The 71,365-nt window shown below is 48.1% G+C and overlaps 1 protein-coding gene across 3 annotated transcripts; it reads right to left on the bottom strand.

Annotated features, from left to right (window-relative positions):
* Positions 1-14,537: 14,537 nt before the first annotated feature.
* Positions 14,538-50,038, bottom strand: LOC140896879 (galactosylgalactosylxylosylprotein 3-beta-glucuronosyltransferase 1-like). Of its 3 annotated transcripts, none has more exons than XM_073308945.1 (8): positions 49,916-50,038; positions 31,655-31,737; positions 30,952-31,090; positions 24,289-24,492; positions 22,484-22,632; positions 19,053-19,588; positions 16,696-16,992; positions 14,538-14,793 (listed from the first exon to the last, which is right to left on the bottom strand). In XM_073308945.1, the coding sequence occupies exons 5-8, from the start codon at positions 22,593-22,595 to the stop codon at positions 14,707-14,709; spliced, it is 1,032 nt and encodes a 343-aa protein (XP_073165046.1). In that variant the 5' UTR covers positions 22,596-22,632; positions 24,289-24,492; positions 30,952-31,090; positions 31,655-31,737; positions 49,916-50,038; the 3' UTR covers positions 14,538-14,706. The 3 variants fall into 3 exon arrangements, with proteins under 3 accessions (XP_073165046.1, XP_073165055.1, XP_073165065.1); XM_073308954.1 differs by having other exon boundaries at positions 22,484-22,628; XM_073308964.1 differs by lacking the exons at positions 24,289-24,492; positions 30,952-31,090; positions 31,655-31,737.
* Between the last annotated feature and the right edge of the window lie 21,327 nt (positions 50,039-71,365).

The following is a 71,365-nucleotide window of genomic DNA, read 5'->3' as shown; positions in this document are numbered from 1 at the left end:
GCAGTGATAATCACCCTTGATTAGTTCCCAAGCACTACCAGCCAATGGGGAAGACAGCAGCCACCTGGCCTCCACCTCAATCCATGTGTATACACTTTGAGGAAACTAATGCATTAGTGGCCAGATTAACACCATGCCAAGCAGCCAGCTAGCATATGCTTACTCCTGTAACCTTCTGCCAGGTGGAATCAGCAGTAACAAGGGCTGGGTTCAATATCTAGGGGTTCCCCTTAACAGTACAAAACAGAACCGGCTCAAGCCCCCACCCAGTAATCTGGGGAAATTAAACACTGGTCTGTAGCACCTCTAAGAGGCAATACTTTCCCACTCACAAGTCTGTGTATAGCAAAGAAGAGCTTTAATGGAAAGGAACCCAGCATTAATTTGGGAAAACACCACAGCCATTTTTCAAAAGCATATGACCATGAGCAAACACCCACCCCAAAGGACGCTGGGCAGTGTCCTATGCCTCAGTTTCTCACCTTGTAGTGTGAAAGCCTAGGGACACATGTTCCTTTAACATGCCACTCCCCTATCCCTCCACTGCCCCCACTCACAGTTGCTGTCCTTGGTCAGCAAAGACCCAGAGTTCAGAGGTGCATTCACGTGAGTTCACCTCCGCCCCAGGGAGGAAAAGCATTGAGCAATGCCTCAGCCACTGCACTGCAACAGGCCCCTGTTCTCTCTGCCTTCGCCGCTGCTGCTGCTGCCGCCGCCACCATGGGCCACTGTGCTCTGTTACGGCTGTGTCTGTCCTGTCTCTGCTGCAACGTCAAGTCCTGAGGTTCCACCACGTAACCCAACTCTCCGTGATTTCAAAGCATAGTGTGGAACCTCACGGTTAGTGCAGATGGTGCCGTCTCTTACGTTGCAGCACTGCCCCACAGCAGATCTAAGGCTCAGCAGCTGGTTATCAGTGATTTCAGCTCCAGTGATCACTGAATGAAAGGAGGAGGCTCAATTGAGCCTGACCAGTCTACAGGGTGGAGAGAGAAGGGTCAAATTGTGTCTAGGACTCCTTAGGCAAAACCCTCTCCACCAAGTTGAAACATCTCTTTCCCCCTTTCACTGGGATTTAGCATCCCTACCCTCTGCGCAGCAAGTGAGGTTCAGATTAGGCTAAGGACCGTTCTGCTGTCCTTCGCTCATACAATCAGGATAACACTAAAGTGATTTGTAATCCAACACCATCCAAAATTGATCACTTTGGCAAAGCAGCTCCCTCTGCTGAATACTGAGGCAGAGTAGGTGTGTTTATGCAAATTCAGTCTGTTCCTGAAGTCTTCCCCCCAGCTCATCACTAGATGTCAGGAGAGAGCTCATTTAGACACTGCTTACACCCTATGCATATTATGGGTTGTGTTAGAGCAGGGGTCTCAAACACACGGCCCACAGAGTTGTTTTCCTGTGGACCACCATAGGCGCTGACTCCACAGACGGCCTCGCTCCCCCCAAGCGCACTGTGTCCCTGCTCCTCTGCCTACCTCCTAGTGATTCCTGCCACCAAACAGCTGTTTTGCAGTGCTTAGGACTTTCCGGGATGGGGGAGGAGTGGGGATGCGGCACTCTCAGGGGAGAAGGTGGAGAAGAGGCAGGAATTTGGGGCGGAGACTTTTGGGAAGGGGTTGGAATGGGGACAGGGAAGGGGTGGGGCCTCATGGACTAGATGAGCAGTCTGAGGTGTGAAGTTCAGCATGTATGATTCTTTGCTGGGAGTAGTTGGGAAGAATGTTAAGTGGCAATGTATTTTGTATGAATAGTTACTTTAAAGTTCCTACCATTACAGCTATGTTGATAGACTGTTAGTGTAGATCATCATCAGTGTTACTGACCACATAAGGAATAGTTACAGATGTTCATATTTTTTTAAAACCCCTCTTCACATTACAGTTTAAAAAAGTTAATACATTGACTTTTAATAGCACACTATTACTCTTCATTTCTTTCATTTTTGACTATACTTTTGTATCGTATGAAAAGCTTTCAGTGATGTGGCCCTCGGACCAATGTATTAGTCCTCACATGGCCCTCGTGGTGATTTGAGTTTGAGATCCCTGTGTTGGAGCTTGTTGAAGGTCTAACAGCTTCCTCCCATTCAGGTGTAACAGCTGCCTCTCATTTAGGATAAGTAACTGAACACCTTTATGGAAGCACATAGCTGAAACAATGGGAACACCACTCAAACCCTAGCCACATGGGAAGGTCTGAGTAGAAGCTGAACCATGTGGACCAAGTGGTTTTCCTGGGGACTGACAGAGCAAATGCAGGGGCTGGGGGCATTGGCTGATGGAGCTTGTAAGTCTACTGTGAGCAGCAGTGAGAAGCTGAGAAAGAAGCTGCACAAAGCTAAGAATACAAGCACAGAGGCACTGGTAAAGTGACCCTAAAAAAAAGTTGAGCACGCTTTTGGGCTAAGTACTGGCTGGAAAGGGGCTTAGAACTGTGAGCTAAGAAACTGTCTCCTGTTATTTGAGTCCCTGCGTTTTGGTGGTTTTTTTAAACAGGCTTCTGTACATTCTTTGTAAACAGGATTGAATCAAAGAAATACCTGACTCATCATCCATTTCTGCTCCTAATTGTACCCCACAGGACCCCAAAAACTGGCAATTGCTTGGGTCAAAAAGAGGTAACACTATAACCCTGTACTGTCAGGATGTTTGAGTCACTTGGAACCTTTGTCCCAAGCTCCCATTAAACCAGAAGCAAGGTCCCAGCCATTTTCACTTTAATGACTGAACCAGAATCCTTCCTCCACACATCCTGCAAATAGTGAGGAAGTTTGGAGTTGAGATCTGCATCTGGGTCAGAACTTCACAGCTCCATCCCAGACCAAACCGCTGAGCCACTCACCATTTCTCACTGTGAACGCTGCTTTAGAAACCTGCAATGTCTGGAAAGAAAAATTAACTTAATTATTTTTTTTTAAAACAGTCAACTGGCTCCACTGAAGTGTGCTAGGAAGATGGCAGGCATTTTAAAATTGCCTGAGCTCAGCTGCAGTGGCGTGCGGGGGAAGGGGGAGAGAAATAATATTAGAGTGGCTATTTAAGCACCAGGTGCAGGGCTATCTTCACAGCCAAAGGTCTGTCTTTCTCATTTTCATGCAGCTGCCTGAAAAATTTAAACACGTGTGTCTATCTATAAAATGCAGAGCTTCAGCAGAGCCTGAAATTAAGTTTGTGCAAGGGATTGTGGACGTCCCAGGGGGCCTTCACCGTCCCCCCTCCTTCCAAGTGTAATTTTGCCTCGAACTTGACACGAGAATGAGAAAAGTACCTCTCACCATTTAATGAGATTCATTCTTTCACTTTCTCTTTCTCCCCATGGGACTATACCAGGCCTTGTTCCCCGTGAAAAACAGCACAGTGGTTGTCTGCCTTAATCCCAGGGGTGCCTGCTGAATGCAGAGTCCAGGTCTGGCTCCTTAGTTAAAGGCGAGGTAGTAACCAGCTCGGTTAGAGGTGTGTTCTCAGGGGATGAGAAGTGGGTTCTGTCCATTGGATTTTGAGTGAGTTATGTACTTGAGGACTTCAAAAAAACTACCCCTAGGTGGATTGCCTGTGTCTAGTTTTGGCTTGCCAGATCTGATCCACACAGGCGGTTTTTTGCAGTGAATTCTGAGTTCTGTTGGGAAAGCGTAGGAGGGCCATTGGTGCAGCGAGATGCAAACTGCACTGACAGTGAGGGCCGCTGGGCTCAGGAGGGGTGGGCAGCTGGTGCTCCCCACATAGGGATAGTGTCAGGGAGAGTGGAGGGCAGCTTTAATCCCTTCACTGTAAAAGACCACAGCTGCCTGACTCATGCAGTGCAGTCTTCCTTTGGGGATCTTGTTTGTGTGGGCTGCATGCTCCACAGTTCAAAGGAGGTTTTGGCTGCCTTACACTGCTGCAATCTCCTTTTGAGAGGCTTTTCCACTTCACCAGGGTATTTGCTGACTTCTGGCAATAGATCCTATAGCAGGGGTGGCCAAACTGCAGTGTGCGGCTCTTTTATAGTTAGTGTGGCTCAGAGCCCCCTAAGTCCCCACTCTAGTCTCCACCTACCAGACTGGGGTGCAGGGAGCTCAGGGCTTCTGCCCTGTGGCAGGGTGGTGGCGCTATGGGCTTCTGCCCTGCAAGGGGGGCGGTCTCAGGGCTTCAGCCTCACAGAAGGCACCTGCCAGGCCCCAGCTTGGGGCTTCAGCAGGAGTGGGGCTGAAGTCCCAAGCCCTGGCAGGTGAGTCCAGCTCTCAAACTTCTTAAGATTATTGTATGCAGCTCACAGGGTCAGTAAATTTGGCCATCCTGGTGCTATAATCATAGCTGGCAAGTCCCATGTTGCTGCTTTCGTGACCTTTCTGCAGATGTGAACATGTGACATAACTAAGTGGGCCTTTGCCTGGGGGAAGCTCCAGCTCCAGGCCTCCAACTCCATGGATTCTTCACTGCCTCTCTCCCCCTTCCGGGCTTGGCATTGCAGGGATGGAGAAGGGGAAGGGGGAAGTGGAGCCCACCTGAGCTGCTGGGCTCTTTTCACTCCCTCTTCCCCAATCCTGTAAGAATGGTGCCTCTGCTCCTCAAAACTCCTCTGGGCTCCTGAGGGGAGGGGTGAGAATATTTCCTGCTTCCTGCAGCAGCCCTGATTGGTTGCCTTTCCCACTGCCCTGCCTCCTGGAGAAGGGCAGCCAATCAGAGGGGACTTCTGACCCCACCCTCCCAGGCAGGGCTGAAGTTCTCCCATGATGGTAGGCGCCTCTGGATTCATCTTGAGGCTGGCTGCAGTGGTGGACAAAATCGTGTTACTTCTAGGAGTTTATCATCAGGAGTGGGCAACACTTTTATCAGTGATTATACTACTGGTTCAGGAAGCCCTTGTCTTTCTGTCAAAATAGAGCCCACGTGCCATGTATTAATACAGAGCTTGTCTAAGTGACCATCTCCTCTCTCTTCTTCCCCTTCTCTCCCCCCCCCCCCCCACTGCCACAACCTGTGATTGTGTGGAGCATCTCCTATTCATCAGTTGGACTCATCTGCTCTCCCATTCACCATCACTCAGCCCCCACATCTCACTGATTTGTCAACATACAGACCCACCTCCAACTCCTCATTCACAACTGTACAAGCCAGACTTCCTCTCCCATTTGCAGTTGCCTTGATCCAATCCTCTGATCCACAGCTGTGGAACACTCTTATGGAAATCACAGCAATTGCTTGCATGGGAAAAATAATAAGAAAGTAGTACATGTATTTTTAACTTATTTTAATCTGATTTAGCAGGTGGAAATACTGAGAACCATGAAAGAAGCCAGCTCACCACAGACCAAGTGCTCTGTGGTCCACAGTTTGGGATTTACTGCCTTAGCATTTCTATGCCAGTCCCGTAGGGCCTGAGATGGGCCTCCCTTCTAGAATAGTCAGTGAAGTAAACCAAAACATATACAAAATGTAGTGTGAAGAAGAACTGAAGGGAGAAAGATTTCAGATGGAGAACCACCAGGTTTTCAGCTTTATGAATCTTTTCCTGGTCCCTCCTGTTCCACCTTGTGATCTGGAGCTGATTGTCCTTACACATCCATCTCTCACTCATCCACTTCCTTAATTGCATTGCCCCCTCCCTGAGTGAAGACAGACAGGCAACTCATCAGTAATGGCTTCTTAGGGGTAAACAATGCCAACCCTGGTTGCATCTCTGAGTGGCTCTTTTATGGGTCACTTTAGTTTTCAATGTTGCCAGCCTTAAGGACCATGTCACCTTAAGAGCATGCTAGGGTGAAGAAGCCATGATCTGAGGAATTTAGACAATGTAATAATCTTTCCCTCCATCTTAGCCCTGACCCCCATCACACCGGCAGCCTCCACAGCCCTGGAGGAAAGAAACTGTATACAATCTTTCCTCCCTCATGGGTCTAGCATCAGATGAAGACCTGTACTCAAGAGAAGGCCCTTGGAAACCTTCTGACTTAGAACAGAGGCTCCCTCCACAGTATATTCTCTATTATAAAGTCACTGCCTTTTCTTGGAAGGAGGCAGCTGCTTGCACTGTAAGCAAGACCACAGTTCTATACTGACTGCTTCACAGCATGTTTAATGCCCCAGTACCATTCACTATAAACAAACCACCATTGCAGATGACTTCCTGGCCATTCTTTCTCTTGTTAACATTCTTTTCTGCTAGTACAACTGGAAAGGTTAATAATATTCCTTGTTTGGTGATTCCAATGCATTGCAGAGAATATGAACATCAGACACTATATGCTGCTTAAATCCAGGGGCTGTGATGCTTTCCCCACATCGTTAGTACAGCAAGCCAAACCCACAGTTTCCCCTGTTGTTCCAGTCCTGTATCCGCCCTTCCCAACTCCAACTAGGCATCTCAAATCTGACGTACAGCACTCACTGCTGTCCCGCTCCTGGGACCTTCCTGAAAAGCTGCTATCCTAACATGTGGCACCTCTTGCTCTTCCAGTCCTTGACCTTCTCGTAGCTCTGCAAATGCACGTGAGTTCCTACTAGCACTCTCTGCTACCCTTAGTCTCTTCTATGAAAAAACAACCAGTTGTGCAGACTGATAGAAATGTCTTGTGATTACCCCAGACTGGACTGTAGCCTGATGCAATTACTGGCTCTACCACTGAGGCCTAGCCATGTTGGTTAGGTGTGTGATTTTTGCCACCATAGCTCTGCTGGCAAAAGTCCTTCTGCTGGTGTAGCTTATTGTGCTTGGGAGACTGATATAAGCTATACCAGCAAAAGGATTATTTTTTTGCCATAGAAGGCCCAGTCTACACTTAATTTAAACCAACATAGCTATGGAACTCAGGGGTCTGAAAAATCCACAACCCTGAATGTCCTAGATATGCCAGCCTAACCCTCAGTGTAGACACAGCTAGGTCAATGGAAGAATTTACTTGAAGTTTACTTGGTGCTGCATCAGTGCAGAGGGTTGGACTTGATGACCTCCTGAGGTCGCTTTCAGCTCTATATTTCCAAGAGTTTATGATTCTATGAAGAATGCTTCCATCAACCTAGCTCATCTCTCAGGGAGGTGGTGTTCCTACAGCAACAGAAAAACCCCTTCCTTTGCTGTAGGCTGCATCTACCCTACAGCGTTACACTGGCACTGTAGCTACGCCATTATAGTTCTTGTCGTATAGACATGGCCAAAGCTGTGTCTACACTACAAGGATGTGCCAGCATAGCTACACTGGTATAGCTATAGTGGCCAATCTTTCAAGTGTGAACAAGTCCTCAGGCCAGGTCTACACAAGGAACGCCTTGCTGGTATAGCTACACCTATATGCTATGCCGGCAAAGTACTTCTAGTGTGGACACAGCTTATATAGCTTACTCCAGCCTCCCCAGCGAACAAAGCTATACAAGACAAAGCACAGTTTTGCTGGTATAACTGCATCTCCCTATAGGCTTTGGCCAGCACAGCTCTGTCAGTCGGAGATCACACCTTGTTACACCCCTGACCAACACAGCTATGCCAGCAAGAAGTTTATCGTGTAGAATTGGCCTCCGTCTCTCTGTGTCTTTCCCATATGTAAAATGGGGAAAATAATATTTTGCTTTCTCGCAGGGTTTCTGTGAGAATAAAAAAATCCACCAGTGCCTGGGAGATGCTCAGTTACTATGGTGATGGCCATGTAAGAACCTCAATAGAAACATTCACTAGGTACTACGCTCAAAGCAACTCCATTGTTTTACTTAGGGCCCTAAGCAAGGCTTGAACCAGATTCTACAATTCTCCTTAGCTAATGGGTTACTGAACAATGTCTCTTCCTCTTGGCAATGACCCTGCCCTCCTAGTGGAGGAGCACCCTGGCTCCATAGGAAAACGAAAGATCTTAAATCAGCCCCTTTATTTCCTTTCTCTTGCTCATTGATTTATACCAGAAACAAAGGAGGCAAAAAGGTCACTTTCTCTTTTTTAATGCTGGTGTCAGTCTAGTGCTGGTGAAAGGAGCTAGACTATGTGATGACTGGGATTGGTGGGTTGGGCCCACCAGAATGAAAGGCCTGCCCACTCAGGTGAGGGAGGGACCACAGAGCTCAGACAACAGATAACCCTAGATACTGATCACCTCTGAATCCAGGATAGGTATAGCATGGGCAATGGCAGAGAGAGGCTTCCCTCATGACCCCCCCCCCCCGCCAATGTGCCACACCCCTACCCTGGAAGGACTCTTTCTATGAGCAAGTGGGGAGTTCAGTCTCCATGGCCTATTCACTTTTTCACCTTCAAACTGAGATGGCCAAAATGGTGGTCTGATGATGTGGACACTGACCTGAGACCCTCCAAACTTTGAGGCCTCTCTCTGTTTCTCTATTTGCCACCCATGGCGTTCTCTCGTGTCTTCTGTTCAGATGTTTCATCTCTCTTCCGCTTTCCCTTTTACACTTTCTCCCATCAAAGTAAGCAGTGGGAGTTTTGCTACTGACTTCCATGAGAGTGGGACAAGGCCTATCTCTACTCAGATTTTTTAGTGGTCCTTTTCTCAGGAGCTTCCCAGAATTCTATGGTGGGCATGTTCTGACTGAGGCAATCATTTGCACATGATCGGCCCAGGCTGCAACTGCTGGAAGAGTGGGGAAACTTGACACATTCTTAATGCCACCTGTACCTCTCACATAAAGCATCTTTCTTTCCCTTATAATTTACTCCCCTCATTTACTGTGCTTCTGATTATTTTGCTGATTAAAGACTTCAGTTTAAAAAAAAAAAAAAAACAATCCAGGGAACAAGAACTATATAACACTTCAGCAGTGAATGCAAGATCTGCCATTCCTCAGTGAGATCTAGAAGAGTGTGGGATAACAGGGGAGGAGGAAGGGGGGAAATCCTTCATAAACATGTCAGATGATCCAGGCTAAAAACCAGGAAATAGGCAGAAAAGGACGATCATTTAAATAGGCCAACAAATAGATAAATCTCGCGTCTGCCCAATTTTTTGGGGGGTGGCTCAGTTCTGCATAACATGTCCTGCTCCAATTCCCCCAGCCATGAAAAGCTTCAATGCATTTTGAAAGCCCAGGGCTTTGTTTTTTTTATGGCGTGAGGGGAAAATTATTTTCAAGGTGTGATCAAAGGGTATTTTTAGGATTATTCAAGGACTCTTCCTGTAGAAATCAGAGTAACCACCCCCCCACACACACACTGTACAAACACTTGTGCTTTAAATCCTGTTCAGCCTCAGTTCCTATTGCCTCCTCTTTCTTTGAATTCTATCCAGGCTGCCTGTGTCCTGCCCCTCCAGGGGAATGAGGCTTGCTCCGGTTTGGACACAGTCACTTCTCCGCTCACGCCACCAAACATTCTTCTTAAAGTTCAGTCCTTGTCACTTTCACTGCTGTTTAATTGCCATTTACTGTCTTCCCACTTCCAGTTCCTCAAGGTTTGTTTCTTGATGGTGGTGTTCTCTGTCCCACTGACCTTCCTCACAGAGGGTGATCAGAGACTTATGGTTGCTCACTGTCCATTCCCCTCCACTCCTTAGAGATCTGGTTCTAGACTGGAGTCTAGAAAAGAATTCCATATAAACAGTCTTGGATCGTATATCAACTCAAATGCTTCATGCTAGTGCAACAAGGATTCCAGTGCTGGGGACAGGGCTTTAAAGTCCATCTGGGCACTGTCCCTTGCTTTCCAGTATCGGAGAGAACACATAGCAAGACAGCCTACGAGGCACAGGAATTGTAAGGTCCTACCTCTCCCTGGCATGGCAGAAGGGGTTTATCCAAAGAACTCAGCACAAGATTTGACACTGTGGGGCCCCAGTTTCCAAACATGGAGCCCAGTTCTCTGTTGAGGTTCTCAAATCAGCACCCAGGCACCCAATTCCTTAGAGGAGTTATGTAAGTGCCTCCTTGAGCTCTGAAATGTAGAATTAAGTGCTCTCACTTAGACACCTGTCCAAGTGTGTGTAATGGACAAGAGGGTCTCAGACAGACAGCCCAGCCAAGCATTGCATCTTCAGAGGGACACCCCCTCACGCTGGATTTGTTTTCACACAGTTTTGAAAACAACCCTGTCTTATGCTGATGGATTTTTTTCCTTGTGCTTTTGCGAGATCTCCCTTCTCCGTCACAGCCTTGTAGAAGCTCAAATTTCATGTCCTTGCTGGGAGACCCAGGATGCACACTGAGTTCTGTCCCCTGGACAGCCCCGATGCTGTTGCTTCAGCCAAGAGACTGTTTCTAATGAAGTCATCTTCCAACAAGTGGTTGAAAACACAGGACCCAGGAGAGCTCTTGCAGGGAGCCAGGGATTGGTGGCCAGTGCATAAAGTCAAAGGTGAAATTCTGTATGGTCATGGGGGCACCATATGAGCTCTGACCCTGGTTTGTTTTTTTTTTCTGACTTTGGGGCAGGGGGGGTGTTGGTAGACATGGCCACAACCTGGGCACTCCTCCAAGGTTTCAACAAAGTACAGAGCAGAGCTGGTGAGGTGGGAGGCTGCTGTTGACCCATTTCAGGAGTAAACTCTCCCCTGTACCCCTGCAGAACCAAACAAAAAATGGAGTAAGGTGTTGGATGCAGACCAAATGCCTCAAGATTGCATCTCACACACTGTAGCAGGAGACCCAGTTCTGAGTGGGGTCTTCCCTCGGCTCAGTTCAACACTGTTCCATTTCATGGGACAGAAAAAGGGACAGTGGGTGTATTCTTTAAACATGCTATAGCCTGGGACAAGTCCAAGAGCTGGAGGGCACGGCTGAAGCATAGCTGGGTACCCTCTATGCTACAAAGTGCGATAGCTGGGTCAAGGGGCAATTTGACATCAAGCATAGATGGGCATTAGCCAGGGTTAAACCATAGTTCTCTAATGCAGCATAATCATTTTTTTCCCTGTCCGCACAGGCAAGAAGCAGCTACTGTATAACAAGTACAGTGTTACATGGGATCCTTAAGGATGGTTATTTTATATAGCATGTGAAGTCTTGACTCTAATCAAGACACGGGCCCAGAAGGGAGATGGATGATATCAAAATGTAATGGTAGATTAGACAGAACCCCCAGGCAGTTCTCACACATGCCTGCTACAAAGGAGGAGGAAAAAAAAGGGGGGGGGTTGTTCTTTTTTGCTACTTAAGATGCAAGAAGGGGGCCAAAAGGGTATCGTAAAACAGAATATTTTCTCCCTTCCTTTTTGTTTTTTTTAAAAGAATAGAAGGAAGGCATCCCTGTTTTTTCTGGAGGACTTATTGGGGGGTCTCAGAAATGTGGCTTGTGAGCTTTCTTAAGCTCTTAATTCACAGGGCAGTGGGAACTGTATTTAACAGCAAGTGCTTTTCTCTGAAGTGTGTTTGTAAATAGGTATTTATTAATAATAATAATAATAATACACCTCTCAGATGCTGATTTTCATCACTAGATCTTAAAGCATTAACTAACACAATGTTTTTAAAAGCCTTTTAAGGAGGTTGAATGATAACCACTTCTCACCCTCTGTAATTAGTTGAGGAGATTCGGTGTTTTGCCTCTTAGGCTAGAAGGGCTGGATTGGACCTCTAAGAGAAGCCATGGTGGCATTAAGCTGTCTTTGTGTGTTCCTTATCAAGAGCTGCTCTGGGGCCCCTAATCTAGATAACCCTAGGAATTGCCTGCATTTCTGACACACCCCTCCTACTCCCAACCCACCCCAGCATACCCTCTGTGCCAAGGTTTGTAGGTGGTTCTCAAAGAACAGCCTTATAGCTGTCTTCTGCAGTGCCTGCACTGAGAGAATCCTTCACTGGCCAGATATGGGTTTTTTAAGGCCCCTTTATGTCATGCCTGCCTTTTTGCCCAGCATAAAGGGGTTGGAGTGGGGGCTAAGGACCTCACTTGTGGTCCTTAATCCTACCAGTTCTTCAATCCTCCATAGAGTACACAAGGGTGAACAAAATCAGAATTTCTAGAGCAGAAACCAGGGGAAACTTTTTAAACTTCCAGGCTTTTCTTTATCCTTCATAAATAAGGAAGACAAAGACATGGGGATAATTGTTTTGCCCTTTTATGTCCCTTTCACCATGGATAATATGGTGTTCCTTCACAGATTCACACCACACTGCACTCATTTGGTGAGACATCATCAATGGTACGGGGGCATGTGATAAGGAGGAAGTAGATGGTATTCATGGTTGCACCTGCTGGAGGGAGGTCTACATGACTTGTATGTCACTTTGCACCATGCCTGTGGTATCCAAGAGAAGTGCACCCCTGCTGCAGCCTGTGCCAGGAAGCCTTGCAAGTAGTCTGCCTGGGTCCTTATTCCCAGGATCTAAGCTATCACAGTGAAGGGGAGGAAGACTTCAGGGAGACACTGGACTCTGCTGGACAGATCTAACCCCTACCAGGGACAAATCCCCAGGTGAGAGACACCACATCTTTAATAAGAGACAGAAATATGCCTACTACTCTAGCTGCAGAAGCCTGACTCAAATCAGGGGAAATATGTTACCTTTGTCTTCTCCACACCAGACTCTACAAACTTGAGTCTAGGTACGCTCTGAAACACAACAGGTCTGATATCAGGGACAGTGGCAAAGAACGCAGATGGGGGATCACAGATGTTCAGCCCAGTCACCACTGGTGGTGCTGGGTTAAAATTTTAAGTGGGGGCACTGCAACGTGGCCTGGCTCCCAATGCACTCCCCAATACAGTCTCCCTTGCCTGAGGCTGCTAGGCTTTTCAGTGAAGTGTCTTCACACCAAATATCTGCTGCTTTGGAGATCCCTACTGGAATGGGTGGTACATACAGCCTGGAATATTGAAGTAGTTGCCCTTGAATGGACCATGAAGATGTTGAGTCTATTTCACTGCTGGTGCAAGTGGGCACTGAAGTCAACAGAACTACCCCTGTTGGCACCAGCTGAGAATCTGGCCTACACAAGCTAGATAGGACAGTCACAGAAAGGGACAAAACTCTTCCCAGTAGTGAAGCCACTGGTGGTGCATGAATATCTCAACCCTGTCTGGATGGCAGATCGTTTCTTAATGATCTGCAGGAAACCATCCTTTAGATAGTATGTGTGGCACGGGCCTGGCATTTGTTACAGAGGATGACTCAGTGCCTGGACAAAGGAAAAATGAGAGAGGGAGAGAGTAGCATACAGAAGAGAGAGAGTGTCCCTTTTGGTGCACAGTAGTGGGGGAAAGGTATAACCAACACAACCTCCATCCATAATGGAGTATGCTGCACAACAGAACATGTAGCCAGAACCGTACCTCTCAGTCTGTTTATGTAGGGGGGAGGGGGTTATGTGGCTGCCTATGACCATGAGATCTGAGTGTCTTCCATGACAAGTAAGTGACAAGCACCATCTCAGCTGATACACCAGGGACTGAACTAAGGATCCTTACAACTAAACACAACAGTCTCAACAGCTTGAGCTAGAGCCAGGCTGAAGCAGCCCCAGTCCTCTGTGTCTTGGGCCCAGAGAGGGATGTGTAACACACTGACTACCGCTGGGTTACAGAAGCACAGCCCTGGTGTACGCTGTTGCTGTGCGCAGAAGCTGAGTTTTTACTCTACATTTTCCACCAGTTCAGCAATGATGGGAGTGATGGTGTGGACAGGGCTTGAGGCAGCATTATTAGCACCGGTTCAAAGCAGGTCTAGATGACACAGTGATTAAGACACTGGCAGCTACCACCTTCTTGCCTAGGCTAGAGCTTCCATTATGGTTACCACTAGTAGAGCTGAACTGGGGGCGGGGAATTTTTGACAAAGCAGCTCAGTGTAGTCAAAAACTAGGGGACAAAGCTGCTGCCACAGGGAGCTTATGCACAGGGTCTCAAGTCACTCAGCATGCTGCTCATTGCAACAGGTGTGTGCTATGGCAGAAAGAGCTGTGTCAAATAAAGCAGCTTGACGGAGGGGGCTCTGCAGTGATTGGAGGGAGAAAATCCTCTCCTGTAGGCTGCAGTGAGGTTATGTACCCCTCCTGTGACTGCTACTGTCGTCCCTGGTTTCTAGCAACCCCGCACAGTTGCTGCGTCACTCCCTGCATTGGCAGGACATTGGCCACAGGACCCTGCAATTGATGAAAATCTCACAGGATCAGCTGGATTTGAAGGTTTTTTTCCTGCTGTAAGGGTGGAAATCTTGCCAGATGAGTCCTGTCATAAGATTTAGGTCCCATCAGAACCAGAAAAACCCTTTTGGCTTTGGTTTTGACATGGAATCAAAACCTCAGGGACAGATATCGATCCATGAATTCACACCCCAGGTCACCTGAAATCCAAAGTGTGTTGGGTGTTTGTCACACTAGTCCCTTCCAATAACCACCAGCAGTCACTGGAACTATGTTCAGCACCAAGAGCAAGCCACTGAGGTCATTCAGTCACTGTCGACAGAACCATTCTCAACAGATCTAATAAGACAGGGGTTGTCAAACTGGGGGTCGGGACTCCTCAGGGGGTCACGAGTTTCTTACATAGGGGGTCGTGAGCTGTCAGCCTCCACCCCGAACCCTGCTTCGCCTCCAGCATTCATAATGGTGTTAAATATATTTAAAAGCCTTTTTAATTTATGGGGGGGGGGGCGTCGCACTCAGAGGCTTGCTGTGTGAAAGGGGTCACCAGTACAAAACTTTGAGAACCACTGTAATAAGAGAACAGTCTGGGGCAGGTGTGTTTGTGGACTAGGCTGAATGTAGATGTTTACAGAGAGATATTAACAAAAACAGTACAAAGGTCAAAGGCACAGGGATACTCACAGCCTGGGGCTGTCTCTCCATTTACACCTCCATTCTTAGGTCTGAAAATCCCTGTTTGCCTTCATTACCTAGCATCGGCCTCTCGGTCCTGGTATGCCAGACCAAAACCTACAAGGAAAAACACAGCGAGTTCACAGGTGCTTTGGATTCCATGGACAAATCAAGACCAGAAATCCCAGTGTGTTAGTTCCTGAACAAAAAGAAAAGGAGGACTTGTGGCACCTTAGAGACTAACCAATTTATTAGAGCATAAGCTTTCGTGAGCTACAGCTCACTTCCTCAGATGCATATCGTGGAAACTGCAGCAGGCTTTATATATACACAGAGAATATGAAACAATACCTATTCCCACCCCACTGTCCTGCTGGTAATAGCTTATCTAAAGTGATTTCCAGCACAAATCCAGGTTTTCTCACCCCCCACCCCCCCACACAAATTCACTCTCCTGCTGGTGATAGCCCATCCAAAGTGACAACTCTTTACACAATGTGCATGACAATCAAGCTGGGCTATTTCCTGCATAAATCCAGGTTCTCACATCCCCCCACCCCCATACACACACAAACTCACTCTCCTGCTGGTAATAGCTCATCCAAACTGACCACTCTTCAAGTTAAAATCCAAGTTAAACCAGAACATCTGGGGGGGGGGGGTAGGAAAAAACAAGAGGAAACAGGCTACCTTGCATAATGACTTAGCCACTCCAAGTCTCTATTTAAGCCTAAATTAATAGTATCCAATTTGCAAATGAATTCCAATTCAGCAGTTTCTCGCTGGAGTCTGGATTTGAAGTTTTTTTGTTTTAAGATAGCGACCTTCATGTCTGTGATCGCGTGACCAGAGAGATTGAAGTGTTCTCCGACTGGTTTCCAGACTCCAGCGAGAAACTGCTGAATTGGAATTCATTTGCAAATTGGATACTATTAATTTAGGCTTAAATAGAGACTTGGAGTGGCTAAGTCATTATGCAAGGTAGCCTGTTTCCTCTTGTTTTTTCCTACCCCCCCCCCCCCCAGATGTTCTGGTTTAACTTGGATTTTAACTTGAAGAGTGGTCAGTTTGGATGAGCTATTACCAGCAGGAGAGTGAGTTTGTGTGTGTATGGGGGTGGGGGGATGTGAGAACCTGGATTTATGCAGGAAATAGCCCAGCTTGATTGTCATGCACATTGTGTAAAGAGTTGTCACTTTGGATGGGCTATCACCAGCAGGAGAGTGAATTTGTGTGGGGGGGTGGAGGGTGAGAAAACCTGGATTTGTGCTGGAAATCACTTTAGATAAGCTATTACCAGCAGGACAGTGGGGTGGGAATAGGTATTGTTTCATATTCTCTGTGTATATATAAAGCCTGCTGCAGTTTCCACGATATGCATCTGAGGAAGTGAGCTGTAGCTCACGAAAGCTTATGCTCTAATAAATTGGTTAGTCTCTAAGGTGCCACAAGTCCTCCTTTTCTTTTTGCGAATACAGACTAACACGGCTGCTACTCTGAAACCTGAGTTCCTGAACAGTTAGGGCTCTGAAATGTGTTAGGTCTCTGGGTGAAAGCAACATGAGTCAGAGCTGGAGTCAGAGTTTATTAGAGCTCTTATGCCCAAAAAATTAATATGCACATAAATGAAACAACCAACAACAACGAAGAGAGCTCTGACACTAGATCAACCTTCCCCCGCCCCACAAGCCCTGGAATTGGGGAGGGAATCAGGATCTGAATTCTGCAGCTGGGACGCACCTCTAATATGATAATTATAATGCATAATAACCATAATGCCTCTTTGGACTCATATGGCTTTTCATCTGCAAAGCACTTCACAGACATTAACTGATTTGCCTAACTATTGTTTGATGCTGATGTGCTTTGGTGCAAGGTCAAGTGCAATGGATGATGCAAAGAACCGTGACAGGGGGAACAGGGGGTTGAAATGCTGGGGTGGAGGGAGGGAGTATATCGGAGGTTTCATGTAGACCCCAGAAGGGAGAGCTGTGCTTTGAAATCCCTTGTCATGCTGACCTTTGTGCAGTGGGCTGCTTTGGGCTCCAGTCCATCCATAGTCACCAAATCCTTCAGCAAGCTGCTTTCTTGGTAGCCTCCTTTAACTCCCTCCAGCTTGAAAGTGGCTTGAGGTCTCTCCAAGATCAGTCTGATGCTGACTGCAAATCCAGCCATGTCAATAGCAAAGGGCCGGTTAGGGTCAAAAACCACCTTCCAGCCCACCACTTTCCCCGCTGGGCTCACTATGGGAGACTCGTACCTCAGACCCCCAGCGAAGGCCACTGGCCATACGGATACCCTCCTCGTATAGCGCATCTGTGTGCCAGAGAGAAGCAGTGCAGTGAAAGGTTCAATACTGTCATTTCACCCCCGCCTCCCTATGTGTACCACGCCCCTACTGCTCTATCCCGCTTTGACGCCTTTCCCCCAGCATCACCTGCGCAAACCACCCTGCTTTTAACTCCTTGCATCCTTCTCCTTTTCATTCTTTGCCTTCTTTCTTCTCACTTCCACCCTCCAGACTGCCCTAGGCTTTCCCTCATCCTTTCCTCTCCACCTCACCCTTATGATCACCCCAACTCCTCCTGCCCACCAAAGTGCTTTGTTTACTTTGTACTTGTACCTTCTCCACACCCTACTCTGATGCTCACCTTCCCATCCCCCAGCTCTTTCTTCACAACGCTGAAATCAAAGCAACCCTGTTCTCATCACCCCACCTTCCCATTGCCCCCACTCTCCCACTCCCCTCACTCCCATTCATCCCCTTCATCACCCCATTGCTAAGAAGTAAATCTCTCCTTATTCATGACCACAGCAGCAATCTCACCTTCCTCCGTTTTACGGACACTGGGTGCTTACCACCTGTGCCTTCCTATGCAACCAAATGGCTCTTGGCAGGATACTCTGACCACCAATACTATGGGCCAGGGAGGTGACATTGCAATGACCTGGAGGTCTGAGGTCAGTTTTACCTCCCTCTCCTCCTCTTTCTTCCAATCATTCTCCTCCGCTCAACACCTGACTGTTCCACCGCCCTTTAACCTCCAATCATCTGCCATCTACTGTGCCCCAGAGAAAGAGGGGGAAAGACAGAGTCCTACCCTCCTCCCAGAATGTTCAGATTCTATCTAACCTCTTATTGGCCTTGTGTTGATTGTTCCATAGGAACATGAACATTCCCAGTGCTGTTAAACCACCTAACCCTGACCAGGCCTTCAGGTTCCTACTAATCACACCAACTGACTCCACCCTACGACTGACTCAAGCAGTCTCCACAGCCAGCCACCCTCTTCTGACACTCCCTTGTCCTCATCCCCAGCAACCTGCTCTGTGCTCTCACCCATGCCATCCATGGCCACCTCCTAGAAGTGTGTGGGGCTCCCTAAGAGTGCCCACAGGGGATGCAGGAAAGGATGAACTAATGAAGGATGATGAGGCTTCTTGCCCTACTCAAGGGGACCAAAATAACTTCTGAGGATTGGAAATGGAGTCTATAGGATAACTTGGGCACTTGTGTTTCAGGTGGTGCCCTACGCTTTGGTGAAGCTTACTGGATGATCATCCCCTTGAGTTTGCAATAGACTGGAAAACTCAGAGCAATTGGCTTTCCCATGACATTTCTGATTTGGCTTCTTGGTTCTAGCTGGGCTGGAAATACCATGAGGATAGCCCTTTCTCATTGCATGCTTGCTCTTCTTCTCCTAGCTGGGACCAAGAGTACAGCGGAATGAGGAAAGGGAAACAATGGTGGATTGGAAAGTTGACCAAACTTTTTCCAGCCTCCATAAAGTGCTCAAGGGCAGGTTTGAGTTTTGAGTGAAGTTTTTGACTGGGGCTTGTTTAAAACAAATCAGTTCACCCTGACGCTCCACTGGTCTACAGCATTCACTCTACAACCCCTCCCAGAACAGACTTTGTAAGAGGAGCCTTTCACCATGGGCACAAAGGCTTAGCACCATATCCTAGCACCAGCATGGTCATGTGACTTAGCAGGGGCTAAAGAGGCATGGAATTGTCCATGCAGATCATAGAGCAGCTGTGGAGTTGCTCTGCATCTGCATCCCGTGGCTGGAGCACTCCTTCCTCACTGGGAAAAAATGGCTGGTACATTTGCTCTCTGATCTCACTTGCCCTGCACCCAACCACCTTGCATGTGAAGGCAGAGGGAGCCCCTGTGGAGTAAAGCTCCATGGCACACACTGATGTGGAGCCCTTGAGAGGGGCTACCAAATCCTCCTCCCCCTTGGTGCAGGAGAACCATGCTAGTACCACTGGGTCAGGGTCCATTGTAACTGCAGAACACAGGGCAGGTTCTGGTCTTTATGGGCAACAGCTACATTTTGTTCTTCTCTTTCATGAAGTGCAATGGCTCCTACCTCCTCAAAGAGCTCCAGGCTGTAGGTGTTATCATCATCAGCAAAGTACACCACCCCTTCTGGTGGCCGCGTGTTGTTGAAGCTGTCTCTTAGCCAGTGCAGCCCCAGGTTCCTCTGCAGTGTCCCTCTTGGCTTGTGGGATGGGATCCAGGATCCGCCCATCTTCAGACTCTGTGGGCTCTCCACATTCAGGTGGGTGAAGTTGAGCCCCGCCTTCTCCAGCAGGTTGGACACCAGGTTGGTCCTCCGGGGTGAGTCCTCCACCACCACCCAGTGCAGGTTCTGCACATGTAGGAAGGTGTTGGCTAGCCGGGTCAGCTCAGCCTTCTGCACTGGCCGGGTGTAGGTGGGCGTGATTACAAAGATGGTCGGGAGAGTGTCCGACCAGGGGGGAGGCCGGGAATACACATAGTTCTGGATGACTTTTTGAGCCACCCCCGAGGCTTGTTGCCAGCTACATGATGGGAGCCCTTCTTCCCTCAGTGGGGATGTGCCGTTGAAGTGAGCTTTAGCTGTTGCATTTTCATCTGTCTCTTCTGAGGCGAAAAGAAGATGGAAGTCAGAGACTAAAGCACAGCCTGATCACTGCTCCATTAGGTGACATTTGATAACTACCTATGATCTATCTGGGGCAAGGGCCCTGGCTCTACAACATTTTCATTCTGCAAACCACTTCATAAGAGAACGATCCTTTCATAGGCCCATTTCTCCCCTCTCCCTACTGCTTGGCTCTCAAGAGGTTTCACCCTGCGGATTACTTGTGGTCCATGGAGAATAGACTGAGAACCACACAGGTGGGACCTTTTTGAATGTGTGAATGGTAGGACCTGCGCTCCTCCTGACCTAGCCTGTTCAGAGCTGGAAGATGTGCCAAATGTCAGCGGAAATGAAATTTTGCCTAGACTTCACTGGTGGCGCTGTCGGTACGAGGTAAGAGTAATCTCTTTACATGCAATTGACAGCCAACAAACATGAAGCGTGTTAGATATGCCAGAACTGTGCTAAACTTACATTCCTAAAGCTGAAATAATTTGTATAGGGGATGGGTCGTGAACCAAACTCTTGGGTCTGAACATCCCTGACGTTCAGGGAAATGTGCTAGAAAGCAGAGTTTCTGCAACTTTATCATATTGTGCATCACTTCTTCAGATGGAGAGATTCCCAGCCATGCCTCCCCTCCCAATCTTTGAAACTACAGTAACTATATTGCTTGGTTACTTGAAAACCCTGCATCAGCTCTAGTGAAGAGACTACATGGAAATAAACAGCTTTAATGTGTTGAATGTGTCACCCTGTTTTGTAACTGTGCTCTTTGTTTCCCCACCCTGATTTAAAATTAATTAGGTCTTGGAAAGTGGAAACTCTACATGAGTCTTAGGCAGGGTGTGTGTGTATATATATATATGGCCCTGGAAACATCTCCATTTTGCCTCTTTCCTGCTCAGACCTCTGGACTATGATGAACTTGTACTAATGGGAGCATTCTAACCAAGGGACTGAGGACCTTCCAATGATTTGGAAGCAACCAGAGACTTAACAAGCCAGCAATTTATTCCATCACTGCTACAAGCCTGATCCAGGTACACCAGTGGAGGAGGTCACTGCAGCAGATTGAAAAATGGAAAATCATTTTTGTGAACGATTAAAAAAATTCCGAAGTCATTTCCTTCTGCAGTTTTCAAAAGGGAAAGATGATAAATGTTTGTGCCAGACCCTCGGGGGACAATCTGGAATTGTGGTGGTATTTTGAGGTACAGAGGGTCACAATTTTTATTGGAAATTTTTCATTAAAATGCATTTTTTTGTTTTTCATTTTTCTCCCTTTCTCCCCTCCCTACCTCCGACATTTTACCTCTGCAAAAAGAGAGGGAGAAAGGACAAAAGGGGGAGAGGGGAAAAAAAAAACCCATTAAAGAAAAAAAAAAACCAAAAAGTTCATTTTCCAAAAAATGTATTCAAATTTCCAAATTTAGAAAAAAAGCCATTTTTTGTTAAAAAATCCGGTGGTTGAAAAATTTGGATCGGATCTACGAGTCACTATAATCTACGCCCTCTCAGCGTGGTGCTCTGTCCCCCTCTAGTGACGGCTAGCTATTAATGAGTCTGCCAGAGCACCGACTAACAGAGCAGGCTCTCTTTGCTGAAGCAGTAGAGGTTCATGCAGTAAGATCCAGAGGTCCCAAATTCAATCTCTGCTGCCGATGACCCGCCCAGAGATGCTGACGTTACACGTGGGGGTTACACAATGGTATTGGTTGGTGGCTGACCCGTCACTGCTGTGACTGAATCAGCCCTGTGGCCTAGATGAAAAAGCTCTGTGGCCCACCCACGCATTGCAGAGGGGTGTGAGAACTGGAGCTCCCCTGTTGTTGTTACCTCTTTGCTGAGTGGTAGCACACTTTGGAGCTTTGCAGTGGGCCATCTTTTGGTTGGAAGAGGAAATTGGGGACACAGGCTCCAGGTATTCCCTGGTAGTCTATCTTTATTCACAAAATGGACCTCAGTCCTGTTTACTTTGAACAGAGAAGGCAAAAACAACAGCAAGCTGCACACAAGCAATTCCATTCGCAGAAACCAGCCAAGTCAACACTATGTCCCATTCCATAACCAGAAAGCAGCTCTCTCTCTTACCCATAGCCCCTTGCCCATAGCCCTACCCTCAGCCTGCGGGCTGATCCTGAGTCCTGCCTGTTCCCTGTATTTTACCTGGCATGCCCTTTAGGCTAAAGTTACATGGCAAGACTGTATGAAGTCCATTATTCTCAATACTAAGCATGGGCTAGCTCAGGTGGGCCTGGGTGTTAACTCTCACAGATTTGTTTCCTAAATTATTCCGCCAGTCCAACACCATTGTGCTAGCAAAAAAGGGGATTAATGGCATAGTCAGGACTCCAGGTGTGTGTTTAAAGCCCCATGCCATCTAACTCTGCTCAGAGTAGGGCTACAGGATAAAATGACAAAACATCAGTAGCTTCTGTACACAAGAGCTGCACCGCGGCAATGCCACGGTGGGAGGGTTTACGGAAAAATCGCACTGTAGACTAGTTGCTCTGCTGCACAAAAGAATTCCTCAAGCAGACTGGCCCAGATCCTCAAAGGTATTTAGGAACCTAGAGCCCACTGAAATCAATGGGACTTATGTGCCTAAAATCCTTTGAGGATCTGGGCCATTCAGCCATAGTGTCTAGAGTGGGCTTCTCTCTGAGGCTTCCTCCAAACAACGGAGAGTGTTCTTAAGGACTGTCTGGCTGATTGCAGAAGCCAAGCCCTGAGGGGTCCTTTGGGAAAGTTTCTCTTTGTTTCACCCTTTCAGTGAAGTGTTTCCCATCAAGTGCTCACATCAATAATTCCTTGCATGCATTTCAGGAACACCGTGGCCGTGACACTGTTATGATAAAACTGTAACCGTGTGAAGAGTCGCTTGCACTTACTTCTCAGCAGGATGAGGTAGCGGGTGGCTGGGTACTGATGCCACAAGGTTAGAAGAAGAGCCCATGGCAAGATGATCAGGAGTGTGGTCAGAAGGTTACGTCTCCTTAGCATGCTGCAAAGAGCTTCCAACGCCCAGGCATCTCCCTATCTTTCAGAACAGAGTATGGAGTAAGCCACCTGTTGCTTGAACAGAGAGTGACAGACGCCAGCAAAGGCTAGCTTAGTGCTATCAGATACGCAGCTAACAGACTAGGTCCAGCTCACCTAGGGCTGGATCCTGAACGGTGCTGAGCACTCTGGCCTCGATCCAGCACAGCATTTAAGCCCCTGTTTAAATGTAAGCACATGACTAGTCCCATCACTCTCCAGAACTGAGCCATTAAGGTATTTATCTGCCTGCCACAACTGGTTCAGATATTACAGAGTGCAAGCTTCCATGTAATTTTTTTTAAAGAACAGGTTTCTATCCTTGATGGTTGTGAAGAATACCTCCCAAATGTGAATTTAGGGTACCCAGTTCACAGTTGTTTGCCTTCCTGAATCTGCAGGCAATCTGAAACAACAGCCAAAAGAGAGCTGTTTGTGAACCCATTCAACCCTAGGGGGTAACTTCTAAGCCTTGTAGTGACACTTCAGCTAGTTGAAAATTTGACTCTTGAGGTACCAGATTTGTAGTATTCCTGCAGTTGTATGCAAGACCTGAATAACTGCAGAGCAAATGGACAATGGATGGATGCAGCAATGGGCTGAAAGATGCCTCCTATTCTTTATTCTAATTTAATTTTAATTCAACTCCCTTATACGTATTAATTCTGATACAGTCTTTACTGTCACATCCTGTTTTTTGCACAGGTCAATGTTTCTTTTTATTCCCCTCAATCATTGTCTGCCCCCTGCATTATATATGACACATCATCCAAACCATGCACTACATATGGAATTATTAATCTCATCATGGGCTTTTCTATGGCTCTCATCACCATAGAATCTGAGTGCTTCACAGGTATTACTGATTTTACCTTTAAAACATCCCTGTGAAAGGAAGAGAACTGAGGCACAGAGTCATTAAAGCCCACATTTTCAGGAGAGGCCACTAATTTGGAGTGCTTCATTCGTTGAGTGTCCAACTTGAGACATCTTGGGCTTGAATTTTCACAGTTGCTGAGCACCTACCAAAGGTGCTGGAACTAGGGGTGTGGGGGATGCTGCTGCACCCCCTGACTGGAAGTGGTTTCCATTATATACAGGGTTTATAGTTTGGTTCGATGGCTCTCAGCACCCCCACTGTACAAATTGTTCCAGCATCTCTGGCAGCTATAGCTCCTGTTAACTTCAATATGGGTTGCGAGTGATCCACACTTGGTCCTAGGGTTCTCAGGTTGGGCAGCCACTCAACAAAGTATCCAAAATTAGTGGCCACTTCTGAAAACATTAATGGAAGTGACTTGCTTGCCATCACACAGAAAGTCCACAGCAGAAACAAGGACACAATTCAGATGCCAGTTTTGGGTCATAACCAAAGACCATCCTTTTTCTTCCAGAAGTCCCCTGCCTCATTCACCGTGCAACTTCCAGCATCTCCTTTCAGCTCTATGGATGCAGAAGCTCCCAGTCCCATTATTAAATGAGCTGCCTGTGCCACGCCACAGGCAGCAAAAGCCAAGCATAGTAATGGAGATACTAATACCTAATAACTAATACTAAACATAGTAATGGAGATTTAATCCTTCTGCAGCACAGCAATCCATGCGCACACACTGAGTTGAACAGCAGTCACACTGCCTCTTTGCAGCTGAAGACTCACCACTGTCGCTGTCAGCAGAGTGCCTCAGTGTTGACCGGTTTTGAGACCAGCGTGTGCCAGCCTTTGTTCCCTTTGCCCTCCTGGGGCTGGTTCCTCGGGGATTCTTCTTGGGTGCTGAGTGCATGTAGTGAGCCCTTCCCAGTGGACCTCTTCCCTCATGCCTATCTACCAGACAGTGGCTGCACCAGTGCTCCCCCTGGAGGCCTAAGGGAATAAAATTTTCATTAGCCACAAAGACTGAGGTTTCCCCTGTGCAACAAAAGCAGCGACTGTGACCCTGCTTCCTGAGAACCATAGAGCTGCTGCTATCAGCGTGGCCCCTGAACTCCCAATGCTCCTAGCCCCGCTTTCTGCTCTTCCAGGTAAAGAGCCTGTGGAGGGGCAGTGCCCTGATACCAGTATGGTGGAAGAGAGCGAGCTTAGCACATTAGCTGAGTGACCCGAGTGCAAGTCTCTTCTCCACCACAGATTTCTTGTGTGACCCTGGGCAAGTCACTCAGTCTCGCTGTGCCTCTGTTCCCCATGTCTGAAATGAGGATAATGGCTCTGCCTTAGCTCAACATGGGTGGTGTGAGGATAAACATATTACAGCTGCGAGGCACTGTGATACTACAGTAATGGGGTCCATGTAAGCACCAGAGATAGCTAGCCAGGGGCATGACAGTAAGTGTTGTAGGTTTGAGTCCTCCTGGGACCAAGTCTTTAACCTTTTCATTACTTTTAAATGATTGTTGTTGTTGTTATTATTATTCGCAAAAAGAAAAGGATGCATCCGATGAAGTGAGCTGTAGCTCACGAAAGCTTATGCTCAAATAAATTGGTTAGTCTCTAGGGTGCCACTAGTACTTCTTTTCTTTTTGCAAATATAGACTAACACAGCTACTCTGAAACCTGTTATTATTATTATTAATAAATAATAACAATAAATAACTCCCACACAGAGGTGAGATGGGAGTTGTTTCCCTTCCTCATGTAAGCAGAGTCAGAATAATCTCTACCCTGACATCTGATGGTGAGCTGTGGAAAAGGACTTCAGGAGCTGATCTCGTTTGCATGGGCACACCCACCATACCCAACATGATGGACTGCCTGCCCAAATGGTCACTTTGGCTGCTGTGGGATCCCCAGTCTCTTTGTTATCGGGGCAGGAGTAATAAAGGGTTGTAATCCTGGTTATGTGAATCAAGGACAGTAGAACTGTACTTGGCATTTTATAATGGAGGGCCTCACCCTCAACTAAGCAACACTCGCTAGGCAAGGGACATGGGTTCCAATTCCCAGTGAATTAAGAGACTGGGGACAGGTATGTGTATCTGATAGTGTAGGTACTGTAGGAACAGCTTCCCTGACACTAGGAACCATGAAAATAGAGGCAGTCACAAAATAAATTCAAGCCCTAAAATGGAATAAGGGCTCTGAGTTCTCGTTACACCTGTGGGCATCTAGCTCTCTGTTGGCCTGTTCTCGGGTGGTCATATCTTATCTCCCTGCTTGAGCTACCTGTCATTACAAGGGTCTCTGTACTGAGGTCTTCTCAGGCAGTCTGTGTTTTCCCCTTACATAAAAGAAAGACCTGGCCTTTATTATACAGGAACTGTTTCCACAAGGCAGCCCCACGACTGCCACAAACTCAGATTGATTCTGGAGTGAAGGAGAAAACAGGAGGAGGATGCAGCTTTGTTACCAAGAGCAAAGAGGGGAGCAGATCAAAGTTAGGAGAGCACACAAATTCTGCTTCTAATTCCACATCCTCACAGCCTGCTCCCCAAACCCTGCAAACATACTGAGCCAGGGTCTCCAGGTGTTCTTTGTTCTTTTATTTCTACATGCTCATTCTCTCTTTATCGGTTTTCTCGAGTGCCCAGTACTGCAGAACCTAAGCACTGCATGACACCAGCACAGTCAGGTCCCTAGTGAGCTTCACAGAGGATTCTATTCTTCACTCTTATTGAGTTCTAACAAGCCCGGCTTGCATTACACGTCATTTCCGCTCTCACAGCTTTCCCTCTCCTTCATTTTTCTCCATCTCTCTGTTTCATTGACTCCCTGTGGTGGGGCGGCTGCCCCACATAGGCAGGAGAAGGGTTAAGGCAGCCTTGGAGAGGCTGCGCAGAACCCAGCCAATCGGAAAGGGCTCACTAGGAGAGCCAATCAAGAGAAGGCTTGCTGGAGCAGCCCATATATAAAGGGCTGCTCAGCAGAGCAAGGGCAATCTCTTCCTGGAGGGCAAAGGGGAAGGAGCGCTGGAGATACTGCAGTGCTGGGTAGCAGAGCAATAGGGGAACTCTTATCTGACCATGGCCAGACTGAGGCCCTGAATCAAGGACAGGGAAGGTGCTAGAGCTATGGGGGAAGTGGCCTAGGGAAAGTAGACAGTGGGATTAGGAGGAGGGGCAATAAGTGGCTGCCAGTTATAGGGTCACTAGGCAGGGACCCACAGTAGCAGATGGGCCTGGGTCCCTCCCTCCCCCTTTACCCCTACTTGCCAATGAGGAGAGTGGCCTAAATCCAGACTGCAGTTTGTCCCTGAAGCCAGGGGCTAGACTAGAGACTGAAATTGGCCGCTGAGGCAAGTGGAAGGACCTAGGACTGCTGTCCCCCGAAAGGGGGGAGACAGTGGGTTGGGGGCACAGCCAGAGGGTTGTGTCCCAAAGAGGACACTGGGGTCTGGGAGCGATGCGGGTCCAGCTGATGGAGACGGTGGAGGAAGTGGAAGTAACAGCGAGTGAGACACCGCTAGTAAAAGGCGCCCTGGGGGTCCAAGAGAGCTATTTCCTAGCACGACCAGCAGAAGGCGCCGCAGCAGTGAATTGGCACCATTACACTCCCCTTTCTCCAGTCTGCATGGTTCTCAGGACTAGAATTGTCCTTTGCCAGCTCCACCCTGCCAATCACTGCAGCTTGATCACCTGATTGTCCACTTCTGCCACAAGTGCTCATGTAGTTTCTTCCGCACTGCCCCTCCCCAAGCTAGTCAATGAACTCAGCACCCTGTCCTCCTCCAGATACCTCATTGCGACCCACTTATACCACGTTGCCTATGGGAGATTGCTAATGGACAAACCAGTGGGACCTACTGAGATCTATTTGATATATTTATTTACATCTTTAATTAAAAACAATCTCTAATTGGCTTGGAGTGATCAGTCTGTGCACACAGCTAGCCTGTGTAACTGTGTGTTCCCAGCATTGTTACCTTCTTCCTCCCGTCTCCATTCCCTCCTTTTTCATTGCTACACCTATTTGCAGTGATTTTCTTAAATGAAATACATAGATCACAAGGCCAGATGGGCTCATGATGATCATCTAGTCTGATCTTCTGCATAACACACTTCACCCAGCAGTTCCTGGCTGTAAGCTCTATGGGGAGAGGACTTCCTTCAGTTATGTGTTTGCACAGCTCTTCTTGTGATGCAGAGAGGGACCTATTGATACTGCTGTAATACAGATTATATTATTATTAATGTTCTCTCTAAGTTTCTCTCTTCCTTATTCTTTTCCTTTCTGACTATCCCTCTCTCCCCCTCTTTTTCTAGTGCCTGCTGCAATCCCTAGTTGTATTATGCACCCCTAACAACATTAGCTAGATGGCTGATGGATGCTTTCAATATGCTGCTTGTAACCTTCTTGAGCTGTTTTCCAATTACACATCCCTCTGCTTAATTTCATCCATCAATCTTCTGTTTTATGTGCATGAGCAAACCCCCCTCCAGAGCTAGGTTTGACTGTTTCTTGCATTGTCGGACTGGAGCAGTAAGAAGCATCTGGCTGTAGCTCAGAGCACCTGATGTGATCGGCTCCCCTACTGTTGACCATCACCAGCCTGTTTAACTCCCAGAAAACTTTTTGCTACTGAAGTGCAATATTAACTGCGGGCAACTCGGATTTTGGGAGCAGCCTAAGGCGTCCCAGGCTGGACAGTAACCTCGGTTATATCTACACTGCACACCACTTGCAGCAGGGCGTACAGTATGCATAGCTACATGCTGCAGTGAAAAGCTACACCATGTGGAGCTACCCATGTTCATGAAAGGCTCTGGTACGGGGGAGGCAGCAGAAAAGGCTCCAGCAGCGGGAAGCTGTTGGGACATTTCCCAGCTGCCTCCTTATTGCCAGAGTCTCCCCACTACTGAACCCTTTCTCTGAGGTGGGGAAAGACCCCAGCAGCAGAGAAGGCAGCTGTGGGACACTACGCCGCTAAAAATAGCCATGTAGATGGGGGAGGCACTGCGTGGGCGAGTAGAGAGCCTGCAGCGTACATGGCCAGGTCCATACCCACAGGCATGTCTTAATGCTACTTGCCCGAGTTGGGCCTCACTGTCTACATTGCTGTTTATACCTGTGCTAGGGGGGCTTCCAGCGTCTGTACTCTCCATGCTGCCAAAACGAGCGTGCAGCCTAGACAGCCTCATTGCTTCCTGAGATGACGTACAATGGTAGGCATCTCAGCGGAGGTTGGGATAGTCCTCAGGAGAACTGGATTAGGTGGAAGCCCTGGAGGACCCCAGCGAAAGGCTGGCCATAGAGATGGCTCGAAAGCAGACTCAAATGGCTAAGGCTAGGGAGAGCCAGGTTGGGGAGTGAGATGTGGGAGGGCTGTGTTAGGGAGAGGCCTCAGCGCGCTGGGGTTTTTGAGGCAGCTGCCTATGTTCAGGAGCAGTGTTAGGAGACCTAGGTCTGGGAGAGCCTTGTTGTTAATCTTCCTAATCCTCCTCCTTTCTAACGACTCTAAACTCACAATAATCAGTGCAGGGCACAGGCTGGGTCGGCAGGCAAGGTCACAGGCTGGAAAGAGAGAGACTGTGGAGGCAGCACAACCAAGGAAAAGGGGGATCATACTAATGAAGAAAAATACAGAGCTCAGTCCTAGCACTTCAGCTCCACAGCCCTTTCCTGGCATTAATTAACCCTCCAACTCCCAGGAGTTCCATTCCCTCCATTTGACAGAGCGGGGCTGCAGTGCAGCGTTCACCAGCATTTGGAGGGTGACACTTTCCAGTTCACGTGGATCACCTGCTCCGTCTGTGAAACACTCTTAGCACTGGTGTTGGAGCAGGATCCATTCTCCGGCCCTCTCCCAGGAGGAGCAAGGGGCTGGGGAAGACATGGAGAAGAGAGAAGTCCATGGGGAATAAGAATGAAGGGAAAACAGATAATAGTGGAGACAAACTGTGACAGAGAAGGGACTGGCGCAAAGGAGAGAACCACATCAGAAAGGAAATAGTGACTTGAAAAGAGCCTGAGCAAATACATGGGCTTTGCAGTCTGCCCTGGAGATCAGTAAATTTAGGCCTGGGTGCTCAGCCCCCTCAAGTCAGTGGAAACGTTTTTGGGGAGGACGCGTCCCTCTGGCAGAAGGAGGGTAGTGTGGACATGAAAAACCGCAGCAATTAATGGGGTGGCTGTTCTTGACCTAACATAGGTTGATTTAATTGGGTCATGTAGACAAGGGCATAGACCATCACCCTGAAAGGGGAGTGGGTTTCAGGGACAGTGGCCATTTACCAGTAATATCCAGCCACCTGATGTATAAATCTAGGGTCTGTTAATGCAAATGCCCCCAATCAATCTCAGCTGATCAAGCCAAAATTTTCAAAGATTCCTGGTAATTTTGGGTGCCTTCGTTTTTGGCTGCATGTTTGTATGATGTGTGCGTCTGCATGTGAGTACTTGAGCAGAGCTGGTGGCAGGGCAGCACGGGGACTAGGCAGGTTCACGTTTTGTGTGCACAGGAACTTTCTGCAGTATTGTGTGTTAGGCTGCGGAATGCAGGCTGTCTCTCTCCACTGACCCTGGAGCGCCTTGAGGGCATCCATGCAGATTTCAGGAATTCCGCAACTGCCAGTGTTGGGGATGCAATGCTGAAGGCAGAGCAGTGAGCCTTCATTATTGATGAGGCCAACCTCCCTTCAAACAAGGGATGCATAATTCATGGCAACTCTTGTATCTGTGGTTCTCAGCAATAGCTCTGTCTCAGCTTACTGAAATCGACAGGCAGTTTGTCCCCTCTAACCCATTATTTTGCATCTCATCCCCCAGTATCGGCAGCCAAAGTGTCAACGTGTGCTGTTTAATACTGGTTATGGCTGAGGCGCTGCAGTATTTCCCTTGACTAGACCATCTCCTGTCTGTTTCAGATGCACAAGTAAAACAGGAATGGGGAAGCATGTAAGTGGATGACACAGGCTTGCTGTGCAGGAAAGCTGCAGAACCTAGTGTATAGGACCATGGTAATGAGGCCCACTTATACAGGCCTCCTTCTCCCCTGTGGGACAATCCTCTCCCTGAGGCAGTGCTGAATGAATGAGGACCATTGTAGGACTGACATGTTGGCTTAGCCCTAAAGCAAGCACTAAGGGTTCATTTCCAGGATGGGATGCCACAGCCTGTGGTGGGATGGGAAATGCGAGGCGAGATTCAGCTCTTTGGCTGAGCGGCAGCATTTTCTTCCCTGCACTCTGCTGGATCTGGCTATCTGAGAAGCCAACAGGGGGGAAGGATGCTGCATGCCAGGAGATAGGATTTCATGAGAAAAATGGGGCAGGGACTGAGTGTACCCTAACCCTTCCCAGGACGGGCAGTATTCCTCTAGTGTACTGCACCCCTAAGGAAAAGGGATGCTCTTGTGATGAAGAGACAGGTGCTTTGGGTTTTAGTCCTTACCCTGCCATTGATTTTCTGGGTGACTTTGGGCAAGTCACTCCTCTCATCTGTAGGAGGGGATAAATGATCTTGACCCAAGGGAAAGAGATATGAGGCTGACTTCACTGAAGAGCTTGGAGATCCTTGGATGGATGCAGTGCTAGAAAATGACAAAGCAATAAATAATATGGAGGAGGAGACAATAGTGGCTGGATCTAGAGCTAACAACACTTATGGGGACTGGATGCTCGCACACATCTAAGCTGCAGCTTTCAGTGTGTGCCCCTTTGAGGTGGGAGTGGGAGGAAACCTCTCCCTGGGAGGGAAACCCTACATCTTCTGCTTCCCCCCTGCAAGGCTTCATGGAAAGCATGGTCCTTTCCCTGCCTGCTTGGTTAATCTCTTTAACCCTATGGATCTGCGATGTCAGCCCAGAAAACTAGCTTTTCTTTTGGGAACTCACTTAGTGTCATGACCCTCACCCACCGCTGGCCACCAGACCCTGCCCATCAGGTTTGTAAACAGCTCTGCATGGCTCCTTTCCTGAGAGAGATGTGTCCCACACATGCTGATCATCTCTAAGCACTGGCTTCTATTCAGAAGAAAAAATTTGGAGGCAGTGCTAATGAAATCTGCAGGCTAGTTCCTGTGGGGTCCAATGCTTTTGTGCTAACACCTGCGACTACCTGCCATTTTAGGTAGAAAGGGAACAGGCAGGGCTTACCTTGGCTATGAGCAGGGATGAACAGCAACTGGTTCAGGTAAGTGCTTAACCGAACTTGTGTCCCAGACTCATGCAGAACCTTCCTGGGGGACAGAAAGTTCTGTTAAGTTTCATTTTTAAAGACAGGCTCAATCCAAAAACCTGATCTGAACATTAGAGTCAGACCCAAATCTCCCTAAATCCAAACCGCACAACTGGCCCTGTCTCTGCAACTGGCCTAATCAGTACCCCTGGAACTTTGGGAACATTTGGGTCTGGTTCAGAACATTGCAGCTTTGGACTCAGTTTTAATTTTTATGCTTAATCATAAACAGAACTGGAATGAGAAGTGCCAAGATACACTGAGCAAAAGTGACAGTTCAAAACCAAACAGACGCAGGAGGGACTAGATGGTCCATGAGAGAGCCAGGTCTCCTGAGAGCCTAACTCAGTGCTGCAAACTGTTTGGAACTGTCTCACCTCAGAGGACATGCATTTTGGGGTGCTTCTCTAAAGCAAGATTTGCCCTTTCTGCTGCCAAGACTTTCAGAGTGGAGATCCTTTTTAGGCAACGGTGGCTATTATGGAGTATTCATTCTGGATGTGTTGGCATTAAGCAGCCCCAGTAGATGCATTATTAAAAGATAGGAAATGGGTTTTGTTTGAGAGGCAGAATAAGTCTTTTAAGGAAGCAAAAAGCAAAACTGAATAGTTCCAGTGTACTGGTGCATTTCACCCAGAGCTTTCCCTACTGTGTTGACACATGATGTCTGTTCAGCAGGAGTGGTAGCTGTCATTGCACATATGGGTTGTAAAGAGGGAAAGGCAAACCCCAGGACATTTGCTTCCAGAACATTATCAAAGGCTGAGAGGAATTACTCTCAGAGAAAGAGATTAGGCATTATTTGGGAGATAATTAAATAGCACGAGTGCCCTTGATCACAAGCTCCTTGTTGAGATACAGGATCCAGAGGCTGACACGGCACCTCTAGCAACAGCCAGGATGCAGAGATGGGCTTTGATCTTAGCTGCCTCAAATGCAAGCCTCCAGAGGACATTGATTTATTCTGCTCATTTCCCCCTACTTTCAGAGGCAGTGTGCAAACTCTTACCTAGTGAGCCTTCCCATCACCCCCAGCAAGTGCCAAGGAAATGGAGAGAGAAACCCTGCTTTGGTTAAAATAATGCAATACACTCCTTCTGGATGGCAAAATCATATAGCAAACAAGAGCCATTGGTGCTGGTTCAGCAAGAACATGCATACCTTTAGCATGTCAGGTTTCAGAGTAACAGCCGTGTTAGTCTGTATTCGCAAAAAGAAAAGGAGGACTTGTGGCACCTTAGAGACTAACCAATTTATTTGAGCATAAGCTGTTGTGAGCTACAGCTCACTTCATCGGCGAGCTGTAGCTCATGAAAGCTTATGCTCAAATAAATTGGTTAGTCTAAGGTGCCACAAGTCCTCCTTTTCTTTTTAGCATGTTAGCCACCTACTGAAGTCAATAGGGGTGCTCACATGCCCACAGATATGCAAATGTTTTAGAAACCTGCTGAATCAGGGTCTGAGTCCACTAGAAAAAACTGAATTGTCCAAAGGAAATGATTGTTTGCCATGTGGCATGGGGTAGTAATACCCTGCTGCTTTCACTGGAGAATGATGGTTGAATTGTATGATCAATAAAGCATAATGAAAATGAAAAGTTCGGCTTGAAGCTTTTTTGTGGCCAGACCTGGAATATGACATAGGGAAGGAAAACTAGCTAATAATTGTGTAGTAGCCAGCAAAACATGTCAGAAATGGTCTGTTACCTATAGGAGTGACCACTAGGCCTTGCCAAAGGCTATACATTTATTCCAGAAGGCAAGGAATAATATACCAAGGAACATTTCTGCTGTGGAGAATACTGAGGCCTTGTGAAATACAGGTTACCCAAAGAGCTGGTTTTCAAATCTTCCTTGGGAAGAATTCGTTAAAGCGCATTAGATCTGCTGCTTATTGTCTAGCATCACATTTTTAGGTGTCAGCATAATGTTATCTGGCCAAAAAATGTGGTATAGGGCAAATTTTCTGTTATAGCTACATGCCAGTCCACTACTCAGAAAACTCCAGCAGAATTAAATCTTTAACGTCAGTTATAGAGTTGATCTACTTAGGTTGGGTTTAACCAAGAGACTGGGATGAAAAACAGCATAAACAATATACAGTATTTGCCCCTGAGGATGCAGGGGAAAGGAGTTGTCAGGGATGTAGTGGAGCCAGTGGTATACCCAGCAGAGGTAAAAAGAAAGGGACCCTGAAAAGGAAACTGCTGACCATGTCATTTTCAGGAAGGAAAAATACTACTTCTACAAAGCAGAACCAAACAAAAACATTACTACAGGGGTTAAATCTGTGCCTGTCTGTTGGGAGGACAGGGCCATAAGCAGATTCAAGACGGAAGATCTCAGAGTGAGACACAAACTCTGCTCTCTCATGGAGACTTTATAATTTCTTTCCCTGTTTTCCTTTAATTGCAAATACATGTAATCCAGACTGAAAGTGTTTGTTTTGCTCTTTGTACATAGAGAACATAATTTCCTTGGGAAGTCAACAGTACTGTACTATGCCCAGAGGCACATTTGTGCACCTTCATGCTTTCATGTGCTCACGAGTTGGGGTAAGGGAGGAATTTCCATCAAGCTCCATCCATACACAGCATGGAAAAAATGGACTAGGTAGATTACTATTTTTTCCTAAAACGTCCACTGTAGCCTGAGACAATGGCCAGTGCTGGACCAGATAAGAACGGCCATACTGCGCCAGAGCAAAGGCCCATCTAGCCCAGTATCTGGTCTTCTGACAGTGGCCAGTGCCAGGTGCCCCAGAGGGATGCCCCAAGATGGCAATTTCTATGTTCCTTCCACCCATTAAGCCTACAGAATTATCTTTGCACAGACCAGCCATCACAGTACTCTGTATACAATAGGCTGATGGTAGGAAACTACCAAAAGATTCTTCTCCCCCAACTTTTGCAGCTCTTCTCTCTGCTTTCTATTCATAGAACCACTGGTAACCTCACCCAGCAAGATGAAACACATTCTTTGTTACACCTTGTCACACATAGCCCTGGCCCCTTTCTTCAGATGCTACCAAACTGCTGAACTGCAGGCGGAGAACTGATCTTGGGCAGAATTACTCGGCAACAGGGACTCTTCAGCCAGAGTTGAAAAATGAACCAGGCTTTCCTGGAATCTCCAGCTATACTTGGAGTCCTTTTTCAGAGGACTTAAAAAAAAATCAGTTCTCTTATATCTGAGGCAAGATAAACAACAACCTTCTACAGAAATGAGAGATGGGCCAGAGCTGCAAAACTCAGATCTGGATTTTAACTTCCCCCATGTTCTGTCTAGTTTGTGCATCTGTCTGTATCAGAGAGTGGAATTACTTAAGTGCCAATCAGCTGTTGATTTCATAGAATCATAGAACTGGAAGGGACCTCAAGAGGTCATCTAGTCCAGTCCCCTACATTCAAGGCAGGACTAAGTATTATCGAGACCATCCCTGACAGGTGTTTGTCCAACCTGCTCTTAAAAATATGCTGGTTACAAACACCATTGGCAGCTTAGAAACACTAAATTAGAATCTGGATCTCAAATCTCCCAAAGCTAAGGGGTATTTGGATCTAGGGTTTTGGTTTGGCCCAAATCCATTCTGGACCAGAACCTCGCCAAAGATTGGGGGTATTTAGAGGCAGGGTTTTGGCTTTGGCAACCCATCTCTAAATGAAAACCAAAACTCAGGAACCCTTGTTTCCTCCTGATATCCCCTCTCCTGCAAGCACACTGCAGCACATTCTCTCTATCTCTGTCTTATTCCCACTGTTGGCCCACCTCCTGCTTCTCCTCACTCACCACCCCTTTTCATATTGCCCTCTGGGGCAGGCAGGCGGATTTCCCTGGAGCTTTCTCCTGATGTGCCAGTCCAACCTAGGCATAACACTAACTTCCGAGTGTCATTTTTCCTGGAGTGGATTTCTGGTTTCAGAAGGTCACATCCACTTTCCCCTAGAACAAGCATGCAGTCCTGGGTGGGGAATGTAGGACAGACTGGCATCTCTGGAGGTTAGACCATCTGGATACATAAGCAGACAGTGCCACAGACACAGAGAAGCAATGAAAGGCCCCTCATTCCTCTTAGGATAGGCTCTCAGAGTCTGCATGTTCTGTTGACTGGTGAACGGTTTTGTCTGCAGTAAAGCATCCCTCCTGGGTACTCTTCATCTTATTATGTCTCTCCCTGCAGTGGGACAGTTGGTGATCTAATGTGCAACATCAGAATGACTTAGAGGTTGTTTTCCCCTCACACACTCTGCAGTGGTGATTGTGGTGCTTTGCCTGCTGTGCTTCACTATGTGTGACAGATCTCTCCCTATCGCCAAGCAAAGGCAGGGCTAGGGCACAAGCAGCTGCTCATGTGGAAATGTACAAGTCAAGTCAGTCAAACGAGACCCCCTTCTGTGCAATCCCCCCAGAAATACCCCTGAATGCCAGTAGGAAGTGGATTGCGCAGCTCTTGGGGGGGAAATCTGGTGCCTGGATCCTGGTGGTCATCTGACTCATGTCAGGGAAGCCCACCAGGCACTGGAGAGGAGTAGTCAGGGCCACATTGTAGTGGGCCTAGAACTGGCCTAGAAGGGCTGGGGTGGGGAAAAGGATGCTCCTCAAAGAGCCTGGGAAGCAGCATGTTGTGAGGGGAACCCTTGAGCCAAGGCCCCGTGCGCAAAGCTCTCCCTGCAGCACATATGATACAGGAGTCCCAGGAGGGACTACTGCACCTCTGCACTCAACTACTACAGGCCTGGGCCTTCCAGGCACCCTCTAGCCCCTACCTCTGTCAGGGCCTTGGCTAGAAATAGGGGCCTACCCAACTCACAGCCATGAAAAACGCGTCGTGGACCGTGAGAGCTGGTCTCCCCCACGAGATCGGGCAATAGTAGTAGGGGTCACGATATTGCCACCTTTACTTCTGCGCTGCTGGTGGGGGCACTGCCGTCACAGCTGGGTCCCTGGCCAGCAGCCGCCGCTCTCTAGTGGCCCGGAGCTGAAGATAGCACTGCTGCCAGCACCAGTGAAGAAGTAAGGGTGGCAATACTGTGACCCCCCTGTGATAGCCTTGTGACTCCCCCCGCGACTCCCTTTTGGGTCAGGTCCCCCCCCCACTCAATCACAACACCATGACATTTAAGATTTTTAAAACCCTGAGTGTGAAATTGACCAAAAGACACTGTGAATTTGGTCGGGCCCTAGCTGCAACATTCCCCACATTCTGGCACGTAATCTGTGTTTGACTCTGGAGCTACATCTGAGATTAATCTGGCCCACTAGAAGCACGGTGAAAAATCTATGGACCAAATTCAACTGAGTCGTGTTGGCTTATGCCAGTGGTGAACATGGTCCTTTGTGTGTGTATGAACAGCTGGATCCATGTGCAGCACCTACAGAGAGTGTGCATCAGGGTGTTGCATGTATGTGTAGGAAACGTGTACCATGCATGGAGTACTGCTAGCATGGTGATGCTGAAAGGGAGCAGTGACATTATGGGGCTTGCTGCAGGGACTCTGGATATCAGAGGGAAGGGCACCTCTCTGTAGTGTGGTTATGGTGCAGAGGATTTGTGTTTAGCAGAATGAGGGTATGAGAGGGACTGGATACTCACATCAAGATCCATCCGTCCTCTCCAGTGATGGGTCTTGGGCTGTGGGGAAAGTCTAAGAGGGGAAAGCAGTATTTGGTGTTTATCAGAATCAGAATCCATGATCATAATGGTCCCTTCTGGCCATGTAGTCTGATCTCTTGTATAAGATGGGCCATAAAACTTCCCCAAAATAGTTCTTAGAGCAGATCTTTTAGAAAAAGACCCATTCTTGAATTAAAAATGGTCAGTGATGGAGAATCCACCATGACCCTCAGTAAAAGATTCCAACAGTTAATTACCCTCATTGTTTAAAAAAGTATGCCTTATTTCCAGTCTGAATTCATCTAACTTCAGCTTCCAGCTATTACATCATGCTATAGCTTTCTCTGCTAGGCTGAACAGCCCATCATTAAATATTTGTTCCCATGTAGGTGTTTATAGAGTGTAATCAAGTCATCCTGTAACCTACGCTTTGTTATCATAGAATATCAGGGTTGGAAGGGACCACAGGAGGTCATCTAGTCCAACCCCCTGCTAAAAGCAGGGCCAATCCCCAATTTTTGCCCCAGATCCTTAAATGGCCCCCTCAAGGATTGAACTCACAACCCTGGGTTTAGCAGGCCAATGCTCAAACCCCTGAGCTATCCCTTGCCCCAAAGCTAAATAGATTGAGCTCCTTGAATCTATCATTAGAAGGCAGGTTTTCTAATCCTTTAATCTTTCTCGTGTCTCTTCTCTGAGCCCTCTCCAATTTATTAACATCCTTCTTGAATTGTTGACACCAGAACTGGACACAGTATTCCAGCAGTGGTTGTACAAGTGCCAAATACAGAAGTAAAATAATCTCTTTACTCTTACTTGGGATTCCTCTGTTTAAGAATCCAAGGATAGCATTAGCTCTTTTGGCCTCAGGATCGTAAAGGGAGCTCATGTTCAGCTGATTAGCCATCACTACCCCAAATCTTTTTCAGAGTCCCTGCTTCCTAGGATACAGTCCCCCATCCTGTAAGTATGGCTACATTCTTTGTTCCTAGAAGGATACATTGACATTTAGCCCTATTCAAATGCATTTTGTTTGCACCCAGCTTACCAAGCAATCCAGATCACTCTGAATCAGTGACCTCTCCTCTTCATTATTTACCACTCCCCCAATTTGTGTCATCTGCAAACTTTATCAGTGATGAGTTTATGTTTTCTGCCAGGTCCCTGAGAAAAAATGTTAAATAGCACAGGGCCAAGAACCAATCTATGCAGGACCACGCTAGAATCAGTGGCTGAGGATTCCCTGTTTACAACTGCAGTTTGAGACCTACCATGTTAATTTGATCTTTCTAGTTTTTTTTTAAAATCAAAATGGCATGTGGTACAAAGTCACATACCTTTCAGTAGTCTAAGTATATAATATCAGTAGTATTACCTTTATCAACCAAACTTGTAATCCAAAAAGATATCAAGTCAGTTTGACAGGATCTATTTTCCATAAACCCATGTTGATTGGCCTTAATTATATTACCCTTCTTTAATCATTTATTAATTGAGTCCCATATCAGCTGCTCCATTATCTTGCCCAGGATCAATGTCCGACTGACTAGGCCTATCCTTATCCAGGTCAGCCCATTTACCCTTTTGTTTCAGCTCCTAGAGTCATGTCATTACAAGAGAATCTCAGCTCTAATTTAAAAAAAGTAAAATTTAAGCTCTCGTGGTTGCAGAGCAAAGCCTGGAAATGTGAACTTAAATGCTCAACAGCAACAAAAGTCAGACGACAAATAAAAAGAACCAGAACAGATTAGTTTACCAAAATCTCACGATTTTAAGCCAATTGCATGATTTTTAATGCTTGGGGTTGGCAATACTGTTGTAATTTATGTTCCAAGTGCACCACGGGATTGCACAATTGCACAGCATGAGAAAGAGGCCTCTCTCCTACTGTACCTGCTTAGCTAATGGGTTTCATGAGTTGAAAGAGTAGGCGCTCATATGCCTAACTACTCGGAGGCCCGAGCGTGCCACTAAACCTTCAAAAGCAATACAGTGTTGCTGACCCCAAGCATTCAAAAGCTATGAGTCAGGTCCCCTCCAGTAAAAATCACAAGATTGGTTTGAAAACCATGAGAATGTTTTAAAAGAACATGTTTTGGGTTCTTTGTATTTGCCTTGGGGGTGCTCTCACTTCATGTTTTCAAGTTTTTCTTCACAACCATGAGGGCTAGAAACTTTTTTTGGTTTAAATAGAAGCAGAAATTCTTATGTAATAACAGGACTCCAGAGCTGGAGCCTTCAGAAAAACACCAAATACCACTAGAGCTGGTAACACAATGGGGACTATCAGAGGAACTATGAGAGTCTGGTAGGCTCCTAGCTGCTGCAACAGAAGAGGGGCAGGCTCTCCACTGGTGCAAGAGGAGATGGGCCATCCAGAGATGTTACAGGATGGGCCATCATGTGGTTAATGGCAAGTGGAGGGGAAGCACTCAACCGTTTATCAGATGGAGACATTGAGGGCTTGTTGGAAGTGGAGTGACAGGAGAAAGGAGTGAACTCTGACCTTGCTGAGGTCCATCTGGCATTAGGTAGCACCAGCTGTGTGACAAACACTTCCCCCTGTCCCAGACTCCACCAGAGAATGTTTTTACTAGCTGCAGTGGGTCAGTTGTAACCCCCTCTTCCTGATGACCTAGGCTGACAGGGAGCTGTAGATCGCAGCTAACAAAGGAGGGGAACTTCTGGCTGACTCAACTGCACTTTTAGAAATCGTCAGTCACAGCTCAGACTGGACTCATGCTTGACTGTGGCAGCTGCTCCCTGTGGGCTGCATAGAAGATGCTCAAGGATAATCAGGATTTCGTTTCTATTTGCTTGAGGCTCTGGTATTGGTCACTTGAGCCCCAGTTGGGAGATCTGGTTATAGGAGGATTTTATATGTAGGCCTGGCTTGACATGAGTAAGTGGACATGGGTGAGGTCTCATTTCTTGGGAGACAGGATTAGGGAGGTAAATGGATCAGGAGTCTGGAAAAAGAATGTCTGTATTAACTAAGATTATGGGGAACACCCAGGGAACCACTGACAATGGACAAGAGAAGCCTGAAACGTAAGATGAGGTAAAGAGTAAGTCATGCATGGACAGGGCATGCTGTCCAGGGATTTGTTCCTACAAAGTGACCAAGCTAATCCCAAAGCATGTGATGCAGCATGTAAATGTACATCAAGGAAGAGATTTGCTATGTAACTTTGGGTGTATGGTACACCCTATACCTGTCCTCTATGCTTAAGTCTGATCAACTCAGCATAGCCTTGCTGTATGCCAAATAAAGGAACCTGAGTAACAAAACTGGAGTGAAACTGAGTTCTTGACGAACCAAGTAGAAGATCTCAGGGAAACCCCAGTGGTACAATAGGTTGATTTAAAAAACAAAAAACCCACTTAAATATTAGCAGAGAGATGATGTACAATCAATAACTGACCAGGAGAAGAAGCCCAGAAATAGGAAACTGCTAGGACATGTATCAAAGGAGTGCAGAAGGATACTCTTGTCCCAAAGTCCCCCAACCGGGAAGGCTTGTTGACAGATGCGGCGCTGTAGTGTGTCAGTGTAGACACTCCCTCCCATTTGCAGAGGTAATCAACCTCCTTGAGAGGCAGTAATTAGGTCAATGGAAGAATCCTTATGTTGACCTAGTGCTGTCTACACTTGGGGTTAGGTTGACTTAATGACATCTCTCAGGGGTGTGGATTTTTCACACCTCATAGCAATGTAGCCGAGTTAACCTAACTTTTTAGTGTCGGTCAGGCCTGAGTATATCCACTAATCTAAAAAACAAAGAGGTAATTATTGTTTATTCCTTCTTCTCTGGGTCCAGCAGGTAGGGCACCACTGGGCACCAGGATTTCTGGGTTCTCTTTTCAGCTGTGATTTCTTCTGCAACTTTGGGCAAATCACTTCTCTTCCCTCCGTACCTCAGTTTCCCCATCTCTACAATGAAAACAGTAGTGCTTATGCACCTTTGTGAAATGATTTTTAAGAACTAAGGCTGTAAAACACTAGTGTTATTACTAAAAAAATACATAAGGAGCAAAAAGCATCATCTTCACACCTTGACAAGAAGCTTAAACTACGTGAAGGGTACAGGTTTCACCCATGAAGATCAATGTGCAGTCAGATTGGGGAAGAATAGGCTCTTGTAATAGCCCCTTAACATCTCAGCATCCCTGCTGTTTGGAGGTAAGGACTCAGCAGTTTAATCAGAATCATTCACTTAATTTTAAGCACAGCCTGTCAAGGTTTTTTGGTCAGACTTCAAGGAGAAGGCCTTGCCAGTTCTGGGGCTGTGGGTGGTAGGATCTTATTCTGCTCACAGGCACACAGATAAATGTCATATCTGTGGCATGATAACAACACCACTCAGTGCTTTTCATCTTCAAAAGACATTCATTAACCCCCCCCAAGAGGCTCTCACTGCCCCACTTGGGATGGGAGCATGATTATCCCCATTTTAGGGAAGGGGAAACTGAGGCACACAGGGGATGGATTTGCCTAAAGTTATAGAGGGAGTCACTGCCAGAATCAAGAATAGCCCCTCAGAATTCCTGGGTCCCAGCCCTATATTCAGACCACTGGACAACACATCTCCCTGAGGTTTATGTGCTCCTTTTATGCACAGGGATGAGATGGGGGGAAAAGGACAGAAATATGAAGGGATGGGAGAGTGGGTGGGAGAGACAGGAGAATATAACAGAGAGGAGTCTGAGTGAGAGGGATGTGTTGAAGTGAATGAGGGTGAACAAGTGGGGAAAAAATGAGGAGGAATAAATAAAGGGAGAAAGAGCAAGAGATTAAATGGGAAGGAAAGCAGAGGAGAGAGAGAAAGGGGAAGACACAGGAGTTGGCATCCGAGTTATCTCTAAAGAAGAGAAGACTGAACTTGCCCTCTTTCTTTCCCGATCTTGCCTTAAAATTGAAGGAATGTGGTGGCACAACATCAGCTCTCTGATTTATTAATTCCATCCCATCCCACCAGCTCACAGAACAAAAAAGTGTCTGTTTGCTCCAGAGGAGTGCATGAAGGGCCTTATTCATGTCGGAGCTGGAGAGAGAAGCCAGCAGATACAGGAAAGTCATCAGTGCCTCGCTCCTTTTCACCTTTGTGTGGATTGGAAAAAAACCCACTGAGATGAAAGGCAACAAAGCACGATGTATCAGGAGAGAGAGAAAAAAAACAGATCACCAGCAGGGTCAATCAGCATGGGATTCTCAACAAGAGAGCAGCCACCTTGGGCCTGGCTGCACCGGTAAGGGAGCCATCTCAGTGAGGTTGGTTGCATGAGATGGCTGGTTCCCTTGCTTCTCCTTGTGACGGCTCAGCTTGGCCCCCAGAGGACAATATTTTGGCTGGAACTGCTCTGCCCCACCCATGAACAGCACTCCTTGCAACCAGAGTTGCATTTGGGTAGCCCTGAAGCACCTATCCCATACAGACCACTCTTGTGGGCTACCATTAGACAGATACAAGGAAAGTCAGATAATTCACTAAATCTATGGGCCAATAAAGGAACCATCATCTTAAGATTTGGTTGGTTACTAATCTATAGCCACTTCCATCTGAGGATCTTAGAGCACTTTGTGAATAGCAATTACACCTTGCAAAGCCCCAGAGGTAGGTTAGTGTTATTCATGTTTACAGATGGGGAAACTGAGGATCAGCGAAGTGACTTGTCCAAAGCTATCCCATAGGCAGGTGCTGGCATAGAACCCAGTACGGCCGCAACAAGGAGGTGTCATGGGATTTCTAATAAACATGAGGGTTAAGAGGATACCAAACTGTACAGCTGCTCTGAAGCATGGCACCTGCAGCAGTGCACTGCCCCCTAAAGCCAAACCAAGGGTGGGTTCTGCATCGATGCAGAGGAAAGCAACCCTGCAAAACCATTGCCACTGGCGCTCAGGTTTTCTTTGGCGGTCTCCTATACATATATTGGCCAGGATCAACCCTGCTTAGCTTGCAAAAAGGGGACACGGCACTGCCTGACATGCTAAACTCATACACAAGTATCTCCACAAACCCAATTGCTCTCCATACCCAACATAAGCTTTCAGACAGACATTAATTTTTTAATGATCTTTTAACAAGAGTTTAAATTGTTAGAATGTTAACTCCCCTCCTTCCCCACCCAATCTCATTACTTGGCTTAAGTTACAGGGGCAGGGAGTAGCCAAAATAGCTGCCATGACCTCAGTGCAGGGGGGCAACAGAAAAATACCAGGACAACACAGTTTGACTTTGTATCATTCATAAACCAGCACCACAAAATGCTTCCAGGCTGATGATAGCCGTTTCGAGCAAACACGAGTGATGCCGGTTGCAGCAGTCAACCAGTTCGGATCAAATCAGAACCAACTTGATCCTTCCCCAGAAGGATGAACTGAACCCAAAGTGAACCTGTTCTGAGGCTTGAGAAGAAGGTTGAACTGAATTATTTTCCCATTCAAGTGAACCCAGGAATTGCCAGACTGGATCAGTCCTTTTGAGGTCCATCTAGGCCAGTATCCTTCCTTCTGACCAGATGCTCCAGAGGAAGGAGCAAGAAGTCCTACAAGGGACAATTATGGAAGCTTCTTCTTAACCTTAGGCAGGTAGTGAAGTATGAGGGTTCATAGTCATTCTACATTTGCAATTCTATTTAACATAAACAGTGGATGCTTCATTAGGCATCTAAATGGCTCATGCTTTTCAGCATCCTGCTAAGCTCTTAGCTTCACAGCTATGCCTGCAGCACAGCAAAGAAAACCTGCGGCTGGCTTGTGCTGCGGGACTTGGGCTGCTTCACTGCTATGTAGGCTTCCAGGCTTGGGCAGGACTCTGAGCTCTGGGACCCTCCCACCCGGCTCCAGCCGGAGCCTGGAAGTCTGCACAGCAGTGAAGCAGCCCAAGCCCTGTGAGCCTGAGTCGGCTGGCACAGGCTAGCTGCAGGTGTCTAGTTGCTGCACAGACATATCCACTGAGATCTGATGGCAGTGAATTCTTCTGGTTCAACTGTGCAAGAGTATTTCCTTTTATCACTACAGTCGCTGCCTTTCAATTTAATCAAACTTCCCCTTGCTCTTTTGCTATGAGAAAGGGTGAACAGAAGTGTCAGTCTACCTACTCTATGCCATTGGTTTCCATATGCCATCATGTCCTCTCTTACATTCTTCTCTCTGAACTAAATACCCCCAATTTCTTATACAAGCTGGACCTCAATCAAAAAATCAGGGCTCTGAATCCAAACTCTGCATCTATACTCAGGAAATTTTTAGCACTAATTTGCACACTCAAGAAGTTTGTATCGGGCTATTGTTATTTCCTCCCAAAGGCTCCCCAAGCACTTCACAAACTAGACACAGACAGCTCCACTAAGAGGCAGTTGCTCGGGGTATGGTCGGGAGAGGAAGGCAACTAAACAGTACAGCATGTTCGGTAACAGTGGGGAGGGGAAATCTTTGCCAGGAAGAGTGGGACAAATTCCAGCTCTCAAGAAAAGGATGATGGAGCCTTAATGTCCCTGCAGAGAAGAAGGGATTTTGGTCTAAAAGACTCATGTACATTAAATTGCATGGATCTCATTTGATTGAACTTAGGGTTTGTTTACAATTACAGCGCTGCATCTGCATCAGTGCAGCGGTGCTATTGTAGCGCTGAGTGAAGCCCAGGGGTTCTCAAACTTCTGCCTTGGTGACCCCTTTCACACAGCAAGCCTCTGAGTGTGACCCCCAGGTACAAATATAAAAAAAAAGTGTATTTTACTGTAACACTATTCTAAATGCTGGGAAGCAAAGCAGAGTTTGGGGGTGGAGGCTGATAGCTCGCAACCCCCAGGTAATAACCTCGTGACCCCCTGTTTGAGAACCCCTGGCGAAGACGACACTTATGCTGACTGGAGAGCTTCTCCCATGGGTGTAAGTATTCACCTCCCTAAGAGGCGGTTTCTAGGTCAACGGGAGGAGCCCTCCAGTGGGCAGAGCTCTGTCTACACCTGCAGTTAGGTCGGTATAACAACATCGCACAGGGGTGTGGAGTTTCCATGCCCCTGAGAGACAGTTATACCGATATAAATTGGTAGTGTAGACCATGCCTTAGAAAGATAAAGGATTGAGTTCATTAAAAGCAATTCAGCCACAACTAGAGGTATTTATCAGAGGTGGGCTGAATCCCCTACATGGAGAATAGTGGGGTCTGTCCAGCTTACCTCCCAGACAAGAATGAGGTTTACACAGTTATACACCAATGGCGGAGAGCAGGGTTAATACGAATAAAAATGGAGTATGTATTCGTAGTACCATAGTGATTAGGGACCCTAGTCACAGACCAGGAGTTCTGGGGCTCACCTGTGCATTGTATTAACTATTCTTCCATTGAACCAGATGCTCCCAGCAATTTTTAAACTGATCATTTTGTTAAAGTCATGATGAGCTCAGTGGCCTTTTGCTACTTTCCAGCCTTGCACCCGGGCTGGGAGTCTGATGATCTGGGTTGTATTCCCACCTCTGCCACTGTGGGACTTGGGACAAATCTTCACTGCAGTGTGTCCGTGTATAAAGTGGGGATAGTCATACTGACCTGCAGAACTTCATGAGGAGAGAGAGGTTGCAAGGATTAACTCTAATGTGTGTAAAGCACTCTGTGATCCTGATGGGAGGCAATAGAGACAGGCCACGCATTATTAAACTTAGACGCTAGTCCCAAAGGACAGACTTTAGCAGGTTTCTTATAAGCATTAGTGGCTTTCATGATGCAGGTAAGGATTTCTCCTGCCTCCCCACAGACACAGGCTCTTGGAACAGAAAGTCCGAGCTGGGAAACAAGAGAACCTGCTGTGGAGAGGTAGGGTCATGAGCCAGAGGGTCTGGAAGTAGCCATGCTGCAGGTGCTGATGATAGGAGTGAAGCGGGGCTGGAAGCAGTGGCCCTGTGGACACTGGCTATGGGTTGTAGGGAGGTTAGAAGCAGGGGTGCTCTGGACACTGGCCCCAAGAGGCACAGCAGGATTAGAAGTAGCTCTGAGTGCTGGCTATAGGCATGCAGGGGCCTCAAAGCAGGCTCAAACTCGATCCTGGCAAGACTGTTTTGGGTGTTGCTGGAAGCAGGGTTGAAGCGGATGGTGGAATCAGCCTGCAGCAGCTGATATGAAATACAAAGTACACCAAGTGCTCATGAACACTGAAGAGGCTGCTGGATGTAGGAGCTTGGGGGTGCTGTGGTAAGTAGGGAATGGAAGCCTTGCAGGGAGTGCTGCTGAAATTAAGCCATGTTTCACTCCCACCACAGATACATCTACACTGCAATCGGGTGTGTGACTGCAGCTGGGGTAGGCATACCCACCCTAGCTTTAATCTAGCTAACACAGCTAAAAAAATAGCAATGAAGAGGGATGCAGCAGCGTGAGCATTGCATAGGCTCGACGCGCCACCTGGAACCCTGGGTACAGAGCTTGTGTTGCCAGCCTGCCCCAGGGCCTGTACTGCTGCATCTTCACTGTTATTTGCAGTCTGCTAGCTAGATTGAAGCTAGCACAGGTGTGCCTACCCCAGCTATAATCTCACCTCCGACTGTGGTGTGGATGTACCCCCAAGAGGCAACATACTGGGTATGCCTTTGCTGCCAGGAGTTCCTGACCCGTGCGGACATGCTGTTGAAATGAAGGGAGCGTCCTTTCAAAATCACCATGGGTATGAGTGCAACAGGGGCCAGCAGCAAGAAGTTTTAATGTGTGTGCAGAGTAGATGGATTTGTATATTAAAACAAATACCATCTTAATCATCATTTGCTATCTACGTCACAGTCCTTAAAACTCCCCTGGCCCTACAGGGCAACTGCTGCTAAATAACCCCGAGTCCGGAAGGAGGATGGAATGTAAGGGCCCCAGGGCTGTGTACAGCGGAAGTGTGTTTCTCTAGGTCTTTTAGGGAGAACTACTTCTTCCTGAGTCCCATACACCTCACTGGATCTTTCAAACAATACCTTAAAAACCAAAGGTCTGTGTGTACTATTTGCACCTTTTAAAAATCCCCTGTCCCTTTTCATAAGAGTAGGCATTTGCCCCAATGTCCTTGGCCCAAATTCTTTACCTCCTGCTCCATTGCCATGCAATGTGTTGAAATGCAGCCACCTCTGGAGTGAAGGACAGCAGCCAGCCTTGTAATGGTGCTCTGCATGAGTGGCTTGTGTAGTGCTCTGGGTCCTCATATACAAGTGTAAATAATTTATTAATTGTTTTTATTACTTGGCTCCTTTGCCATTTGGAATATAGCTACTGTGCTATAATTCAGTGTCAACTGATTTCTGAAAAAACACAATATTGAGTGCTCTTGCTGCTATACATACCCACCATGCAGACTAACTGTTCTGTGGAGCCTTTATTCAGTGCAGAGTTAAGTGCATTGAAAGTGGCTGCTACTGTTCCCAGGAGACCGGTTGAGCGCCATTACCCCTCGCGGGGCGCATATAGCAGCTACTCTGTGAATAGCACTTAGGTATTGTGGGTCACATATGACATTAACAACTGCTCCCCTGTAATTCACAGATAACAAAACAAAAGCTGTCCTAATACAGTATCTTGCTCCTAGGCTTGGAGGAGAGAAGAGACGCAGCGTGTGGCTAGAAACAGGTTCTGCTTTTCTAATGCCCCTTACTCCTGACCTGCAGCACCACCTGCTGTTCCAGTCCTGAGCTCCCCACACAGCTCTGCCAATGCCCCTCACTCCTGACCTGCCGTCTTTTCCCCCTGCCCAGCTATTCCACTCCTGGACTCCACAGACAGCTCCGTTCGTGTGCTTCACTCCTGCTTTGTAATCTTCTCTACGACTGCAGGCCTGCCTTCCCCTAACCCCTTGTCAGTGTACCTGTCTCCTGAATTACAATGGTCTCTCCTCTGCTGGAATGCCATGCAGCTCTCTCAATGCACCCATCTCCTGACTTGTAACGCCCACCTGTCCTAGGGCCTCTCGCAAACAGACTGCTGCTTGGCGACCGGCAGAAACGAGGCGGAGGTCTCCAAAGCCGTTCTGCACATTAGAACCAAACGGGATTTGAACCCAAGTGGATGTGGAACCAGGTTAGAGCAGAAAGCAGCTGTACTCCTTCACTCATGCACAGGCTTCTTTCCTACCACTGTCCTGCCATAGGGCAGGACGTGCCTGCAGAAGCTGCATGTGGCCAGCTGTATATTTATCCCCAGTCACTACTGCTGGGCGGCATACATGTTTGGTTCTGCACTGCTGCTGACCAGATCTGCCTCCCCCTGCACTCAGAGACTAGCCCCTTCCAGGGAGTTACTCAGGAAACAGTGCCACTTCCCACACTTGCAACACCATGGGGATTCCCTCCCCTGACTCTTATACCTTTGGTGCTAACATAGCTTTCCCATCTCTCCCTGCTCCTGGTTCGATGGACTGATTGGCAAGGCTAGGCAGGAGAGCCAAGCACTTTCCATCCTCACTTGGGAGGCTCCAGGCCAAACGAAATTGCTCCTAAGAAACCAGCAAATTTGCAAGAAAACACCCCTTTAAGAGCAGAGGTGAAAAGGGCTAAATGTTTTTCTTCCCCTTAACACCTCCCTACCCCCTTCTCCCACCTTGAAGGCCCACTCGCTGTCTCTTCATGACCTGTTCAAATAAGGATTTGGACCCACTACAAAGGAATTTGACATCTTGCATTTGTGGTGTCTTGGGTTTCTCTGGGTATACCTACACTGCAAAAAAAAAAAAAAAAAAAAAAGACCTACAGCACCGAATCTCAGACCCTGGGTTAATTGATTTGGGCTCGTGGGGCTTGGGTGACGAGGGTAAGAACAATAGTGTAGATGTTCCTGCTCTGACACCCGGCCAGAGGGAGGGTCTCAGAGGCCAGGCTCCAGCCTGAGTCCAAACAGCTACACTGATTTTTTTGTCCCCATAACTCAAGCCCAATGAATCAATTGACTTGCAGTCTGAGACCGTATTGCAGATTTTTCTTTGCAGTGTAGACATACCCTCTGTGTCATCGGACCATCTTCTTCAGGAGGCTGCAGCCTCTCTCAAACTGAGGCGGAGAGGGAGTGTTGCCTAGCAGTTTAAACAGAAGACTGGAAGCTTGGACACTTGGGTCCTGTCTCCAGTTCTGCCAACAATTCACTATGCATCGTTGGGCAAGTCATTTCACCTTGGTTTCCCCATCTGTAAAACAGGAATAATAGCTTCACAGCCCCACTGGGAAGGTGAGTTAGTGAATTTTGGTACCATGATCTGAGATCCTGTCACAGTTACTTCGATGCTACGGTGACAGATGGAAGATATGGACCCCAAGCTAGAAAATGCCAATCTGGATTTTGAACAGCCCATATGTTGGGGGCGTTCTGATCTGCAGTTTTAGTTTGGCCCATTGCAAAGATGAGGTTGCTCTCAAAATTCAGACCCAGATTTGGATTCCAAGCACCGCTAAAGTTTGGGATGCCTGGATCCAGGGTCGGCCCCACTGCTACTCCGAGGTTTATGTTATTAAACGAAGCGCTTGTGCGGCGCGGAGATGGCAAGGTCATCTCTGCTCCCCTGATCCCACGCCTCGCGCAGGAAAGGACCCGAGGTCTCGCTCTTACCTGGGGAGATGCGCGGGCGGGCGGGGTCTCACCATGAGGCTCTCTGGGAATCCAGAGCGATTCTGCACCTGAACGTGTCCGCCGGGCTGGCTCGCGAGCAGCTCCCACCGCAGGGAGGAAATAGGTCTGGCCCGGCTACAAGGCTCGCCAGCGCCCTGACCGGCAGGAGCTCGCCAGGGGTTCGCCCGGCTCCGGCGTGGATCCTGCTCAGCCGCCCACGGGCTGGATCGAGCCCTTTTATAGGCAGCGCCGGGAACGCAGCTCCGCTCGTGGCTGTGCGAAGGAGCCTCCTTAAGGCAACCCTGCCGGAGGGCGGTCTGCAGAGCGGGGAGGCACCGGCGTGCATCCCGCTGGGCCACCTTAAGAGGGGAGCCGGGGAAGGGGTGCGAGGGGGGCAGACGAGAGGAGCGGAGGGGACCGGAGCGAAATGCGGCACGCGGCCCGGCCCCGGGGGTGCGGAGCCCCCGCGCGCCCCTGCGCAGAGAGGGAGGCTGGGGGCTCAGCGGGGGGCGGGGGACAGAACCAGGGGAGCCACCCCCATCTCTCCCCTCCTCGCCCCCACCAAGGAAGGGAGTAACTCCACTGATCACTAGCCCATATGTACCACCCCCCCCCCCGCTCGGGGTGCAAAGCCGCATGGGGTCTGTCTACACCACACACTAAGCCAGGCCTCTGACTCAGTTTTGAGCCCAAACCTCCCTTCCGTCCCCATAGAGATCAGTCTGGCTGGCTCTGCTGAGTGAGCACTCAGGACCTGGGTCCTATACCCTGCTAGTGGGGTGGGTCAGATCCAGCTGTGACTTGGGTCCAAGCCCTGCCATTTTGCAGTGTGGACATGGCTCAAGCCACAAACCTGAGTCAGAAGGTCTGCAGAGCACAGCATGGACACATTAGCACGGCTGTAAGACCCAGGTCCGCCAGTTGTAAGCCCAGGTACAATGCAATGTGGATGCTCAAATGCAGGCTTGGAAACACCAAGTCCACAAGCCCAGGTCCCACAGAATCATAGAAAAATAGAATCATAGAATATCAGGGTTGGAAGAGACCTCAGGAGGTCATCTAGCCCAACCCCCTGCTCAAAGCACGACCGATCCCCAATTAAATCATCCCAGCCAGGGCTTTGTCAAGCCTGACCTTAAAAACTTCTAAGGAAGGAGATTCTACCACCTCCCTAGGTAACGCATTCCAGTGTTTCACCACCCTCCTAGTGAAGAAGTTTTTCCTAATATCCAACCTAAATCTCCCCCACTGCAACTTGAGACCATTACTCCTTGTTCTGTCATCTGCTACCACTGAGAACAGTCTAGATCCATCCTCTTTGGAACCCCATTTCAGGTAGTTGAAAGTAGCTATCAAATCCCCCCTCATTCTTCTCTTCCGTAGACTAAATATCCCCAGTTCCCTCAGCTTCTCCTCATAAGTCATGTGTTCCAGTCCCCTAATCATTTTTGTTGCCCTCTGCTGGACTCTTTCCAATTTTTCCACATCCTTCTTGTAGTGTGGGGCCCAAAACTGGACACAGTAGTCCAGATGAGGCCTCACCAATGTCAAATAGAGGGGGACGATCACGTCCCTCGATCTGCAGGCAATGCCCCTACTTATACATCCCAAAATGCCATTGGCCTTCTTGGCAACAAGGGCACACTGTTGACTCATATCCAGCTTCTCGTCCACTGTCACCCCTAGGTCCTTTTCTGCCAAACTGCTGCCGAGCCATTCGGTCCCTAGTCTGTAGCGGTGCATTGGATTCTTCCATCCTAAGTGCAGGACTCTGCACTTGTCCTTGTTGAACCTCATCAGATTTCTTTTGGCCCAATCCTCTAAATTGTCTAGGTCCCTCTGTATCCTATCACTACCCTCCAGCGTATCTACCTCGAGTTTACAATGTAATGTAGACATAGCCATAGATACAGCAAAGTGTCAGGTTCTGGGTCTCAGGGCTGCAATAGTTTTTACTATACCCCATCCAAATCTGCTCCTCTATTCATTCTGCTCCTCACACCAAGGGCAGGAGTAACTCTTGTATACCACCCTCTATCAACTCCACCTGCTGGGGGCAGCTGGAGTTGCCAGTTCCACCGGTTCAAAAATCAGAAGTGCCCCCCACCCCCAAATTACGAGATAATATATTTCTATCTATGGTACTTATGTGGCCCTGTTTCCATAGTATCTGAGCACCTCACAGCCTTTATGCGTGCTGGCTGACTTGGGGCAAGTCGCATCCCCTTTCTGTGCTTCAGTTTCTCCAAATGTAAAATGAGGCTAATGATTCCAACCTCCTTTGTAAAGTGCTTTAAAATCAACTGCTGAAAAGCACTTGATAAGAGCTATGTATTATGCTCACAACAGTCCAGCGATATAGGGCGGTGCTATTATCCCAGTTTGATACCAGTCAGCTCTGTGTTCTTGGGGAACCAGGGTGCAATATCTAGCCTGTCTGACTCATGAAAGACACCACTCCACCAGCCTCTTCTTAAACCAAAACCCATCAGAGAAAAAAACTTACAGAGAGCAATGAAGGGCAGATGGGAGATACACCTAAACCCCTCCTGACAAGGGTGAAAAGATTAAGACATCTCCATTAGCCTACAGACTGGAAAACAGAGACAACTCCCCTAGCCTCATCTGCATGAAAGATGGGACAGGGAGACATCTCGATTTGCATACAGAATGGAGAACACAGAACCGCACTGAACTCTGGGACCAGAAAAGCAGGGAAGCACTGCATCATGGGAATCTCTGCTCCATATGTTAATGAACCTATGCCTGTACACACCCTGCTCAGCAATTATCAGACCAATTCTAGTAATAAATCCTTGATTGATATCCAAAATACTGAAGCAGCCTAGTTGCATTGTGAGCTCCCTGGAAGAAAACATCACCCATAGCCAAGAGTGATCAGCTCCTATTGTCTAGCCTAAAGAAAACCCTTAAGTCATCAGTTTACCCATAAACAAATCTAGTGTTCTCCCTTGAACCATTGTATTTTCCCTGCAAAAATCCCTACTCACCCTCCAGTCAGTGATCTGATGCATGGATTCAAACTCTACATCAGTTCCACTGGGACTCCATTTTCTGACTGATTGTACTGGGGGCTCTGCCTGTCTCCATCACTCAGTACCCTGAGCCTCCACCATCACCTGGGAACCCTGACCAGTTCAAGCCTCCTGGAATGGGTGAGATCCCTCCCTCTCACTCTCTCTCTCTCTCTTTTCTTTTCTACCTCAGGTGTTAACCTTTAATAATGTAACTGTTATGTTGGTTTAGGCTCTCCTTGTGTAGTTATCCCTATTATTCAATAAATAACTTTTATGGTTAAGCTGGTTGCTTCTCTCTCTCTCTCTGAACTTCCCCCATTTACTCTGCAGCAACAGTTCTTTTACCTAAGCTAAAGATCCCTGTAGCGCCCAAAAATCCTGTGGGGTTTGCTCATCAAATGGGTTACTACCAGTACAATTGTGACGTGAAAGTGGGGATAGGGACGTGTTAAACCTGTGGCATATAAAGGGGGCAGGGGGCAGCTGAAAGTGCTGCTTGGCCCAGCCTATTGAGACCAGGGGCACATAAGGGTGACAGCTTGAAGGTGCTGCTTGACCCAGCCCATTGAGTACAGGGACATATAAGGGGGTCAGCTTGAGAGTGCTGATCGACCCGGTCCTCTCAGACTTGCTCTGTTAGTGTGTGGGTGTGTGTGTTCATCTGGTTCTAGGGCTGGAGGAATCCAGTCCTGGGAAACCTAGGTCCTGCAGGGTAGCTCCATCGGGAGGGGACTTGCAGAAGGAAGGAGTAGAGCTCCATATGAACACACAAGTGACATAAGCAGTACATTAATAGAATTACAGAATTACCCCCGTGCCTCCCCCTGAAGAGTAACCCTAATAAATGACAAGTATCAGAGGGGAACCGTGTTAGTCTGTATCCACAGAAACAACAAGGAGTCCGGTGGTACCTTAAAGACTATCAGATTTATTTGGGCATAAGCTTTCGTGGGTAAAAACCCCACTTCTTCAGATGCATGGAGTGAAAATTACAGATGCAGACATAAATATACTGACTCATGAAGAGAAGGGAGTTACCTCACAAGTGGAGAACCAATGTTGACAAGGCCAATTCGATCAAGGTGGATGTAGTCCACTCCCAATGATAGATGAGGAGGTGTCAATTCCAGGTGAGGCAAAGCTGCTTTTGTAATGAGCCAGCCACTCCCAGTCCGTATTCAAGCCCAAATTAATGGTGTTAAATTTGCAAATGAATTTTAGTTCTGCTGTTTCTCTTTGAAGTCTGTTTTTGAAGTTTTTTTGTTCAAGTATAGCTACTTTCGAATCTGTTATAGAGTGTCCAGGGAGATTGAAGTGTTCTCCTACTGGCTTTTGTGTGTTACCATTCCTGAAGTCTGATTTGTGTCCATTTATTCTTTTACGTAGGGAGTGTCCGATTTGGCCAATGTACATGGCAGAGGGGCATTGCTGGCACATGATGGCATATATCACATTAGTAAACATGCAAGTGAATGAGCCTCTGATGGTGTGGCTGACGTGGTTGGGTCCTCTGATGGTGTCGCTAGAGTAGATATGGGAACAGAGTAGGCAACAAGGTTTGCTACAGGGATTGGTTCCTGGGTTAGTGTTTCTGTGGTGTGGTGTGTAGTTGCTGGTGAGTATTTGCTTCAGGTTGGGAGGCTGTCTGTAAGTGAGGACTGGCCTGTCTCCCAAGGTCTGGGAGAGTGAGGGATCATTTTCCAGGATAGGTTGTAGATCATTGATAATGTGCTGGAGAGGTTTTAGTTGGGGGCTGTATGTGATGACCAATGATGTTCTGTTATTTTCCTTGTTGGGCCTGTCCTCTAGTAGGTGACTTCTCAGTACTCATCTCGCTCTGTCTATCTGTTTCCTCACTTCCCCAGGTGGGTACTGTAGTTTTAAGAATGCTTGATAAAGATTTTGTAGGTGTTTGTCTCTGTCTGAGGGATTGGAGCAAATGCGGTTGTATCTTAGGGCTTGGCTGTAGACAATGGATCGTGTGATGTGTCCTGGATGGAAGCTGGAGGTATGTAGGCAACTATAGCAGTCAGTAGGTTTCCGGTATAGGGTGGTGTTTATGTGACCATCACTTATTTGCACTGTAGTGTCCAGGAAGTGGATCTCTTGTGTGGACTGGGTCCAGGCTGAGGTTGATGATGGGGTGGAACTTGTTGAAATCCAGGTGGAATTCTTCAAGGGCCTCCTTCCCATAGGTCCACATGATGATGTCATCAATGTAGCGCAAGTAGAGGAGGGGATGTAGGGGACGAGAGCTGAGGAAGCGTTGTTCTAAGTCAGCCATAAAAATGTTGGCATACTGTGGGGCCATGCGGGTACCCATAGCAGTGCCACTGACTTGAAGGTATAAATTGTCCCCAAATCTGAAATGGTTGTGGGTGAGGACAAAGTCACGAAGCTCAGCCACCAGGTGTACCCAGCCAGGGGCCCAGGGCTGAACAGTTGAATGAGCTGAGGTGGCCCTGACTTCAGTAGCAGCAGGATCACCCTCAGATAGCCTAGCTTGTGCAGTGTGATGAGATCAGCTGTGCAAAAAGCTTTGAGATCATTGGCTGGAAGGTGCCATAGAAGGGCAATGAGTTATCCTAGCTCCCTGCAGGAGCCTACAAATCCCCGCTGTTCTGGGAACACAGATTACTGAAAGCACCTTCATAGAAAGACATCAAATGGAATTTTACAGCCAAAATGACATTTGCAGAACTAGAACACGCAGGGGAACGAAAAGCTGGCAGACCAGTATGTGCAGCCAGACATTCACTCAGTGCACACACCCAAAGGGTGCTTGGCACTGTGCTTATTCATTAATCTGCAGGCCTCTCTGCAGTGCACACCAGATGGCCCAAGCATCTGTAGGTGCCCTGGCCTCTCTACACTTGCTCCCCTCTCAGCTCTAGGTCAGAAACCTCAGCCCAGTTGAACCAACTACGCTCAAGTCTAATCAATCCAGCCCCAGCCTCACAGGTTCCATTCCCCAGACTAGGGGCTATTCAGACCTGGGGATGCTTCAACTACAAGTCTAGATACAATCAGCAGGAGTGATGTTGCTGGGCAGAAGAGCCAGGTGTGCCTTCCCCTATGTGGGGGTATCAGGAAACTGCCAGATGTTTCCCCAATAGATGGCTCAGAAGAAGCCTATCTTCCTGAATCAATTCCTTAATAGCCCGATGGTCTGTGAATTAATTAGCAGGGGAGAGGCAGCTGTACAAGGAATCTCAACCTCAAGTACTTATAATGACCCCCATTAGCCTAGTATTTAAATCTTCACAACACCCTGTGAGATGGGGTGGTGCTATTGTCCCTATTTTACAGATGGGGAATGGAGGCACTGAGAGACTAGTGATTTGCTCAAGATCACGGAGGAAATCTATGGCAGAAAAGGGACTTTTCTGCTAGTGGCCTAACCACTGGACAATCCTTCCTCTCAAGGAAGAAGCCACTTAAGAAGCACTTCATGTTCGGGGGGGGGTCCGTCTACTGGACTGAGGACAGGAGCAAGAGTTTAGGTCCAAATCTACTGGAATGTCTGGTCACTTCTCTGGGTTTTCTGCTCTGAACTCTCCCTTTTTCTGGGGGACATCCTTTACCTCTGACCTGAATATCCCTTTGTCACACACAAAATACATTTAAGCTGTGTGTCTAAAGGTTAGAGCAGGAGGCTGTGGAGTCAATACTCAGAAGTTGTATTTCTTGCTTGGGGAAGGGAGTGTTGTTAGAGCAGGAGGATTGTGAGTCAGGATTCTTGATTCTAGTTTGTCATGGCGGGGGGGGGGGGGGGGAGTGAGGGGGATAGCATTTCTAGTTAGAGCACAGGACTGGCAGTCCGTGCTGCTGGGTTGTGTTCATGGCACTCCCACTGATTTGCTGTGTGACTGTGCAGTGCCTCAGTTTCCTCGTCTGTGAAATGGGGATGAAAATTCTGAGCTGGCTCATAGGGGTGTTGTGAGGGTAAACCCATTGATGGTGTAAAGAGTTTTGAGATCCTCAGATAACAGGTGCTAAAGATGGGTGAATTATTATCATTTAAGAACATGAGAATGGCCATACTGGGACAGACCAATGGTCCTTCTAGCCAAATATCCTGTCTCCCAACAGGGGCCAATGCCAAGTGCTTCAGAGGAAATGAACAGAACAGAGCAATTATCAAGTGGTCTGTCCCCTGTCATCCAGTTTCAGCATCTGGCAGTCAGAGGCCTAGAGACACCCAGAGCACGGGGTTGCATCCCTGACCATCTTGGCTAATAGCCATGGACGGACCTATCCTCCGCGGGTCTGTATGTGTTTTATTCCTGTGAATTATTGTTATTCACTTTATTTTTCATCGGCATGCCTTGCTGTAGTTGGCATGGTGCCAGCATCAGGGCAGACTCACGGACACACACTTGACGCCTGAAAGGGTAAATCACGAAGCCGAAGTGATGGGAGATGTTCCCTGACTGTGCTTTCAGGGAATGAGCTGCGCATCATTTCTGAGCCTCTGGAGTCTTGATGCATCTGGGCTACACTGCTGCAGCTGCTGCCTGATGTCCTGGCTTCCGCAGGCTGCTGCTGCACACGTCACATGGCACGTTGGAGACATTCTTTAGGACTAGGAGGAGCTCACCCATTCCCTGTCATGCCCCTCCCTTGGCCATACCACTGCAGGAGCCACCTAGACAGCAGGGTGTGGGAGGGACAGTGCAAGCTGAACATCACTTGTGCCAGCCTGTTGAAGTCTTGGGATGGCGGGTGGAGCCCACCCATGTGATGGAAGGCCAGTGGAGAACCCCAGGCAAACTTCCAGAAGGAGCTCCTCAGAGACTGGATCCTCTGCTTGTCCACAGAACAGGTCCAGCATAGGCAGCTGCAGGGCAAGCTTGCCCCTACCTGCCCACCCATGCGACTCAATCTCAGTTCAATCTCCAGGGCCTGTTTAGTCCTTGACTTCCCCTAAGATTGTCAACAAAGGGCCCAGGTGAGGGGGTGATTCTATGCTGTGGACACCTCATCACTAGCAGCTAGACTAAGAACTCACCAGCTCATTCCATTTAGGCCGCTGAAGAGCTGTCAGATGTTACTAACTTACAGACACTACCTACATGGTCTAGGGTCATTAAGCATTACTGAAAACATTACGTGGCCCCTCTGTAGCCTCTTTTATGCAGGGATTTATAAAACTGCCTTACAAATAGAGAGTTAAACTTCACTTTGGAGGCAGGGGAATATTATGATCCCTAAAAACAATGAGGAGTCTGGTGGCACCTTAAAGACTAACAGATTTATTTGGGCATAAGCTTTCGTGGGTAAAAAACCCACTTCTTCAGATGCTGAAGAAGAAGAAGTAGGTTTTTTTACCCATGAAAGCTAATGCCCAAATAAATCTGTTAGACTTTAAGGTGCCACTAGACTCCTTGTTGTTTTTGTGGATGCAGACTAACATGGCTACCCCTCTGATACTTGGCATTATGATCCCTAATATACAGATGGGGAGACTGAGGCACAGAACAGGGACGTGGCTTTTTCAAGGTCACACAGTGAATTAGTGTCAGAGGTAAGCCTACAATGCAACCCTCCCAACTACCTGTGCCCTGCTTCAACCACAAGACAATTCTCCTCCTTCCAGGAACCAAATAGTTTGTTGAGCCATCCAGTTCCCATTGCCTTCTGTATAGAAAGACATTTCCTAACTGCTTCAATTCTTCCCTGCCTTTAGGGCTCGGTGAACAAATGACTGGGGGGGGGGGGGGGAGGGGGGGCGTGTCAGGCGTTTATCTCCCAAGGTTCCAGTTATGTCAACATCGCTCTCCTTATTGTTAATCAGGCTCAGAAGATGCATGTTCGAACAACTGGTCCTTGTTCTAAACCTGCCGTCCTTTGAACAGCATGGTCTTTAGGGAGGCATCAGTGAAGCAGCCAGTGGTTGCAGCCTGAAGAAAGCTGGAGAGCTGCACTGCCAGCTCTGCAGTTTCATTTCTCTCCTCCTAGCTGCAATAGAACTACGTACTCATCAAACTATTTCTGCTACAGGCTGGGGAGGAAGAAAGCCAGATGAGTGTTAGTTCTATTTTTAAATGCTTGGGAGGCCCTCAGATACTGTAATAATAGGGGCCATGTAAGTACCTAGGCAGACAGACAGATTGTTGTGTGGTAAATGCATCTGTTATTCTTGAGCTTGACGGGGGCTTCTCTTCATCACACAGTGCGAAGGGCTGGTTTGCTTGGGAGATTCAGTTACAGAGTTATGCTCTGCATTCCCAGTGTTCTCCTGCTGCTCCTAGCCCCTCATGGGACACAGCTACTGCAGAGGGAATCTGGGAGTGCAACCAAAGCATCAATTCACTTATGGTTCCCGTCTATATATGAGTGCAAGTAGGTGTCTGTGTGTGTGTGTGGGGGGGCGGGGTGCACACAGTAACCTGCATGTGTAGGTGTGTGCATGCTGGCCCCTGTGTGTGCACGTGTACATAGGTCTCCACGATGTGTGTGCCCAGAAGTGCCCACACTTTCATGTGTGCAAATACATAGGACCCCATGTGTGTATCCAGCTTCCAGCTGAGGTCCATTCATGAGGAGGGGTGGCGTTTGCCGCTGAATGAACACAGAGGCTCAGTAAACCCTTCTATTCGCAGATAGGGAGGGGAAAACTGTCACTCTAGGACTTGGGGTTCTTTGGGGGCATGTATGGGGGAACCCAGCACTAGAGGGAGCTCAAGACTGGCTTCTGCTCATCCCACAAAAAGGAGGGAGTGAACCCAGTTATACTGATGGGGAGGTTCAAGGAAATCCCATGCTGAATGATTGCAGCCTGAATTTTCCTAGTCCAGGTAGCATGTGAAAAATGAGCCCCGTTCACCACCAGAATACTGTCATCCCATGGTGCTGAGCTGGACACCCTCAGGTTCCCCTGACCTAGTATGTAGCACAGCGGTGAACTCTGTGCCCAGCCAGGGGGTGGCAGTATGTGGATTAGCACTGTCATATTCTACCTTTAAGGAAAAAACCTACAGTAAGAAAATATGTATTGACCTTTGTATAGATTTCTGAGCCCTCCTGTAAAATTGACTAGAGAGTTATATCCCTGCTATGGAATTCGATAGGACAGCTAAAAGAAAAACCCTTCAGAAAGGAAATCATTCTCTGTTAAATTCTGTACTTTTAAATAATAGTGTCTACATCAGCTTCATCCCTATTAAATCCTATCCAGGCAGATAGCTATTAGTACTGCGCCTTTATAAAATGGCTACCTAAACGAGCTGTCAAATCAAGAATACAGGTCAGCTCCTCGACTCCATGACACCAGTTTTACGTGGGTGTAACTCCACTGACCTCAATGGCTTAAAAAGTGGTGTGAGAAAGTAGACAAGCAGGCCCTTTATCTACCACTTTACTAGAAAGCCTGCAGATACTTACTAGTGACTGGCTGGCCAGAGCAGGCCTATACACTGTGTGGTAATAGCCAGTATTAAGGAAATATTAATCTGATATAAAAACTGGCGTGAACTGTGCTGCTTCTCATGCACAACTTTACAAACACAGATGGCAAATTCTGCTTTCACCCCAGTTCAGGCAGTGGTGCATCCTCGGCCTGTTTCTTCAGGCGGAGGGAGGGGAAAGAGAACAGAAGGCAGCTGTCGCCCAGCTACACTGTGATATGAGAAAGTAGCTTCTGTTTCCCAGCTTCTCTGTGCTCCACATCTTTCATCAAAATGGAATTAACTAAGACTTGCTTTTGTACAGAAGGAATGAATGGGCTGAGTAAGGGTCTAATAGTGCTGCATGCAAAGGCTGAAACTTGCCTCACACAGCACTGGCTTGTTCTGGAAGCACAATGATTGTCAGTCATACACGTGCTCAAAGATCTCACTCCTCTCCTCACACACGGGGGCAGAGTCCATATGCCCAGGAGGGCAAACAGGCAGATTTAAAGGTGGCAAAGCAAATACTACCCTCCAGCACCAGCCAGGAGTCTTCTGATGGCTGAGCTGAGTTTTTCTTTGCTTGGGTTAGAGATGGGCCCGAGTCACCAAGTTTGGATTTTGATTTGGACCTGAACTTTCCTGAAGTTTGCCGTGGTGTTTGGATCTGTGGTTTTGGTTCTTCTCATTACAGCGGTAAAACCAAGTTGCCAAATTTGGATCTGGACCGTCTCCAAGTTTGGCTGGGTTTAGAACCAGAGTTAGGGTTTGGGTAATAGCGCTTGTTCTGATCTACAGACCTAATCTGGAATGATCACTCAGAGCCAACCATTAATTCTTGCGGATTTTACTGATCCCATGACTGACACAGCATAAGCATGTGAAGAAATCTTACATGCATGTGCTGGATCCTTTTAAACATACATTGTTACAAAAATCTTCTCTCCAACATGGAGTTACAGAAACATCTAAAGAGCTGGGCAATTGTACTCGTTGTACGCATGCAGACATTTACTACAGCTCCAGGGATTCATCCAATCCAGGGGTACCTCTCAGTATCAGTTGCTCACAGCGGCAGAGCATTTCCAGGGCAGATGGCTGGGCCTGGGCGGGCCTGCCCCAGAGAAGCTTGGGTGATGCCCAAAGGTGCATGGGGCCAGTCCTAGAGGCAGCTGGGCCAAAACTGGCAGGGTGGGCAGGCCCAACTCTAGAGGCAGCTGGGCCAGAGTCAGCAGGCAGTGGTGCTGTTTGTGTGATGATGTTGTCTGCCAAACTAACCCTATGATGTCTGGGTCAGGCGTGGCAGCTTTCACCTGTCTGGTTCAGGTAGGCTCAGATTCCTACCTAGCAAGGCAGCCTGGGAAATGTTATTTCAGTTTATTTACTCTATGCACTGACTTGTTGGAGAGCTCCTAGCCTCTGCTCAGGCCAAGATGGTCACTGCTATGGGGCACGGCACTGGAGAAAGAGCCTGATGGCGAGATCTGTTATTAATAGGTTGGTTTGCAGTGCAGAAGTTAACATATTTCCTTAAGTAGTGCAGGCAAGGAGACTGCTAGCACACAGGGATCAGTTAGGTGTAAATGAACTGAAAATCTAAAGTGCTTTATAAGTGCTAAGGAACCACATTGATGGGTACACTACACTACAGACGGATCAATCGATGGGAGGATACACAGATTAAGTGACTATTATTAAAAGGATCTCAAGCTTAAAGCTACCATCATGAAGCATTACGTGGGGGCAAGCAACCTAGCTGGGTTTAAGACGGAGCTTGATAGGTTTATGAATGGGATTATATGATAGGGTTACCTGTGACAGGTTAGAGTGGATGACCCACGAGGTCCCTTTCGGTCCTACGTTCCTGTGTAAGCACTTGTCCTGCACGGCCAGCGTATGTGTCCAGTCCCTGCATTGTGACATTGTGTCTGCATGCTGAGATGCAGTGTCAGAAGGCAACACTGGGATGTCGTGTGGTGGGACGACAGCATGTAAGTTCTGAAAGTTCGGAGGACTCTGGAATAGCCTCCAAGCTGATTGTGCTGGGGGTGATGCTGATTTTGTGCACTGAAAATTGAGACAGTTCAGTCTCACGCTGAGCTGGGTGACACGCCTGGACAAGCTTTTTCTGCAAAGGACCAGCACAAATTCATTACAGTTAGCAGGTGAGTTCCCTTCCTCCACTCCTGCTGCCCCACCAGTGACTTCTGCCTCAGCCTCAAGAGGCCGCTCTGTATAGGCAACTGAAACAGCAGTTCCGCCTTTGGCTTTGTTCGGTGTCAGGGCCCTCCCTCACACAGACCCAGCCAGTGGCTGTTGTGTGCTGGCTTAGGAGCTGCTTTCAGGGAGCAGTGTGGGGAGGGTGGATGTGATGTGTTGACACCACACCTACATCCCAGCCCCTGCCGTTTCCAGTCTGCTCCATGGAGTCCCCTGCGAAAGGCCACCCTGCTGCTCCTGCACCTTCTCTGCCCTGCGCCACCACGAATCGGAGGAGACCCAGAACTGTGACGTTACAGCATTGTGAAGCTGCGAGGGCCATGTGTGTATTTGCAGCACGACAAGTAGACCTTAGCTACCCATGTCTCGAGATACGTCCTTCCCCTCCCTCTGCACCAATGCTTTTGTCAGAGGGCCTAGTCTTGGTGGGAGGACATTTATTACACATGTAACGGTGACATGAGGGGAGCTAAAACCCACAGCAAAAAACCCGGGCAATTTGCTTTTATCCTTTAGGGCTTGTCTGCACAAGGAACTTGACTGGCATCAATATAGCACTATAGCTATACCATCACTCGCCACATGGACACTCTATTCCATGACTTTATTCCAGAAGCGGTGGAGTAGTTATTCCAGAATAAAGTCACTTTTATCTGGAAGACCATGTCCGCACTTGGAGTATGATGGAGTGAACAAACCACGCACTTGGTGGGAGGGGGTTAATGAGAGCCTGTTGGCTCAGTTAGCCCTGCCCTGCTTCACCTAGGAGAGATGCCAAGCCTGGTGGTAAAAAGGGGGAAAGCACAGCTTAGTGGGGGCTGACCAGGAGGATGAGAGAGCCCCTAGAAAGAAGACCTGGGTGAGTCCAGGATCTATCCCGGGACTGCCTGAAGGAAGGACTGGCTGGGGCCAAAAGATGACCAGACACTGTTAGACACCAGAACCTCCCTAGGGTGGGAAAGGCCTGGCATGGGACTCTTACTTGGATTTTGTTCCCTAGAACTATTGGGGGCTTTGCTTTCAGGATCTGTGAAGAAGTGCGCCAGGAAGGGGCTGGTGGAAAGGCCTAGAGGCTGGCTGTGGAAGGAAGCAGCCCAAGAAGGAAGCAGCAGGTCTGACTAGGCAGACTGTACCTGTTTATTACAAGGTCCCTAGGCTGGAACCCAGAGTAGAGGGAGGGCCTGGGTTCCCCTACCAGTCTATTGACAAAGGTGATGTGGAGGCCCTGAAGATAAGGTCTGGAAGAGACGTACGTCTGTAGCTGGGCTGAAGACGGAGCATGAAACTATTGGATGGCAGACATACAGGACTCTGTTTCTACCCAAAGTGGCAAGACCATATGCGACCCGCCCTGAAGGTTTTGTCATGAGAGTGAAGTAGACCATTTCAGGCCTGGAGTGACTGTCGGCAGGAGAAGCTAGGGAAGGAACAGCTGCTATGCCACACACTGCCCCAAGGGGGTATGCCCAGTGGTGAATCCATGCTTTGACAGGGAGTTACACCGGCGTAGCTGTAGGGGTGTAGCTCTTCTGCTATACCTAGGGCCCTACCAATTTCATGGCCGCGAAAAACATGTCACAGGCTATGAAATAAGCCCTTTCCCATGAAATCTGATCTCCCCCATGCTGCTGGGATCCTAGGGGTCCTAGCTGCGAGTCCCAGCAAGGCTGGGAAGTGACAGGACTTGTCCTTCCCCTGCATGGCTGCTCTCAGACCCATCTACTAGTGCCTCCCCCTGTTGCAGGAAGCTCAGGTGCTGAAATTGACCAGAATAGACCCTGAATTTGGTAGGGCCCTAATTATTGCAATGCTGGTCAATTTCCCCAGTTAGACATGCCCTGAGTTTACCAACATTGTTGGAGCAGAAATTCACTGCCAAGCATAAGCCTCTCCTCCACACAGAAATGCTGCATTTCTGACCATGAAGTTCTTCCTATTATTTCAGTCCTGCAGCACCCCCCATGTAATTCTGCTATAGCACGACACTTCTGAGCTGCAGCACCCCCCTGCTATTCCAGTCCTGGACTCCCCACGCAGCTCTGCCAATGACCCGCAGTTCTGCCCTGCAGCACCTCCCTGCTATTCCAGTCTTGGACTCCCCATGCAGCTCTTTCAATGCTCCTCACTCCTGCCCTGCAGCCCCACTGCTATTCCAGTCCTGGATCTCTGCATGGTTTCAGTAACACTCCTTCGTCCCACACTACCGAACCCCTTGTTATTCCCATTCCAGGCCCTCATACCCTTCACTCCTACTCTGCAGCACCTTGAACTCGCTAGTATTCTGTGCTGTATTGTGGCTGGTGACCTTGAAGAGAAGGGCTCTGTAGCCTATCAGCAGTTCCCTCCGCACTTCATGTTTGTCTTAGCGTCTTCTGCCCCTTTGTCTGGAGTCTTGGAGCGAATGCTGCTGCCCTCAACTAAGGCCTGGTCTACACTACACAGTTAGGGCAGCACAGCACAGCTTACATCGCCCTAGCTGTGGAAGTATCTTCCCTTACATTTGGCGCCTGCTGACGTAAGTGCTTCTCTACACCGATTTAGTAACACCACCTCTCCGAGCAGTGTAGTCACGATCGTCGTAACTCGGTTACTTACACTGACTGTCACTGACTGCCTTCAGGAGCTCTGGCCCCGGGTGTGAAATCCGCTGCCCAGGGGCCAGGTGGACAGGAAGCACCCCCTTCTCCTTTAAAGCCCCATGAATTTTTGAAATTCCTTTCCCTGGTTGCCCAGCTTGGCGAGCACACCTAGCAACTCTCCATTGGTGAGCTTAACTGCCCAGCTGCCCATGCTGGCTACACTCTGCAGACGCGCTCCTGCCTTCAGTAGACAGGAGGTATTGTCTCTCCTGGGCCTGTGGGGAGAAGAGGGTGTGCAGGCACAGCTATGGACCAGACGTAGACATGTGGACATCTATGAGCAGATCACTCTGGCGGACACAGGAGAAGGGCTACAACAGGGACTAGCAGCAGTACCCCATGAAAGCCAAGGAGCTGCAGTAGGCGAAAGCCAGGGAGGCTAACAATCACCCTGATGCTGAGCCACAGACCTGCTGCTTTTGCAAAGAGCTGCATGCCATTCTCGGCAGAGACCCCACCAGCACCTGCAAGAGCCCTGTGGATACCTACGAGGAGCCCGCCTCGCAGGCCCTGGCTGTGAACAGTGAGGAGGAGGAAATGGACGAGGAAGAGGAAGAGAAGTATGGGGGACAGGCATGTGCAGTGAGCCAGGACCTGTTTTTAACTCCGCCGTAGTCCAGCCAGTCCCGACAGCTGAGCACGGCCGAGCCTGACGCAGGGGAAGGAACCTCTGGTAAGTGTGCCGTGTACTTTGAAATTACAGGAAAGGCACCCCAAAGTAGCAGGACACATCTTTTGATTTCCTTATTTTTTTACTTGGGCTAGAAGAGGTAGTAGAACAACGAATAGAGGTAGAATTGTTATCTGCTTCTCATTCCCCTGTAGAGTTAGGCAGAGGAGGCAACACCGAGCAGTTTATTTATGTGCACGGGGATGTCTCGTAAATCCTCCGCAGAGATCTCCATGCAACTTTCTTGGAGGTACTCTGCAATCCTCTGCCGAGGCTTTCTGTGAAGGGCTGCCTTATTTCTTCCACCATGGTAGGACACTTTCCCACGCCGCTCAGTGATTACTTCCACAGGCACCATTGTAGTACACAGGCTATAAGCATATACACCAGGGCGGCACTGGGAGGCCAGCAGCAGCTGTGCTCTCTTCCTTTGTTTCCTCAGGAGTGAGAGAGCAGCTAAAATCAGCACCCCTGTGGAACACAGTGCCAGTATTCAGTGCCGTTGCCCTGTCCAACTAGAATCATGCAAGGGATCTATTTCCTCCTCATGTCCCAAACCCCCAGAGGGCCATACTCACCATGGCTGGTGCTGTGACTGCAAGCAGAAGTGAGAATGCACTGCGTACACCTTTTGGGGAGCAAGGGGAGCAAGGTCAGTGTCTTAGGTTTCAATTTCCACTGTGAATACACTGACAATGGTACCTCTGTGTGTTGTATCTGCAGCTGCTGCCTTTGCCGCCTTCAGGGTCTCCCCCGCCACTCCCGCAGAACACCTGGGCCAGACAAAGAGGAGAAAGAAGAGGACTCAGGATGACAGACTCAGACTTTACAGTCAGAAGGGACCATTATGATCATCAAGTCTGATCTCCTGCACATCACAGGCCACAGAACCTCACCCACGCACTCTTGTAATAGACCCTGACTTCTGGCTGAGTTCCTGAAGTCCTCAAATCATGATTTTAAGACTTCAAGTTACAGAGAATCCACCATATACTCTAGTTTAAACCTGCAAGTGACCCTTGCCCCATGATGCAGAAGAAGGTGAAATCCCGCAGGGTCTCTTCCAATCTGACCTGAGCATGTGGGCAAGACCCAACAGCCAGACTCCTGGGAAAGAATTCTCTGTCGTAATTCAGAGCCCTCCCCACCTTGTGTCCTATCCCTAGCTGTTGGGGATATTTGCTGCTAGCAGTCACAGATCAGCTACACGCTATTATAGGCAGTCTCATCATACCAGCCCCTCCATAAACTTATCAAGCTCAGTCTTGAAGCCTGTTAGGTTTTTTGCACCCACTGCTCCCCTCAGAAGGCTGTTTCAGAACCTCACTCCTCTGATGGTTAGAAACCTTTGTCCCATTTCAAGCCTAAACTTGTTGGTGACCAGTTTATATCTATTTGTTCTTGTGTTAGCATTGGTGGTTAACTTAAATAGCTCCTCTCCCTCCCTGGTATTTATAGAGAGCAATCATATCTCCCTCAGCTTTATTTCGGTTAGGCTAAACAAGCCAAGCTCTTTGAGTCTCCGCTCATAAGGCAGGTTTTCCATTCCTTAAATCATTCGAGTAGCCCTTCCCTGCTCCTGTTCCAGTTTGAATTCATCTTTCTTAAACATGGGAGACTAGAATTACACACAGTATTCCAGATGAGGTCTCACCAGTGCTTTGTATAATGGTACTAACACTTCCCTGTCTCTACTGGAAATAGTTCCCCTGATGCATCCTAAGACTGCATTAGCCTTTTTCACAGCTGCATCGCATTGGAGGCTCATAATCATCCTGTGATCAAGCAATACATCCAAGTCTTTCTCCTCCTGCCGCTTCCAACTGATAAGTCTCAGCTTATAGCAAAAATTCTTGTTGTTAGTTCCTAAATGCATGACCTTGCACTTTGCACTATTAAATTCCATCCCATCCATGTTCCAGGAGATCCTGCAAGCCACTGCTGCATCAGAGAATGAGCAGAGGGCCTGGAGGATGATCCTTGCAGACAGCATGGACAAGGATAGAGCTCCTCAGACTGCAAACAGATGTTGCAGGCTCTGGTGGACCTGCAGGTTCAACAATCCCATACTCACCTTCCTATGCAGCCCATAGAGATCTCTATATTGGGATCTCCTTACATCCCCCCATAACATTCCATGTGGCATGAGGGGTCAGTGTACTACACTTACCACTCCACCCAGGTGAACATTAAAGAAAATAACTGCTTCACATATACTGATCTGTGAAAGACAGGGTTGGTGTATGTGTACCTGAAATGGAAATGCCTTTTCTTGCCCTTTCATAAGTTCTGTTCTGTTCCCTTAATTTATCAAGTTTTATTAAGTCCCGAATGTTTTTTTTTATTTGCCTGGTTCATGTCACAGAATAAAATTCTATTTTTGGAACATAAATCATCTTTATTAGTTCACAACATTTGCTGGCTGGTTCTGAGCAGTTCTGAAAGTGGTCAATTTCCTGTTACTGCACTGAGTCATGGAACCCATAATATCATTCACAAACAATATTAACAGGGGCATTGATACTGTTATATTCCTATATACACAGCACTCACTACAAGATTCATTCTGGGCCACAGAAGAGACAGGCCAGGCAGAGCACACTACAGCAACACACGCTAACACTGTCTTACTACGAAAAGCATCTTTCAAAGCCTCTCTGAGCCGTGTAGCTCTCTGTTGAGCTCTCCCTATAGCCCATGTATCTGGCTGTTCAAATTCAGCAGACAGCCATTCCACTTTCACCTCGGCCGAAACTTTCCCCCCTTTGCGTCAGAGAGATTAGGCGGGATGCAGCAGGCAGCTATCACCATTGGGATACTATTTTTCTTACTGAGGTCCAATCTTGTAGGTAAACATTGCAAGTGACCTGTAGTGGGGTGGCTGCCCCACACCAGTAGACAAAGGCGAAAAGCAGCCCTGGGGAGGGCTGTGGCTGGGAAAAGCAGCGAGAGCAGCTGAGTGAGTAGCTAACCACAGGTGTGACCAGCTCAATCAGGGTCCACCTGGCCCTGATAAGAAGGCTGGGAGCCAGGAGCTGGAGAAGTCTTACTCTAGCCCTGGAGTGGGAAGGACTAGCTGCCTGGGAGTAAGATACCTGAAGTGGAGCAGTGCTGGGGAAGGGCAAGAGGAGCTGGGGAGCTCCAGCCTGGTAAACCCCCCAGGCCTTGTTGAAGGCCTACAAAAGTACTGGGGCTACAGAGGTGCAGCCTGGGGTTAGGTAGAGGCAGTTGGTCCAACCCCCTTGCCAATGATGAGTGGCCTTTCCTGACTGCAGTTTGCCCCAGTGAGAGGGGCTAGATGATGACTGGCAGTAGCCACTGAGGCAAGGTGGGTGTGGAGGGTTGGGGGTTCCCTGGGAGGGGAGACCAGTGTGTGGGGGTACTATAGTGGGCTGAACCCCAGGGTAAGGGGCACTGGGGTCTTGGCAGGTGAGCCACTGGCCAGCAGAGGGTGCTCCAAGGCTGGAAAAAAGCTAATTCCCAGGATGACCAGCAGGAGGCGCCACACCAGTGAGTCTTGACCTCGTTACATGACCCTTCAAATGACCCAAGGCACATTCAACTGTCAGTCTGAGCCTGTAGAGGAATCTCTCCTTGATGCTGTCCAGGTGGGCGGTGTACCGCTTCATGAGCCAAGGGAGCAAGGAATAGACTGGGTCACCCAGGATCACTACTGGCATTTCAACATTCTCAGTGGTAATCTGCCAGTTGGAGGAAAAAAGTCCCTACTTGCAGGTTTCTGAACAGTCCTGTGCTCTTAAATATGTGAGCATCATGCACCTTCCCTGACCAGCCTACGTTAATATCACTAAAGCATCCCTTGTGATCCACTGGTGCTTATATTACCACAGAAAAATACATCTTTCTGTTGATGCATTCTGTGACAAGGTGGCCTGGTGCTAAAATAGGGATGTGTGTGCCATCTATTGGCCCACTGCGTTTTGGGAATCCCATTGCTGCAAAACTATCCACTATGTCCTGCACTTTGCCCAGAATCACAGTCCTGTGTAGCAAGAGGCGATTAATGGCCCTGCACACTTGTGTGACAATGGCCCCTGTGATGGATTTCCCAACTCTAACACGAGACCTGGCTGACTGGTAGCAATCCAGCACTGCAAGCTTCTACAGCGCGATCACCACTTGCTTCTCTACTGTTAGTGAAGCTCTCATTTTGGTGCCCCTATGCTGGAGGACAGGGGCAAGCTCTGCACACAGATCGAGGCCTTGTGCATCCAAAAGTTCTGCAGTTACTGCTCCTCATCCCAAACCTGCATTACGATGTGTTCCCACCACTCAGTGCTTATTTCTCAGGCCCAGCACTCCACCATCTCCATCTGCTCTGTGAACACCACCAATGACTGAATTGTTTCTTTCTACGTCCCACAGCAATGCAGGCCCCATGGAATCAGCATGTTCTCCGCGGCTCCTCTTGTGGCTCTGCAGATACTGCAGGATCACGCACCCTGTGCTTGCAGCGCTCACGAGAGCAGTGCAGGCTCCATGCTTCTGTCACAGATGGCTGACAGCGAGGAGGGATGCGCAGGTGTGTGGGAATTTTGAAAAGAAGGGTGTGAGCTATTATGGGATGCAGATGAAATTATGGGATAGAGAACAGTATCATGGGAAGTTGACCCCATGTTCCCAGTCACCCTGTGCGACTCGTTTTGGACCCATCAGACATTGCAAAAACTTCCCAGAATACCCTGGGCTGGATGGTGGCAAGTTCCACAGTGGGATACCTACCCATGGTGTACTGCACTCTGCCTTGATACAGGCTCTCCTGGTGGGGATGCGCACTGCCAGCACAAGGAGCCAAGTGAGAACACACAGAAATGATTTAATAACCGTGGTGGCTGTATGCTGACGAAAGTTAGGTTGACATCATTTTGTAGTCATCATTTTGTACATGGCCTACTGGTCACTATTAATCTGACATCCCATTAGCACGATCCATATTAATGAGTGTGAAAGGTGCATCCATGTAATTTTCTAAAGGGTTTCTGCTGGCTGGAATTAAGCCTTGGGGTGATGCTGCAGAAAGGGACAGTTCTTGGTATTGACAGAGCAAAGCGCACAATCATTACCAAGTGCTCGGCGGCTGTCAAAAGGGAGTGAAGGATATTCCTCTCCAGGCAGCTTGGCACTTGAGCAATGGGTGTGATGAGGGACCCCTTGCTCTGCCTTAACTAAAGCCAGTGGAACTTCAATTACCCACACTGCAATTAGCCACAAAATTCACTTGTCTGGGATGAGGGGGGTGTATTAAGGCCCAGACTTTCAAAGGTTTTTAGGCACTTGACTGACTTCATTGAGAGCCGGGCACCTAAATACATGTGAGGATCTGGGCCTGAGAGCCTAATCCTCTGCCTCAGTGTCCCACTTGAGTACTGAGCTGGGTGCTTTGGAGATGCATGGGTGATGTGTTAATCTCCCCTGCAAGGGGCATGGAGAAAGATGGGAGCATCTATATAGCAGTGTATCATCCAGCCTCA

The sequence above is a fragment of the Lepidochelys kempii genome, chromosome 1 (assembly GCF_965140265.1).
Source record: "Lepidochelys kempii isolate rLepKem1 chromosome 1, rLepKem1.hap2, whole genome shotgun sequence".
Classification (NCBI taxonomy): Eukaryota; Metazoa; Chordata; order Testudines; family Cheloniidae; genus Lepidochelys; species Lepidochelys kempii.
The sequence above is the reverse complement of the archived record's forward strand: the minus strand, read 5'-3'. Positions and strand labels throughout refer to the sequence as shown.

Excerpts from the sequence above, each read along its gene's own strand:
- LOC140896879 (XM_073308945.1), bottom strand. The coding sequence starts at position 22,595 with ATGCTAAGGAGACGTAACCTTCTGACCACACTCCTGATCATCTTGCCA. Across the intron at positions 16,993-19,052 it reads GCCTGGAGCTCTTTGAGGAG|ATGCGCTATACGAGGAGGGT; the intron begins GTAGGAGCCATT and ends TCTGGCACACAG. Across the intron at positions 14,794-16,695 it reads AAGCAGCCCACTGCACAAAG|GTTTTGGTCTGGCATACCAG; the intron begins GTCAGCATGACA and ends TTTTCCTTGTAG.